This window comes from Brachyhypopomus gauderio, unplaced genomic scaffold (genome assembly GCF_052324685.1).
Source record: "Brachyhypopomus gauderio isolate BG-103 unplaced genomic scaffold, BGAUD_0.2 sc140, whole genome shotgun sequence".
Taxonomy (NCBI): domain Eukaryota; kingdom Metazoa; phylum Chordata; class Actinopteri; order Gymnotiformes; family Hypopomidae; genus Brachyhypopomus; species Brachyhypopomus gauderio.
Window position 1 is genome coordinate 425,024 of NW_027506961.1, and position 61,066 is coordinate 486,089.

At 46.6% G+C, this 61,066-nt stretch overlaps 5 protein-coding genes and 1 long non-coding RNA gene across 7 annotated transcripts in view; 4 read left to right on the forward strand and 2 right to left on the reverse strand.

Annotated features, from left to right (window-relative positions):
* Positions 1–6,984, forward strand: part of taf1c (TATA-box binding protein associated factor, RNA polymerase I subunit C) — a 10,466-nt gene extending 3,482 nt beyond the window's left edge. The window contains exons 9-15 of the mRNA XM_076994368.1: positions 723–794; positions 1,051–1,186; positions 1,312–1,437; positions 1,565–1,742; positions 1,942–2,073; positions 2,271–3,653; positions 6,373–6,984. Of these exons, the coding sequence (XP_076850483.1) occupies positions 723–794; positions 1,051–1,186; positions 1,312–1,437; positions 1,565–1,742; positions 1,942–2,073; positions 2,271–3,649 (2,023 nt within the window). The 3' untranslated portion in view covers positions 3,650–3,653; positions 6,373–6,984. The remainder of the gene's footprint in view (positions 1–722; positions 795–1,050; positions 1,187–1,311; positions 1,438–1,564; positions 1,743–1,941; positions 2,074–2,270; positions 3,654–6,372) is intronic.
* Positions 4,618–8,473, reverse strand: ccng2 (cyclin G2). Its single transcript, XM_076994371.1, has 7 exons — positions 8,333–8,473; positions 8,100–8,237; positions 7,639–7,889; positions 7,275–7,353; positions 7,069–7,167; positions 6,386–6,588; positions 4,618–5,618 (listed from the first exon to the last, which is right to left on the reverse strand). The coding sequence occupies exons 1-7, from the start codon at positions 8,435–8,437 to the stop codon at positions 5,492–5,494; spliced, it is 1,002 nt and encodes a 333-aa protein (XP_076850486.1). The 5' UTR covers positions 8,438–8,473; the 3' UTR covers positions 4,618–5,491.
* A 1,432-nt stretch (positions 8,474–9,905) lies between these two features.
* ccni (cyclin I) lies at positions 9,906–15,571 on the forward strand. The gene is made up of 7 exons (XM_076994370.1): positions 9,906–10,135; positions 10,540–10,696; positions 11,003–11,137; positions 12,623–12,697; positions 12,858–12,998; positions 13,638–13,871; positions 14,251–15,571. The coding sequence occupies exons 2-7, from the start codon at positions 10,583–10,585 to the stop codon at positions 14,665–14,667; spliced, it is 1,116 nt and encodes a 371-aa protein (XP_076850485.1). The 5' UTR covers positions 9,906–10,135; positions 10,540–10,582; the 3' UTR covers positions 14,668–15,571.
* Positions 15,572–15,679: 108 nt separating this feature from the next.
* On the forward strand, positions 15,680–20,952 carry sowahb (sosondowah ankyrin repeat domain family member B). Its single transcript, XM_076994369.1, has one exon. It carries the CDS (start codon positions 16,341–16,343, stop codon positions 18,615–18,617), a length of 2,277 nt encoding a protein of 758 aa, XP_076850484.1. The 5' UTR covers positions 15,680–16,340; the 3' UTR covers positions 18,618–20,952.
* Positions 20,953–21,038: 86 nt separating this feature from the next.
* On the reverse strand, positions 21,039–60,461 carry shroom3 (shroom family member 3). Of its 2 annotated transcripts, XM_076994367.1 has the most exons (10): positions 60,306–60,461; positions 52,210–52,317; positions 36,780–36,914; positions 32,139–35,100; positions 29,809–29,870; positions 28,517–29,194; positions 28,014–28,418; positions 26,679–26,784; positions 26,012–26,293; positions 21,039–22,889 (listed from the first exon to the last, which is right to left on the reverse strand). In XM_076994367.1, the coding sequence occupies exons 3-10, from the start codon at positions 36,836–36,838 to the stop codon at positions 22,530–22,532; spliced, it is 4,914 nt and encodes a 1,637-aa protein (XP_076850482.1). In that variant the 5' UTR covers positions 36,839–36,914; positions 52,210–52,317; positions 60,306–60,461; the 3' UTR covers positions 21,039–22,529. The 2 variants fall into 2 exon arrangements, with proteins under 2 accessions (XP_076850482.1, XP_076850481.1); XM_076994366.1 differs by lacking the exons at positions 52,210–52,317; positions 60,306–60,461 and adding an exon at positions 40,989–41,549.
* Positions 37,821–38,544, forward strand: LOC143500295 (uncharacterized). Its single transcript, XR_013126739.1, has 2 exons — positions 37,821–37,966; positions 38,266–38,544. It is a non-coding gene; the product is annotated as an uncharacterized LOC143500295 (long non-coding RNA).
* Positions 60,462–61,066: the final 605 nt, after the last annotated feature.

Below are 61,066 nucleotides of genomic sequence, written 5' to 3' on the forward strand. Positions count from 1 at the left end.
CTTGATAAAAGCATGTTGTGTTCCAAACCACTTGAGTAAGCCATCGTAATATTATTTTAAGAACTGGATACGATTTTATGCAAGAGGAGAGAAGATTTTGACGAACATATTTTAAAAGCTTTGGTCGAAGTTGCTGGCAACACGTCGCTCTAGAATAACAATAATGTTGGACAACAATGACTTATTTGGGATCATTTTTATTCAGTCACTGAATTTCTGTTTTGAAACCTCAGCCACCACCTGACCCTGGTCATGTTTAGTGCAATTCTTCCAATAGTTGGGTTTGTCTTCTAAATATAAAACACACCCTAGAGAGTCAGGAATCACTCCCTTTGAATGAATTCTTCTAGAGCTTTTGAATTCTTACAGGGTTTCACTCCGTATTATCCACTTTACATATGAACATAATGGAGTAGGGATGATGTGTCCTGTAATAGCTATTACAAACAAAACCACCGTGATAATTGAAGCAGTGTTCAAGCACAGGTGTAGCGCACACACCCTGGGCTGTTTCTTTTGTCCTTGTCTGAGGATGCTGGCTAAGTGTATATGTGAGATTTTAAAAAGCAGAAAAACAATCCAGCACATATAGAATCTGTGCAATGTGTGAATTCAAACAAGTCTGTTAATGGGACAGACAGATAATGGGATGTCTGTGCTGTCTGTGGTTGATGTCTGTTGCTCAGTGAATGGACTTGGTAACTTTTGAGTTTTGTTTGTAGTCCTCATATTGCAGGAGAAGTTCTTGTGGCCAGTGAGAGTGGTGCAGCCTATCTCTGGACTGTGGGAATGGGGTGAGTTTGCGTTTGTGTGAACACTACGTGCAGGACTGCAACCTTTATCAGCATGTTTTAGTACCTCCTGTGCTATAAAAGAATGTTTTGTTTGATATATAACGTGTTCTGACTGTGGAGTCCTTTCAAGTTTTAGATGAGCCCAGATGACTGGATAAATTTAGTTTAAATAATGATCGAACAATTCTGCACAGTGTCTACAGACAACATGGCGTTTCGGTGAGTTTGGTTTTATGGCCCGTTGTCAATATTACAGGCTGCAGAAGTTTCGTGAAGAAGATTCCAACCTGTACTTCAATGCTAAATCGCCATGGCGATGGTGCGAGTTCTCTGCACACCCAAGAGTGATGGTTTATGCTGACAGGACGGGGGCGGAGCTTACAGACAGCAGGGTAAAACACCCCAACACCCTAAAACCTCCCCAAGCTGTTAGTTAAGCCTCAAATTTCTTTGATCCCTTCTAAAGGCATCGTGTGTAGTACTGACTGTGTCTGGTTGACTGGCTGTGCTTTCGCAGAGCAGCGACTGTTCTCACACGCTGTTCCGGATCGGGAACACGGCCCAGTGTAGAAACGGAGAGCGGGTGATCTTGACCAAATACCTGGAGCAGAGCCACGCCCACCACCACCTCGTCACCACGCAGGTGACGCCCGTCGGCCGTCTGCTTTCTTTTCACAGTGACCAAAAGTGCAAAGTTCTTCCCTCCGCATCTGATCCTGGATCGGAAAATAAATCCCCCCCCCCCCCCCCCCCCCCCCCCGCTCTCTCAGTTCTCTGCGTATGTCATGGACGAGCGGATGCCGTGTATTCCAGCCCTGAGGTGGGATCACATGTTGGAATCTCCCCCGTGTTTCGCCCATGTTCTGCCTGGCCTGGGTCCAGGCGGGACCTCCAAACTCCTGCTGGGAGCCCAGAGGGCGCAGGAGACGGTGCTACTGCAGTACTCTGGTCAGTACACGTCCAGGCCCACTTGCCCACAAACACGCCGTAGCACACAGGTGGAAGACAGGCTTCACTGTGCTTTGATTTGCCTAGTTTAGCGTAAGCCTCATTAGGAACGATGAGCAGGAAGGTGGTCATTTTGCGCCTTTTTTAAACCAATGAGGTAAATTGTAGGTGTGTGTGTGTGTGTGTGTGTGTGTTAAAGGAGGAAGGGAGTGGGCGTGTCGGTCCGACGGCCCTGTTCAGAAGCTTTCCAGCCCCAGCGAGAGCCTTCCGATTCGCCAGCTCCCCCACAGACAGCACCAAGCCAGGCAGAGGCTGGCCTTACCTGCCACAGGTAAAGTCTTTGTTCTGGCGTCCCACTGTGCTTCCCTGCTGAGTTTGTAGTTCTGTAGTTCCGTAGTTTGCACATTATGGCGGGTTACCACCAGACTGTGTGAAGTATCATGTGATATTTGGCATTCATGAACTTATTGCTCCTTGTTAATGCCCACACAGTGAAACAGGTTTGTGAATAAAATTTTCACATTCCAGGCCTCGCCGCAAAGCAGGACGGTAGTTTCCTGACCGTGTTCCAGCTTACGGAGGCTGGCGATATCTTTTACCAACTTCTCAAGCTACATCCAGACACCATCGACACGGATCTGGACCCGCCGCGACCCGAACAGCTTTCCGACAGCGACTTCGAGCGAGAGCGCAGCCTCCTGAGCCCAGTCCAAGTGGTTGTCAATGGCGATGCAGACTGTTCTCCTACTCCAGACTCCAGCGGAGGCACCCATATTGAACCCACTTTTGTTCCAGAATCATCTGCGCAGTCCTCCCGGGTCAATTGTACTCATCTGGTGAGGCCGAAAGGCCCAGAGACGGCCAGCAGTGAGTTGAAGCAGATCTGGAAACAGTGGCTAGAGTCTCTCTTGACACGGACCGTGGCAAAGAAACGGTGTTTAAAACATCGGCAAGTCAAGACCAAAAACTTAGTGCGGTTTAATGTCCGACGGAGGGATAAACTTGAGAAGGAGAAGCTACTGAGTTTGAGCAAAGTTCTGTTGGATGTCATGAAGAACAGGCAAGTGCTTGTTCATGGGGTCACCAACCTGCCTGATCTGAAGGTGACAACATTTGAGGATGCAGTACACCCCAATGACTGGGCAGATGACCTGAGCAACCGCATGACAGCCTCGTGGGGGGGCAGCTGGGGTAACTGGTGGGAGGAGAAGCTCGGCCTCAACCGAGATGCCAAGATTCAGGCTCTGCGCAGAAAACGCAGACTGCAGAAGCAAGCGAGGGCCCAGAGTCGTGTGTCGCTTTCTGGAAGCTTCACCTCCTCCATCGGCTACCAGGATGATCTTTCCGGGTGGTCGTCGGGGACAAGTCAGTATATGGTATCTGATGGAGAGAGCTTTGTGAGCTCTCGGAGCGCTCCAGAAGACGACTCGCTGTCGGAGCCCGACATGCTAGTCAAGATCAAGAGCCCAGAATTGTCCTTACACATGACGGAACAAAGTAAAGATTCTCTGAGAAGACCTCAGCTCAGACCCGAAGGGTCTTCTCAGGACCGCGCCTCGTCCATATCTCAGTTTCAGCCATCTTTGACATCTCCAAGGAGTCAACACCACCTAATAGTGCAGGCCTCCACCTCCTCCACCATTGAGCCTGATGCAGCCTCCTCACAATCCATTTTGAAGTCATCAGGACTCCCCCAGCAGAATCCAAAATGGCGGCCGGACTACCTCGGCTCCCCGTTTGCGTCCCAGGAGCTTTTCCAGGATTTCGGACAAGACGACCTCAATGACGACGCCGCTGCTACATCCCAGCGTTCTGGGTTTTCCCAAGCACTGCGGGGCCCGTCCCAGGTCCGGACCTCTTCACAGGCCTCTCAGCCCCAGAGGAAGAAGTCCCGAATGGGATTTTGATGCGGTAGGTGATGGATCTACCAAATTTATTTGTGAGGCCAAATATGCTTTGTTTATTACCAACGTCCTATTAGTGTTGATTTTATCCAAAGCTTGCCTTTGCAACAAAGATGGTTTCTGTGTGTTGTCTTGGGTTTGCCTATCAAGGCGTATTGGTCACACAGGGCTCCTCCATGTGTGTTGATGCTTTGTGCTGTGAAACCACTGCTGTACACCCCCTGCCTTAAAGGAGCTGCCTCCCCTTAGAGCAAATGGAAGGAGGACCTGTGTCCATCGGTGCTGTTCAGATTGCGGACAGAAAAGGTCCAGAACAAATTACATGCCAGCGGACACTCAGTTTTTGGTCAAAGGCCGGAGAGAAGATCTTGTAGTTGAAACGATGGCTTCGTAGTTAGTTGACTGAATTAAGGATTGTGTGTAGTTTCTGCTTTTTTAAAACGCAAAGGTGAGGCACGTCTCTCTCTCAGATCGTGTTTTGTCTGGGCATGTGACCGGGATTTGCCGGAGGCATTTCGACATTACCAGCCATCAGCTGTTCATACGTCGTGGCTTTGAGCCAACAGCTGAAGGTTGTTCCCAGCCTGCCATGTTTGAGCAGTGAAGTGTCTGATAAACTTTGCTCTGGAATGTCGTCAATGAGGAATGTCACTGTGCATTAATCTCTCACTCTGTAGATAGGTGCAGAAGATGTTATCTGTATATTTTGGGTTATTGTGCTTGTAAACTATATATGGGGGACATTTAGAAAGCCAGTAGAGCTGCATAAATCCAATTTGTCTTGACCAGTTTTATAGGTTTGGATGTCATTGCGAGGTCCTGTGTAGCTCAGATGGCATTTGAGTGTAAATTTGGCCTGGAATCGACCAGAGAAGGAATTGTTTACTGTTTAGGCTTAAAGGAATGTATTTTTGTCTTATTGTTTAAACCTTCATCATATCCTCAACTGTAAATAAAGACAAACTTGGGGATAAATTTTCAAAATATTTTAGTTTCATATAACCATGACAAAAATAACAATAAATAAGTTAATATCTACAAAGTACTATACAGTTTTTTTTTTTATATACGTTATACAAATTTACATTTTTTTATATTGACATTTTTACATTTTATGGACTTTTTTTTTTGCTTTTTGACACTTCATCATACAGACACACACTTGGGCTAATTACATGCTAACCTAAGTTGGCAAGTGTAAGAGGCTACATCACACCCCTACATACGCATACACGCTACAACACACAACCTGGCTCCTGCTTTAAGATAAACACAATCAAACAGGTAATACAACCGTTTTTGGATGGCATACAGACTGTGTGCTGCGTATCCACAACATGTTAAAAAAAAAAACTGTGCAAAGTATATGTTCTCTGAGTAACTTCCCAGAATTCAACAGTCCTAAGTGATCCTTAACAGTCTTATGGATCTTGGATGTGTTCCATTACATCACCTGGAATGTGACAAATCTGAACATGCACCAACAATTACTAAAAACACTACAGCTATAAAAGCAACCCACCTAAACACCTCAGCCTGTAAATGTTAGCTGCCTCTGTTGTGCAATTCTGTGTGTTTCCACTTTAGCATAGACTTCAAGACAAAAAACGTAAAATATGAGGACCAGTAAGGGATACAGTAGTTAGACTGGCCCTGGAGTTCAGTCGCTTTAAATCAAAGTGGGCCGTACTGAGTTCGGAGTGGCTTCCTGGGCCAAACCCGGGGACAGTGGTGCTTTGCTGTCCGGTCGCTCACATCACAGTCGCAGCTACTGTAGAACATTGGAGAGGCAGCCATGGCGACTGAGGTTCCTTCCTGTGGCTGAAAGGCCAGCCTCTGATTGGTTCAGGCGGGCTGCTGTCTGTGGCCGAGTCTTCGGAAGTGGGCGGGGAAATACGGCCCCTCTGCATCGCTGCCCAGCGAGCTGCTGAGAGACTCCTCCCCAGAGCTCAGCTCCTCACTCCAGTCCTCACTGGCAGAGACAGAGGGAATACATGTTCAGATAGCTGCCTCGTGCCACGCACACTTTAGTCACCACTGCCCGCGTGCGCTTGGCTTACTCCCTATTGAGTCATTCTTGTCTCCACCTGCTCTGAAATGCCTGGTCACATACCACACTTGTTCAATGAATGTTTCTTCAAATAGACGCCAATCAGATACGTCCAGACGCCAATCAGATAAAGTACAGTTTCAATTGAACTAAAGAATAGTTGCTTCCAGCCTGTTATGGTCGTCTTGCGCTAACCGCGTTAGGGGTTTTTATTGGTAGGTGGCATATGGTTGGTTTTGGGTAATGGCGTGGTTGCTAAGACACGAGCAGTCGCGCCCATCTGTCGTAAAGCACTGGCGTAACGGTGACGAGGCGCGGCAGTGACGCGAGGGTGTTCGAGCAGACGGCACACGAGCGCTGTGACGCACAGCCACGCAGGCAGGGAGGCCCTAGAAACCAGAATTCCTGAACCGAAACTAGAAGTACAGAGAAGGTGTGCCCTCATATGAGTAAAAGAAAATTCCTACCAATATTGAGATGTCAGTGTTGAGAAAGTTTGGTACTTCTCAAAATGTGTGTGTGGGGGGTGGGGCGTTTGAGTTGCTTTGTGCTAAATGGTCTCATTGTACTTTAAGCCTGGTAACGTGATCCTATTAGCTTTTTGAGCACGGGCTTGTGCATACTAAGAATGTTTGTTTGTTTGTTTGTTTCTTGTGTGTGTGCTCTATCGGTCCAGGCGGCCACTCTACCTCTCGCTCTCGTCCCAGCCGCCCTCCGGGATGGTGGGCAGGTCGGGGACGCTGCAGTAGCTGCCGTGAAGGTTCTGGGCGGTGCGGCGCGACACGACCCACACCAGCTTCCTGTGGTCGGGCTTGGAGCACGCGGGGGAGGAGTACTGCGCCAGGCACTGGGCCACGAGGCCCCGCCACCGCTGGAGCTCCACCTCGGGAACCTGTGGACGACACCACCCCCTGGGTTACATAACGCCAGCCTGGGCCGCTGCCAACGCATTCTCCCTTTGCGGTAAACTGATATCCTGGGTCACAGTCGACCCTCAGGCCCCGGATGACGCCGTTAAAGAGCTTGCCTGTGATTCTTTGTGTGGCACGGAAAGCTGAACGTATTTTTAGAGGAGGGTATGTGTGAACTTCAAGAGCTGGCATCATAACCGGGGGTGGGGGGGGTGTTCAATGTTTCCCTGCCCTCTTCAGTGGCGGTATGTGTGAGACGGGTCGGCCCGTTGGCCTTCTGTAACTGAGCTGGAGTCTTGGTCTGCAAAACTGTGTGTGCATGTATGTATGTGTGTGTGCGCGATCTACGGAATTAAAGTTAAGTGTGTGTCCTTTGAGTAATTTGTTCCTTTTTACAAAGGTACACAGAACGGCTCAAATACACAAATAGTTTAAAATTGTTGCCCATTTTGAAGTCTTACCCGCAAGTGCGTCTGGATGCGCCGGGTGATTTCTAGTAGATCAGCGGACTGCGAAGACTCGATCTCGTGGGTGAGGAGGGACAGCGCTAGCACCGACGGCTAGACAGAAACAGAAGGGATGAGGGACAAGCGTTAGGCGGTCTGGTCTCAAAGCCTCCTATCTCAGTCATCAACGGCCGGTGGCATCTGCGGCATCAAGTACTCACTTTTGCTTTGGAAAAAACTATTCGGCAAAGGCAGGCTTTGAGCTGGGCTTCCAGCTTGTCTAGATTCAGGACTTCCTTCCTGGAAAACGGACAGATACACATATATCGATCAGGTCTAGTGCACACAACCTGGATGTGGATGTGAACAGTTTATTGCTACAGCGCTGGCCATCAAACAGGCTTATGTAATATCTGTCGCAATTGGGACAGGTGTTGCATAGTAACCACGGTTGTTTTGGCAGAAAGAACGTTATCTCAGCTCGTCTGGTATACGGCAGGGGCTATCAGCTGACGGGTTATCCGAGGGCATTCTGGCAGAGGGTTGTGGGGTTCTAGGGCGTGACTGCGCCCTCTGGCGGCTCACCTGGGTGAGGTATGCGACAGTGCGATGGTCTGGTACAGGCGTAGGAAGGTTAAGGCGGTGACGGCTTTGAACTGGAAGTTGAGCTTCTCCGAGACGATCTTCTCCATCCTGTGGAGGTCGGACACGGTGAACTTGCACTGGCCAATGCGGAGGAGCTCGTGGGAGGACGCCACGTCGCACTCTTCTTCTACAACAGAGGCGGCGATGTGGAGACAGCTTGTGGCGATGCAGGCCAAATGTTTGGGCTGTGCCTTTACACACACACACACAATGGGGTACAGTTCAGGTGATGGCACACAATGGGTAGACCAACATTTTCCTCACTGGTATACAGGTGGTAAACTACCACTAAAATTGGTACCACCAATGGTACAAAAACATGCTTAACGTGCTTAAGTCACTAACTGTAATTAAAAGTACATGAATTAACTGAAAACAGACATTAAATAAACCATTGGTACCTTAATTATGGCTAGAAACCTGTCCAGCAGATTAACAGCCAGGACGAAGGTCTCAGTGCTGTAACCGAAGAAACTGGTCAAGCTCCAGAGGTCCTCCACTTTGGCATTGCGACATTTCGCCGAGATTCCTTTCCCCTGCTTCGCAGAGGATGCATTTCAAATGAGCATTATTTTTTAAAACCAGTTTTAATTGCATTTTAATCGTTACTGTTGAGCGTTTCATGAACAGTTACCTCGGTCGTTGACTCGATTAAGTTTAGTCCCGATTCCCTCGGAAGATAATACATTTCCTGTTCGCAGTTTGCCTTCAGCTCCTTCATAAGTTTGAAGGCCTCCATGTCGAGGTTTTAACTGTATTTTTCTTTCTTTTCAGCGATCGAAATCCTAAAAAAAACAACACAAGCTCCGTAAATGTTTACACGCCCTAGTTAGACTCTCCGGGGCGGAGGGTCAGAGTCGGCCCAGCCCACCGCCTCAGCTGGGGCTCGGTGTCGCGTTTCGTCCGTTAACGCTGTACACACCAGGAATAGGTTTGATTTATAAACACAGCAGGCGTGTATTTATCGATGAGAAACAACAACAAATCGATCACAAAACCGAATTTAATAATCGATTAGTTGTCTTTGACTGCCTTAACTCCAACGAGCGATTAAACCCAGCAACGAATAACGGGGAAATAAACCTATTACAAATGTCTGTACAGCCCCGTTTTGTTACATTAAAGTGCAATATTTCTGATTTTCTACTTGCCCGTAAAGTACACCTGCGAATATAAATGTATTTAGATAAATAAAAATACCTGAAATGTCAAATCTCCATGTTTGTGTTCAGCTCTCTTGTGTCGCTGCTCCGTTTCCTTTTGTTGATGTCGCCCGTCCACGCCCCCGACACGACGTCACCCTGTCGTGAGCGCGCACGTACGAAACGTACTCCGCTTATTCGGCTCAAACGGCTCACAACTGTTGGAGTTTCTCGCCTGGTTTGGTGGATTCGGCACATTTGTTTAACGTGTATTACATATTTAGCGTTTTGGAAGACGGAAACGCAGGTTTGAAGACGCTCTTTAAACAGACCCGTTGGCAGCACGATGGACCAATCCGGCTCTCGGGTTTGGCTGCGTTCAAATAGTCCGCCCAAAATCCTCGCCTCTCATTGGATGATGATTGTTTCATGAAAGTCGATGGGGAGCTGATTGACATGTATAAACGTAGATATTATTTGTTTGCTGTGGTACGTTGTTACTTGGTACACCCTTTGTCAAGCATTCAACCATACCGTCATTAACAAATGTATTCTTAAGATTTTATAATTGTAGTTTTACACATTTTTACCATCGAATAAAATCGTTATTTTTACACATTGTTTAAACCTGACATTTTTTTTGGTCAAATATTAACATGTATCATGGCCATCCTGATTAGTACCGATAAGTGAAAATGCTTTATTTATTTTCAAGGTGATCAAATGGAAACAGGGTAATATCTGTTATGGTTTGTGTTCGTTATGTGCTCGGTATAAGGGGTTATATTGTTTGTTTTCCTATTACCAATGTCATCTGCCTTGGCCGAAAGTAGTGCCGGAGGACAAGCGCATTACATAATCTTTAAATAATCCGTTCGCCAGAGAAAATAGTTCCCACTTTGCAAACATCAACACAACGTTGAAATTACACACAACCTCAACAAATTCATTTTCAATCGCAATATTTTGAATATATGTTTGAGTCGCAACATCTATTTAGTTAGTAATATATATATTTTAACTAAATAAAGTCCTACACAGACTGCGGAGTAAGAAGGGGGCGGGCCGGTTCCTTTCCTCTTCAATCCCCTCCTCGGAAGTAGACGCGTTTGTCTATATTCCGTTCGTTTTATTTTTTATCAGTTTTTAATCCCCCTAAATTTATCAGAAAATGGAGGCGAAGACGGAAGCGTAAAGATGTGTCCCGATTGCAACCTGCTCTCTTATTTAATCTCAGTTTAATGGACCGGATGATCTCCAAGTCGGACTGCGTTTCCCACAGCCTTGAAGGGGAGGTAAGAACCTCCGACTCCATAGCTGCCAGTTGTGTTATATTTACAATATAATATAAAGACTAATACTAAAGTTAGTCCACGTTTTAGTTACTGTCGTTCTTCCTTTAGTAAGACAGCCCACACGTTCAGGTTATGGCGCTTTCTTGCTGTCAGGTGAACGCAGGAGGGTTTGTAGGGGTTGAACCTGAACAAGGGTTCATCTCCAAAGTGCGAGTTCAAGCAGCAGCAGAAGAAAAATCGTTTCACATTCTCACCTCAACATCAACACGACAGCAAGCAGCGCACTTTTAAAGATGCAAAACCTCGTCCGTCGTTATACGTTGACCTGTAAAAGTTAGAGGTCGTAAATCGCCGTTTTCCAGAAGCTTCGTCCTCCTACTGAGGTTGTCCGCCGTTGTCCGCAGGTTGCTGTATCCAGTGGGGAGGTAGGCTGTTCCGGGGCTCGTCATGAAGTTTGCCGAACCCCTGGACGGCCGGAGGCTGTCTTTTCTCCTGGAGAAGGCCGCTTCTAGGGAAGCCAAGCTGTGGAAGGTCTACGTGCCAAAAAAACCCTCCAGCCAGGTGATGTAGGACGACCCCGCGCCCTCTCATTAGCTGTGGGATCATTTGCGTGCGATCACAGTCCGGGCCTCATTTTGACATTTTAAGTGTGTTAAGGAGTGTAAAATCCTTTTTAAAATGTTATATTGTATTGAAATTAGTTTATTAATGGAATACATTTGATCGAGTTTTACATAATACATTTACATAATACTTTTGTCACAACTCCTACCCTTACCCCACCTCTTTGAACCTGTATCATAATGTACCAGACACCCACACTGAGCTATCTGCGTCCTCTTAACGCGACACCTTTACGACCCTCAGGATGCGGACATCTCCCCCGGCCAGCGTGACGAGGCAGTGCGATGGCTTGCTGACGTCCACCGCCGCCTGCAGCTCTACCCAGAAACCCTCTGCCTGGCCGTCTCCATCCTCGACCGCTTCCTCTCCACCGTTAAGGTATGGCCGGGCCATCCCAACGCCGATGGTGTTTAATGTTTGCTTTTCTCCATTAATACCCCACCATGTTGCTCTGTAAAACTTTAATTTGTACAAAGGCCAAAGGTAGACAGCATACAGTACTACAATATCACTGTAGTACAAGAATCACAACCAAGCAAACAACCTTCCACTGTCCCCTTTAGCCTGATTGTTGGAGCAGAATTGTGTCCAGCCTGTCTATACTGACATCGATATGTTGTTGACAACACAAAGCACTTCTGGATAAGAGTGTCGGCCAAATACCGCACTGGTAAAAGTAAACGCTGTGACCGCTCATTACTGGAAGCTGGTGGGCGAGCCGTGGTGAGGATACAGTCATGAGAGCTCTACACGTTTCCACAGAGCTGCCTGCAACACTCGCCTTTGATGTCATCATCCCTGATGTCATCATTCCTAGACTGATTCACGGGCTTTGCTTTGTCACGTCTGACTTCTGCTGGAAATCACACGTCGCACTTGAGACGGCAGGTGTGATTCGGCATCCTTATGCAGTTTTAGTTCAGAAGTTGAGAGTTCAAAGATTCGTGTAACGTCCACACAGTCGTGGAAGGGTGCCCGTGTACTAGGCCCTCGCTGACCTTGCCTCTGTCACCAAGACGGAAGTGTGCAGTTTGGAGACGAGCTTTCGTTCTCAAATCATTCTCGGGCTGGTTATCCGGTGACGCACTTGTTGGGTGACATTTTCTTTTTTTTACAAATATGTTGCTCCATGCTTCTGTGGAATTTTGATTACATTCTAAGTGTTTATAAATATCAGTAAGATACTTTCAGTTTTCCTTTAAAACAATGTGGCTAATGTCACCTGGCAACGTGTTGTTTTACATTATGTAGTGATGAGTGATAATGACACGGTACATATAAATAATCGGATTCTGTACCGTGATTATCAGAATGTGCAAAAATACTGTTGAGAGATGTAGAGATGTGCAGTTCCAGCGGACGCTCAAGCTGACCACAGTTTGAAGTATTAGGTTCCATTGTGCTTGTGCTCTGTGTACGGGAGTGACGGAGGTTCTCGGTCTTGGGTGGATGGTTCCTCTGCAGCCTGACGGAGGTTCTCGGTCTTGGGTGGATGGGTCTGCCGGTGGAGGTTGAGAAACTGCCATCTGTCCAGATGATGTGACCACAGGCGCATTTGAATAAAAGCCTGAGAGTGTTTCCCCGCAGCTCCCTGTTCACTATTGAGTCTATTGGTCAGCAGAGCAGGAAGTGAATGAAGGAAGTAAGGGTGGGGGGATAAACATGCAAAGATGTGCTCCAGGATCGGTTCCCAGCTGTGCAACATGCATGCAGCCTTGCTTACATGACTGGTTACCAAGTCTTCCACTGCTGAACTGGAGGCCTACATGTTATCCTCCTGTACCACTCGCATACACTCTCTCTCTCTCTCTCTCTCTCTCTCTCTCTCTCTCTCTCTCTCTCTCTCTCTTCCCCCCTCCCCAGGCGCGTCCTAAGTACTTGCGCTGCATTGCCATCACCTGTTTCTTCTTGGCTGCCAAAACCAGTGAGGAGGACGAGGTGAGTTGCTCCCGAGGCCACCTGACCGAGTCACCTGGGGCTAGCAGTATGTGTGTGTGTGTCCACTCCAGCACTGCACAGACCCTTTACACAACACATTAGACCGCACACCCAGGAGAAACACAACGTCAAGCTTTGTTGTGTGTTTGTGTACGTGTAGAGACTCCCCACTCTGAGAGAGCTGATCAACAGCAGCGAGTGTGGCTGTACTTCCTCTGAGGTCTTGAGGATGGAGAGGATTGTTCTGGATAAACTCCGCTGGGACCTGCACACTGCCACGCCACTCGAGTTCCTGCACATCGTGAGTGTCTCTGAACGCACACACACTCACGCAATTACAATTCATCTGAACAGGCAGGCGCGCACACACACACACACACTGTCTCTCACCTCACACAAATGCACACACACACACACACAATTCCTTGCACATTTGTCCACTACTCACACAAATCAGCAAATGAATTAAAATATCCTTTGCCTGTATGTCTAATGTGTAAAACGATACTTATTACATTCACTGATGGTCATTACATAGTAGTACATAAAGTACAGTACATGATGTTAAATTTGGATACAAATTTTAAAATACTATTACCAAAAGGAACACAGAACCTAATTATAAAATAAACTCATGTTGTGGTGACTAAAGCCATGTGAAATGTGTTGGGAAAGCAGTTTCTCGTACTCCCGGGCAGACATGGAAGTGATGTCACAAGGAGGATTGTGTCAAAACAATGAATAGGTCAGGACCACGAAGACTGTGTTTTTTCCTGTGTCCTCACTTGTGATTTATCAGGACAAGCATTGACAATAAAGGTTAGGGTGCACCCTGGTGGTGTAAAGTGGAACTGCAAATCAGAATGAGTAGAAAGTATACATGCCTGTCCTAGCAACATGGTTCCCTATTAAAGTGCTGAGACATATTCTCTCTCTCTAGTTTCATGCAATGGTGTTCAGCTGTAAAGCAGTGCACCTGAGCAGTGGCTTATCTGGTTTGAACCGGTCCCAGCACCTGGCCCTCCTTACCCAGGAGCTGCTGCACTGCATTTCCCACAGTGCACTGCTGCAGGTGCGCGGCTCAATGCTGGCTCTCGCCCTCGTCACACTGCAGCTGGAGAAACTTTGCCCTGATTGGTTCACTCTCATTGTTGACCTGCTGCAAAAAGCTCAGGTAAAACACACACTTGCATCCTTGGGACTGTAAAACCAGTCCTTTATCTCTCTCTCTCTCTCTCTCTCTCTCTCCCTCACACACACACACACACACACCCCAAACCAAACACCTTGATAATTCCCTGATTGTTTACCTTAAGAATACATTTTTTATCTCTAAACATCCTGAAACTCAGCATGTCGTATTTGAAGGCAGCTAGACTGCTGCTCTGACCTTTGGTTTGATGGATCAAAATGGACAGATGGTTAGATCTCCAGCAGTCTGGCAGGCCAGCGAGGACTGTCCGTCTCATTGAGGGAGACGGTGCGTTTTTTGGGACCAGCGTGTTGTCTTGTCATTTTAATGATGGTCTATTTTTTTTATCTGTCTTGCTCAGGTCGACAGCTCGGAGCTGATTTGCTGCAGAGAGCTGGTTGCACGTTGCCTGTCCACACACACGGCGTCCCTGCCTCCCAACACTGTATACATCTGCCTCCCCCCACACCCCTCCCCCCTATGTGACCCCCAGCCAGAACGCTGGCAAAAGCCAGTACTGCCCCCCTGGCATCTCCCCCCGGCCCCGCCCCCCGGCCCCGCCCCCCTGCCGCTGCGGAGGAAGCCGTCTGCCAAACGCAAAGTGGAGCAGATGGACGTGGACGAGTACTTCGACGGCATCAAGCGCCTCTACAACGAGGACGGCTCTCCCTCCCCGGAAGCACCTCTGTGGGGCGGAGACGAGCTGCCTGGGGGCGGGGCCTGTCCACAGGGCGGGTCCCCGCCATGTCCCGCCCTTCAGCCCGTCCCTGTCTCCTAGGGAAAAGAGAAACCGCAGTCATGGCAGCTCCTCCAGCCTTCAGAGCAGAAAAGAGCCCTGTGCGCATATAATTATACTCTTCATTCACACCTGTCTGTTCAGACTAATTACAAAAAGCAAAAAAAAAAAACTATATAAAGTGAAAATCTCTACAAAAAAGTAGAAATACTTTTCCCAGCCCTCTTGTAGTAAAATGTCTACTTTCAGTGTTCACTCATCCCTGTTTGGGTAAAGTTTTTAAAATAACGTTAGATTTGCATGTGCCTGTGTGTGTGGCCCTGTGTGTTCACATCCTCAGAGTGCTGCGATCTTCTATTATCTTTGATTATTATTTTTATTTTCTGTCATGTGACTTTTTTTTTTTCTTTTTCGTTGCTCTTCTGTACAAATCAAATGGCACTCCTGAATGTAAGTGTGGACTAATGTTGTATAATTCCAGGGTTAAAACAAAGAGAGTTTATTAATACTTGTTTTGGATATGATGTGTAATACAAATATTTATGATTTGATTTTCCTCCCCCTTTCATTAATCCTTTCTTTCTCATTCTCTCCATCTCGCTTTCTCTGGACTGATTGATCTTTCTTCACTCCATGGTCTGACTGTTGTTTCATTAGGTGTGTGTGTGTTTAATGGTGCTGACCTCCCTATCACTTCTACTAAGACAGCATTAATATGGCATTATTACAGTACACACCATCTCCTCACACATATCTGCACAGATGTGAGGGTGCAGTAATGAGTGGATCTTGGAGCCCTAATGGTACAGAGCTCCGGTCCCAGTGTCCCCTACCTCCGCGGCTGCTCTTCCCCGCTTCTCTGCTCTCCTCTGGAGGCCCGAGGACTGTCAGTTCTGCTGCAACATGAATGGAAAGATTCAAATAAACAGAAACCTGTACTACGCCACACCGACTACGGTCCTTCGTTCTGTGTGTGAGGAGAGGGGGGCGGAGTGGGGGGCGCGGGGGCGAACCAAGAATGAATCCACATTCCTAGAGGAATCTAAAGGAGGAAATCTTATCCAGACTTCTAAATCCATTTGCACCGCTCCAGTAATGATCTTATAAACACACGTCACTGTGAGAGCCAGCTGTAGCTGTCTTCTGCTAGCTTTCCATCCATCGTGCCTTTCTTAAGAGCAGTGATAAGAGACAGCAAAACAAACAACTCCAACTGCACGTATGTTTAGTCTGTGGGAAAGTTTAGCAAAACGGTTTAGCAGGAACATCTCTCAAGGACTCCTAATGATATCAGGACCATTATGCTCTTTAGCCTTTTTTAATGAGTTGAGGAGATAACATCAAGTTAATTGTGGGGTAAAACATATTGCTTTAAACAAACAAACGCGTCAGGCCTAAATCGAATCGTTTTTTTCGAGCCCACTCTATAATTTATCTCCTTTCCTATGTCTTGCTTCGGCGCCCTCAAACTGAATGTAACCGAATGTCAATTACATTTTCAAGAAGGTAACTTTTTAGAAGCATATTTATCTCTAAAACGGAATGGTAGGCAGACTGCAGAGCGTCGTGTCCAGCACGGCCATATCCCAGGTAGGCAGGTGGAGTTAAACGCGCCTGGGCGGAGTTCACGTGTGTGAAGGCGAAACTTCTGACAGCTTATCCTGAACTTTGACGCTGCAGAAACTCGAGAAGACGCCCGAACGGACGGACGAAGCATGGCCACCGACTTCACCCAAGAAGCAGTGTTCAGCTTTCTAGTCGGCAACGGAGGAGTCGTGCGGAACGCGAGTTTGCTGGCGCACTTTAACGGGTTTCTGCGCGACCACGAGAACCAGGCGAGGAACCGCGAGCTGTTCAAAACCTTCGTGAACACCCTGGCCACGGTGAAGCAGGACGGCGGCGTTTGCTACGTTGCGCTGAAGAAAAAATATCGGCCACATCTCCTATACTTCCCCGCCAGCAAAATCTCCTCAGACGGTCGCTCTGACAAGACACGCGAAGCTGGGAAGCACAAAGTGAGGGAGGGCGCAGCTACACCCGCGGGGGGTGGAGGACGGGACCCAGGTGAGCCGCACCGCCAGGCGAGCCACCTGAAACCCACACAGGCTCCAGCGGTCGGCAGTCTGAACCACACCGAGCACGTTTTACCCGTTGCTGGGATTGTAAACAACAACAATAATAACAACGACGTCCAAACGGTTCTTTCTGAGAAGCCTATCCAAGCTTTGGTTAATGTAGAGCCTGCCCAAGGTTCGCCCCCGCACGCGTGGGAACCGACGGTGTCGGTGTCTCCCGGTACCGGCGGCGAGACCGGTGGCGACGCTTGTACTTTGAGAGCAGGCGCGTTTATTACGGACTCGAAGCGCTCTAGCGGGAGCGGCCAGAGCTCGGAGCAGTTGGGGGAGTTGAAAGGACTTGCGGAAACGGCAGGTCCCAAACACAATGGTGTTTACAACGCCGAGCTCGGACAATCACGAGAAGCAGACGGCTGCAGCCGGACATCTTGTGCTCTGGATTACCCTTACCACGAGGTGGTGTTGACCTGTCCACCCAGTGACACGGTACACGCACTTAATGACCGTTATCATGAGGAGCCATGGCCGTTTGCCATCCCTCTGGGACGGTCTCAGAGTTATGCCTCCAGTCCGTGTTTAGCTGACCTGCCTGTTGCCTCCTCCTGTTCCCGCCCTTATTACCAGAGCGGTCTGAGCCAGAGCAACGACAGCCTGCTCAGGCCGATCCCAGGTGTTTACGTCCAGGAGTCGGATGAATATGGACCCGGGGCGGGTCTACCTGGTGCTGCTCCCCAGAGACGCAGTATGCCCCTGGAGTCCCTCCGCCCCACCGCAACAGCTGATCCCCGGGGATTTGGCCTGCACCGGGGTCTCTCGTCCAGCCAGAGCAGCCTCACCCTGTTCCCCTCTGAATGGCCCCGGCAGCTCGCTCGGGATGACTGGTCCAGCGAAGACGCGCTGGACGTCATCATGGCGGAGGAGTTGGAGCAGGGCCTGCCCACTGACCATCGCCTGCGCGAGGCCGACCTGCTGGCCCAGCTGCACTGTCCAGAGCGGCGCGTGGCGCCCTGGCACTGCTCCACCGGGGACCTCATGGATCAGGAGACACAGACGCCCCCCGCCGGCCACACACCCCCACCCGGCCCGATCGCCCGCCGGCTTTCCCAGCGCCTTCGGAACCGCATGTGCCGGAGCCTGGGGGCGGACCTGGACCAGGCGGCCCGGGAGGACGCAGACTCGGCCCGCCTCAGGCGTCTGCGTCGCATTTCCTCGTTCCTCAGCGACCGGCCCGGCTCCGCCTTGTCCGTTCGCACCCAGAGCACCCTCGATGGCCTCTCCTCCGCCGGTTCCACCCGCAGTCTGACGCACGACTCAGCCTCCCTCGGCCCCCGGCACCCTCAGGTGCCGCTGGAGCCCCGCGAACATGAGTGGTTCGCCAAGGCGGCCGCGGGCACCTGGGCCGACGTCTACTCGCTCTTCCGTGACGACCCGACCCTGCTGGCCAAGCGGGACTTCGTGTCGGGCTACACCGTCCTGCACTGGATCGCCAAGAACGGGGACCACCGCGTCCTCAACACACTCTGGTACGGCGTGAGCAAGGCGGGCCTGCGGTTGGACGTGGACGCCAGGAGCACCTGCGGGTACACGCCCCTCCACCTGGCCGCCCTCCACGGCCACAGGAAAATGCTACGCCTGCTGGTGCAGAAGTTTAGGGCCGACGTGTCGCTCAGGGACAACAGTGGCAAGAAGCCGTGGCAGTACCTTGAGAAAAACAGGGACTGGGAGCTGCTCGAGCTGCTCGGTGCCCCCCAGAGGGCATCGAAGGGTAGCGCGGGGGCGCGCTGGACTGCGGAGAAGCCCCCCGTCTTGGCCGCCGCCCCGTCTGCCGCAACGGTGAAGAGACACACGTCGTTCGCTGCGTTGTTCAAACACAAGCCTCAGCTCAGAGTCTCGAACACGACCGAGACCTTCTTGTGAGAACTTCTGGGAGACCGATGCTCCTGTTTCAGTACAGTGGATGGAGAGTTTCAAAACGGAGATAGAGAATTTCAGAGTTTCAGAACTACCTGTTCAACTGAATCAGTTCTGGCAGCAAGACTGGTGCTTCTTAAGGTGCCACATGTGTATCATGGAGTTAACTCACAGAAAACACTTATGTCACTAACGGAAATGAACACTAATGGTTCAATATTCATTAAACCACTTTGGGTGCTTTAAGACTCAGCTTTCCCTCAGCTTTTTTATATCTCTTCTGAGCTCAGTTGTTTAGCCAAACGTCTTTCCACGGAAGGGTACGAGAGTACAAGAATGCACACAAGTTATGCGTGTGCGTGTGTTTGCTTTGCTCATCTGCGTGTTCAAGCTGCTTTTGAGTTCCGCTGGTCACATGACTGTTATACACAGCCTCTTTATCCTTGCTTATTCAGTCCTGGGTTTTCTCCCTCTAATAACATGGGCTCTCCTCTCCTGAAGGGCTCTTCTGACTAGATGTCCACGGTTCTTTTATCTCCCTGTTTTTGACGTGAGCAGGGATAGGAATGGACCTGTTGCCCTGTTCCCTCTAATCTATGGGTAAACAAACGGTCCGTGTTTTGCCAGAACTTTAAACGGGAATCTGTCCTCGTTTTCTACCCACTCTTCACATCTCATGTTCTGCTGACTGGCGGCCATTATGAAGTGTGCTATATTTGACTGTAAATAAGACTGTAAAGCAGGTATGCGTCCAGTAATATAATCGGTATGTGTAGGTTTTCATATACAAGTGCTTCAATGTGGTCATCAGGGATGAAACTTTCAGCTGTTTCAGCTTGAGGGTTTAATAATTAAGCTTGCATTGATCTTGCAGTAAATCCAAAAAGCCAGAGTTGGCAAACTGTGATTCTGCTGGTAGAGAGCATTCCGGAACCATGGTTGCCTAGGTAATACCATAGGAACCTGGACTCATACGGTGTGCTTATTGCTGTACAGGTGATGCTGTGGACAACAGGATCGCAAAAAGAATGTTATTGAGTCTGGCCCTCTTGCTGTTTCTCACACACACACACACACGTGCAGCACCAGTGCCGTGTGTAGGCGTAGTAAAGAAAGGACTGTTTGTTGCCACTCTGTGGGACTTTAGAGAGCATCTGAGGCCAAACGCCTCCATTATGCGTTGTCACTTAAGAAAAAATCCAGCGAGTCTCAGCAGTGAGCTGACTGGACACTGGCGTGTTCTGTACACTTTAAATGAAGCGTCTCCTACAAATAGAGCTTCACCTTCCCAATCAGCCCGTGCCTTCCCCTACAATCTCCTCTCCTGGACTTGTTTAACCAGGAAAACAAATGCCACGGGATGCATGAACTGTTTGCAGACGTGCCCCGGCATGTCACGGGTGTGTGTGTCGCTGTAACCTGTGGTTAGTTCGCTGCTGTGATGCAGCCAGTTGTGCTGCATGTTTTAAAATATACCCTACAACTCCACTACAGGAGAATCCCACAGAACGATCACCTTTGACCCTTCACCCCCTGCGCGGTTCTTTCTCACATACTGTGACTGTTCAGGATGTGTGTTTTTAATCCCGTTACCCAGACAACTGTTTAGGATGTATTTTAATCCAGTTGACCAAACGACGTAAGCCAGCGACGTAGCCCCATATATGTCAGGCAGGTCAGTCTCGTGTTTAAGACCACATGTAAGAAATTAAATGCAAAAACTGATCCTGGATCATCACCACTAAATTCATGATGGCTGTTATCATACTGTCAACTCAATAAATATGTTGTTTCACACACCTAAGAACATGCCTGGATATGCTTTTGTTCATTCAGTGTTCCTGTGTAATTTAAGATGACCATTATGGATATTATTTTACAGTCATTCCGACATATCAACAGTCAGCATCTTTTGGTCAACTTCGTGTTGCAGGGTCCCGTGGTAACAGTTTTTGCATTTTTGTTCACATTCTTGTTAAAGTTTTTGGACCGTAACTCAAATCATTTTGGTAATAATGAGTTTCTCTTGGTTTGAGCCCAGACAAAATTACGTGTTGCATTAATTCTCAGACTCAAGTGAAGCATTACTTTTACTTCATTTCTGAGACATTTTTGAAGCAATTTATTTCTGTTTGAAAGCAGGACTGAGGTTTATTAAAGAAGGTGTTGGTGTCTGGAGTGGTGTGGTGTGTTTGCATTCATATGAGAGAAGGGGGAATACATAATGCTGAAGATAAGTACTTATATTGTTACATCAGATCCAAGCTTAATCAAATTAGGCTTAACTAATCTAGTTTAGGATGTTAGGTGTATCTGGACAGGGTGAGCTGGAGTAGTAACTAAACACTGCAGGGCGGTGGATCTCCGGGAGCACGGCTGCATCGTTTGCTGTGTTTTTATGTCAGAAGCGAACACCGCAGACGAATCTGTTTTTAAAAAATAGATTTATTTTTGTAGAATGTGTCTGTGTTTCCTTTCTCCTCTTCCTTTCTCAACAACAGCGTAAGCCAAGATCCAATGGTATGATTTGCCAAAAATAACAAAACGACACTTCAGTGATCCAGCCCAAATTGGGTGTGAAGTTCTCCGTCTAACAAACGCAGTGAAAGTAATGTGTTGATGGCTGGTGTATGACCACACAAAGGTGTACGGACCTGATGTACAGAACTAGATGGGTTATGGAGGATTCTGGAAATGTGCTCTTAAAACAAATGACAACAAATGAAAAATAATAAACACTGGCTAACTGGTTTTGGAAGCTATGGGCTTATTTAAGAAAATACAGCAGTGTTTATAATATCAGGTCATATAGCGTATATTTGAACAGAATACAAGCATTGTAATTGTGGGGCACATAACCAAATATGCAATAAAATACCACTTCATCTCTAATAAGCATCTTTTAATGGTTCAGATACAGGAGCACCTTTTTTTCTTTTAAAGCCAACTGTGACTGGAAAATGAATATATTCTTCCTGAAAGCTTCATGTATGGGCCTTATACTGTTTTATAAAATATAGAATGTCTTTATTTGTCTACACTTTAATAATCTGGGGAGGCTGTGGGTCAGAGTATGTACATGTCCACTTTACACACATTTTCATATTATTCATAAATAATTGCAACCTTCGAGCAGTTTGATTTTAAAGTTAATTTGAGGATAGTTGACTTTCATTTAAAGCACAGACTTTGTGTACTTATTTGGGTCTGTGTAAGTAACTCTGTACTTCTTGTTTGTGTGTGTGTGTGTGTGTGTGTGTGTGTGTGCGTGTGAGAGAGAGAGAGACTACAGCATTGTGAAAAACAGGCAGTTCTTTCTCAAAGTGATGAACCTGTTATGCGTGTGTCGGGACCCTGTCAGGAAGTGATTGCACACAGTATTACCACAGCAACTACAGTCACATGCTCAGCAGAGGCCCACTCTCATCAGAGCACGTGTCCCACAGTCCCGGAGTCCTGCCACATGGCGTCAGGACGTTTTACGTCACTGGGCTGCGTGTGGTTCGGCTGGCCACTTCTGCTTCATGGCGGTTTGGTAGGCAGTGTTGGGGTTTGGGTGCTGTGCTGAGGTCAACCTTCACCGGGGGCCACGGGTCTCACGGCCCGCCCCCGGAAAAGATGGCCGCCGCGGGACACTTCCTGAGGGCCACAGACTACTGAGGCGGCACCATCTTCACCATCTTCATCTTCACCATCTTCTGATGTGAACACCTTCAGATAAGGCACGTTACCATATGGGTACTGTCACGGGAGAAGAAAAGATTTGAGTCTCTCTCATTTTCCTCCTTTAATCTACTTTATTGCCCTTCTTTCACTCCTCCTCCCATCCTCCTCTCTCTCTCTCTCTCCATCTTCTCTTCGTCCATCCCTTCAAGTGCTCCTGTTCTTCTCAGCAGCCTTCCGAACCAAAACGTGAAATCACAGCGCCGTCACAGTGGTGGGCCGTGACGCCTGGGCGGGGACGTCGGGGCCCCGTGCCGCATCGGCGGAGGAAGAGGCGGGGTCCGGGCCGGGTGGGCGGAGCTCCGGGGGCACGCTCTCCCTCAGCCTGCGCAGCTGCTCCTCCCCCTGGCGGATAAGCTCGTCGAGGTGGCGCTGGCGGATGAGGAGGGCGGGCCTGGCGCGGACGTAGCGCTGGTGGTCCCGCAGCTGCGCCGGGCTCAGGTAGCCGGCCAGGAAGTCCAGCACCACGCGCTGGCGCCGGTCCAGGTTCTCCTTCAGCTCGCGCGCGTCCTCCTGCTGGCTGCACACCTGCTGCCACTTCTGCTGCAGAGACGCCTGTAGCGCAACACACACACACACACACACACCAGCTCAATAACGTCAACACAAAAACGGAACTGGTGTGCCCCCTAGTGGCCACTACACGTACAAGCACCGCTCAGGTCAAGATTCTATGGGTGACTCAAGCTAATATGTAATTTGAAATATTACTAGTCATTCATTGTTGATATCGTGTGGATAATGACAGTGTTGGCAGTGTCTTGGGAGACTCAAAAGAGTAAGAGTACAACCCAAGTCAATTTTCTTTACAAAGGGAATGAGCAATTATCAGTGTTTTCATAGTAAGTTGCTAATGCATGAATCAGTTTACAAAATAAAAGACCACAAGGCAATAATTTGTAATGAATGGGTGAGGTGGGGTGGGGCTACTAATGGTAGCCAATCAGCATCAGGAAAAACACGTCAATACACTGACTGATATTTGAAATAGGAAGTCTCTGACACTTCCTGTCAGATTCGCTGTCATAAGCGCAGCAAACAGGTGACACCTAATGACATATAGTAGGCGAAGCATAGTGCTGCAACGGAACAGCTGATTGGCTGATCATACTGAGGGGGTGGGGCTGGAAGGTTGGGGCATGGGGAATGACAAGTTTTTACTACTTAAGAAGCTCATTTAATGACTTCATTTGCTGTTATAAAGCAGACATGACCCTATACAGACAGGACCCTATACAGACAGGACTTTACACCAGGGGTGTCCAAACTTTTTGCAATGAGGGCCAGATTTGATAAAGTGAAACTGTGTGGGTGCTGACAATTATTTATTATACAGGCTGCATATTACAGATTTTATGGCATAAGCTGCGGGCCGGTGGAAGTTTGAACGCAGACTGCATTTGGCCTGCAGGCTGGATTTTGGACATGCCTGCTCTACATAGACAGGAACCACAGACAGGATTATGCACAGACATGACCCTGCACAGACAGGAGCATACACAGACAGGACGGTAAACTCTTCAGTGCTGTTACAAAGCAGACAGGACCCTACACAGAACTGTTATAAGCTGATAAGATGCTGCCTTGTGTTGTGTCACTCGGCCGCTATGAAGCACATAACACAGCACATTGTGAACCACGGACGTAATTTTGGGGGGGGACGGGGGGGACATGTCCCCCCCACTTTTTCAAAAGCCGACTTTGGTCCCCCCCAGTTTTTACGGTTAAAACCAAATATTTAAATAGCGACGAATCTATGTCCCCCCCACTTTTGAAATCAAAATTACGTCCATGTTGTGAACCATGTTGTGGGCATCAAAATATCACAAAGTAGTTAAAGACTACTTAAAGGCTGCCTAAGAAATAGCGTGTTTTAGACAAGACATCCTTCAAGACTCATGTATGCATGTATGTAGTGTTGTCACGATACTAAGAATTACAACTTCGATACGATACTTTAAAAAGTATTGAAATTCGATACGATTTTTGATACCAAAGTCAGATACTGTGCTCATTTCCGTTTTAAAGGCTTTTTATTTGTTTTTTATAAACAAACAAATGAATATTGTATTTTGTTTCACAAATGTCAAATAAATAAAAGGTGTAGTCCCTACCACATTAAAACAGAAAAATAAATAATTGCACATTAATATAAATTAACATAAATAATAGTAGTGCACTCTGGAATTCACATTTAGAAGTTAAAAAAGGCTAGTGCAAAAAGTGTATTTTAAGTATACTTTAAACAACTTTAACTCTTTAAGTAACAAACTTCAGTATTAGAGTTCAGTATTCATAGATGATTGATCCATTGTAGTACGATCACTCTATTTTTCTCCCTGTGTGCTGTCGCACTTACGGCTCTTAAACCAAGAATATGACATTTGCTAGGATACCATAATCGGAAATGGGAATAATCACCAACCTCTTGGAATGTTTTGTACAAATATGCGTGCCTTCAGGTGTTTGGCCAGATTCGTTGTGTTAAGCTAGGTTTAAACTTTCGCAAGTGACCGTAGCGCGCGAGTCCGCACACCTTGTCCGCGTGCTTGAAAATGCTTGAAACAAATATGTGTCTGACTGAACCGTTCTCTTGTGTTACGTTAACAAATACAAGCCTCTTGTAATTCCAGGACGAAACATGAGAGAACGTGACGACGTTAAAATTGGGCGTTTTGAAAATAAACAACCATTAAATAATGTGATAAAAAAGCGAATTATTTCGAGTATATGTATAAATATTTAACTAAAGTTTAACGTGCTGGGAAATATTGAAATGGACCTTGAAAGTGACGTACAAGTGCTTTAATTCCACCTTGTTGGTGTATGAACCCTACAAACATGACTGTTCATTGCGCTGCGGCGCGCGCTAAGTTACAAAATTCTAGAGGTGTACGACCTCGCGAATTGACAGCGCGCGAGGCTACCGCGATTACATCATTTTCGCTGCGCGGACCCTCGCGCTGCTCGCGGCGCGTCAAGTATAAACCAGGCTTTAGCGCCCTTCGTTGAATTGTTCCGAAAGCACCGCCTGCAAACTGGCTTGTTCATGTCCTTCAGTTTTCCATCTGTATCTGCTTCGAATACAAAGTATTTCCACACAGCACTTCTGCTGCTTTCCTTGTTTAATTAAGACGAGCTGCGAACACACTGCGTTTGTTTTAGCTGCCATTTCAGCATTACCAACTGTTCTGTGCATTACGGCACCTTGGGTGGGTCAAACGAAAGCGCATTTTATGTAAAAAGAATCGATTGGCTCCTTTGGTTGGTACAGCTTTAAAGCACCGTTTGCAGACCGGTTTTGATGTGTCCACGGGGTTGCCATGACTGTCTGAAATGTATGCAAATAATTCCATATTTCACTTAGTGCGTGTAGTTTTTCAACAAGCTGAGGACAGTCCGCAATATTGCTTGTATTATCAGCCATCGTACACGTTTCTTCTTATTCTGCAGAGAGGAGGCAAGCGCTGCACTGCTGTACGCGCACACTGCCCCCGTGTGGCACTCTTTGGAAATACTGCTCTTAAAAAAAAAAAAAAAAAACGCACTTAGTCCTATAGCACCGATACTAAGCAAACGGGGTATAGTACCGTTTTTAGTGACGAAGTATCGCGATACTACTCTAGTATCGGTATACCGTGCAACACTACATGTATGTGTGTATCATGAACCCTCACCCTCTCCCCGGCGCTGTCCTGGTCCGGCCCGTCGGTCAAGGCGCTGAGGGCGTTCTCCACACGGCTGCGACGGCCGCTCAGGGACAGCAGCAGGTTGACGATCTTCTCCTGGTCCCCGACAAACATGCGGTACTTGTCACACTCGTTGGGCCTGCAGTACTGCTGGACCAGAGCCTCCGTGTCGCTGCCCAGTGTCCCGTAGAGCCGCTCCTGCTCCGCCAGGTCCGCTCGCTCTGCCCGCAGGGCCGCCACGCTCTCCGCCAGTGCCTGCAGCAGCTCCCCCTGCAGGAGCGGAGGAGGTACTACACTCAGCCCAGCCCCATTGTACTCCTTGGTATTTTGCTCGTGAATTTTTACTACAATTAAGGTTTTACTAAGGTGCGGTTTTAATGATAAGAAATGGTATATATTTGCATTCTTTCCAAAGTGAAAAAAATTATGTACCGTATTATATTATTTTTTATGTTTTCATGTAGTTTTCATGTTATTATGAGAATGAAGGCCTGCACATTTGATAACTTTGCTGTATAATCTTTCATTTTGTCTACTGAATGTCACACCCACAGTGTTGGATTTACACCTCCCTCAAGGGCCTAACTGTGCTGCGTAATTCTGTATCATTCCATGACTGGGGTATACGAATCTGGTGGGTGGATTTGAATCAGACCTTCTTGTGGTTGAGATCAGACTCCTCCTCATCCAGATCAGTTTCTTTCCTTTCCTGGACAGATTCCTCATGAGAATTGGATGCCACACCCGAAACATCGGAAGCCCTGTATGAGGTAGAACACACACACACACACACACACACACACACACACACACACACACACACACACACACACACACAAACACACAGGAAAAAATATAAATGAAGCAATGGATAAAGAACAATGCCTTTATGTACACTCTCTGTCTCTCTCTTACACACACACACACACACACACACACACGTAAAAGTACACACACACACAACAAATCTACTCCTGCAGCTGCAGCTATGAAGTAGCCCTTGTCCCTCTATCTTGACTAACACACACACACACACACACACACACACACACACACACACATATAATAATGAGGTCAGTTATGACGTACCGGGTATTTACAGAGGGAATGTTTAGCACACGTGGCTCTTCCCATTACACACAGTTAAACTGACTCCACCATATGAAACACAGGGGACAGTCCGTGTGATCATTATATACCATAAACCTTTTTTTTACCAAAAAGTATTTGAAATGCTTTAATGGAATCTGGGAAAAGTCTAAAAAACATGATTGAAAGAAACAGATCTAAATTATATTTATCATTCATTGCAGATTTATTTAAAGTCACTTTACGAATGTATGTACTTAATTGTTACTCAACATTACCAATGAAATTGTTTGTGACTGACCACTAGGTGACAGTGTTTCCATATTCCACATCGGCTGCCAATTGAACAGTTCATAGACAATCTGGTACAGACGTTCCCAAGTACGTAAATAATCGCATTATATATATACAGAAACGTCTACCATCGTCTACCAACGCCAATGATGCTGGCGTACATCTTTAACTTGATCAAATTAAGGCTAATTCATTAATAATTGATTCCTACCACACAAACTTTGACCTTAATGTAACACATTACACTTCACCGGAGTTTTCTAAAACCGGAAAATACAGCAGCAAGTTCTGGGAGTAATCCAAAAAAATTGTCCTTCTGATAAATATATCTGTGGTACCAGTTTCCCTGGTGGTTTCTTGCTTTTGTTGATGATAACGCACAGCCAAAGCATTAATCTGAAGGCTAATACCATAAACAAAGGGCTGCGGTATTTATTGTCCCTGTGGGTTAAAACTCACCCACATCAATCAGTCACATATGCCCTTATAGAGTCTCTCTCCCTCTTTCACTCCCTTTCTCTTTTTGTATTTATCCCTCCCTCTCTGGAATCCCATAATACCCCTATAAGAGGCATCTTGACCACCTGTTTCCTCTGCTGGTTTTTACCTGTTGCCGGGACAGCCGGGGCTGTGGCTCTGGTGCTGGGAGGGGAAAAGATCCTCCATCAGGTCCAGTGTGCTGGTGCTCGCCCAGGTCTCCACAAGAGGAGCCAGAGCTTCATCCCTGTGGACCAGCTCACGGGCCAGCGCCTCCACCTGCACCTCCACTGCCGAGCGCCTTCTCCTGGCCAGCAGGGCCGAATCGAGGCCCAGGCTTTCTGGGGCCTCCTCCTCCTCCTCCTCTTCCTCCTCTGTGGAGCTGACCTCAGGGCACTGCGGAGGACTCTTGCAATTAGAGGTAATGCCGGCTCTGACAGGAGTTGAGTTAGGGTCAGAGGTCACTGACAGGGATGACAGGAAGTGTTCGTCATTATCTTGTTGCGAAGTCACGACAGGCCGATGGACGGAGACACTGGAATGGAGACACGTAATGACGGTGTTATTTGCTGGATTTTTACAGTTTTACACATGTGTGTGTGAGTGTGTGCGTGTCTGTGTGTGTGTGTATACCTGTTTATGCTTTGTGGTTCCTGAGCTGTAAGGTCTTGTGTCTCTTGCTTTGTATGGGGTGGGTTTGGCAGAGGAGAAAGGAGGAGGTCCTCTGTGATTTCAGTCTCTCTGATTGGCAGTGGGGGTAGTAAGGTAGAAGGTGTGGCTAAAAATACCTCATCATCTTCCTGTGACATAGATGGTGATGGAGAACACTGGATATTGGACTCTGAGATTCGTAGAGAGGGGAGAGACTTAGGAGAGGAGGGGCTCTTGGGATCAGTTGGAGGTCCACATTGGACCGGCCGAGGCTGACAGGGCACAGGTGCATGCGACCCTGCGGCTTTGTCCTCTGGGTCTGAACCTGAAAGGTCCGAGGTTTTCTGCTCGCCCCTGGAATCGTTGGCGTTAACGGACACCTCCGGCCCCCCGAACGAGCTCTTGGGGCTCTCGCGGATGACGCCCGGAAACGTGATGGCGTCCAGGTTGGGCTGACACGCCGTCTCGGCCTGGGCACCCGGGGGCGAGAAGGGGCAGGGCAGTCCCACGGAGGCGGCCAAGCCCGAGGCGCTGTGCGCCCGAGGACGGTCCGAGAGCCGATGCCTCTCGCGACGGACGGCGGGGGCGCTGGGGCGGCTCGGACCCTCGTCCTGCAGTCGGCCCCTCTCCCTACGGACTGGCACCACGTCACCCAGAGCTCTGTTTCGCACGCATACGTGGACAGAAAAGCACACGCGCGGGATGTTATCTCACGTGTCTAAAGCCGAAACAGGCCGCATGCTTCCCCCTGCTCGCCATGCTTCTCGATCATTTTCGTGAAGTGATAATTCACTGTATCATGGCAACTGAGAGTTCTCTTGCATGACAACACACACTCCAAAATAGCAACAGTGGAACTTTCGACTGATGGAGGCATTGACCAATTAAGGCATAGGGAAGATCAGCATTGCCATAAAAGTCACTGCTTTCCAAACAGCTTTCATTTGCCATCAACATGCTTGCGTTTTAAAGGACAGATCTAAGGCATCAACCTTTAGACCTTCTATTAATTCCTGCTTTTCTGGTCATAAACATTCACTGCCCTGGTTTAGACTGTGTATTAAAAAACTGGAAAATTCTGACAGTAATTGTTGAATATGAATGGCATCTGTAGCAGTAAAGGTGAACATCAGAAGTCTACAACATCTACATGTTCACATCTACAATACCTGATTCAGTGTCAGGGAATTAGAATCAAATGCATTATAATAGGTCTGAATTTAAAGGTGTAAGTGTGTGGGACTCCAGGAGAAGGGTTAGATGTGTTTACACACCTGTTGTCAGGTGGCACTTTAGAGATGACCCCTAACAGCATGAGATCTCTGGCCATGAAGTCCTAGAGGTAAAAAAAGGAGGAGATATTATTGTAGAGAAGGAACATCGGCAGGGAAATGTGTAAATACAGGAAATAACCCATTATTCTTTAATTACATCAAGACAGATGCATTCTGGGTATAAATGTCCTGTTTTGTAGGGCATATCACATTAACGTTTATGCTTAAAAGCATGCTATGATTTCTAACCAAGTAACTACTGTTAATGAAAAATGCTGGAAATACCCAAAAAGGTCAGCTATTACTAGGAAGCAGTTTTGCTGCGTTTGTTTTCTGAAGTATGTTTTCTGTTATGCTAAATAGTCTCACGGTCCATTTAACCGTGTTGATGTGTTCCAAGCCTCATGTTGACACTGTTCATGCACTGGAAACCAAAGCCTCTGATAAAGAGATACTGGTTGGGATTTCAGCTATAATATGTCTTGTACAATGAAAATATTTTGTGAGACTCCACGGTCATTCATAAAGGCACACAGTGTGGAAACTGAAGGCCTCTGGATTTAGCTACACTTCACTATCCTTGTCTGTCAGTAATTATTATTTGTGTCAATTTATTTATAATTGTAACCAAAGATTTTTGACTGTACAAACCATATTTTATGAAAATCCCAAAGTTGCAGTGATTTAATACAGCCATGTTCTGTTTGTAGAATATTCAGGACCTCAAATCCAAATCTTTTGGATTTTGCAGTCACCAGTTGCTAATTTATGTCATATAACACAGACATTCAAATCATATGTCTCAAGGTCTTGGCCCTACACTTCCTTTATGAGTCAGGCATGACAATACATTGGCCAGTCAAATACATTAACTGTTCAGTGACCAGTAAATGGATGTGAGGGGCAGAGTTAAAGGCATTTAATAAAAAAAAAACATGTTTGAAGTGCTTTTAAGAAAAATTTCTGAAAAATCTAGAGCCTACTGATGACTTCTGTACATTATCGTCTTTTGAAGTTTGTTTGGGCAATGCAGATAGACCCGCTGATACAACTGGCGTCTGACATGCCATCTGCATATAATCCTTCCTCGCTCCTTGAAACACCCCGATGTTTGTGTGTAGGATAATCGCTCTGAGAGATAAATGTCCACTCCTTAACTATCCCAAACGCTTCCTGGCTGGTGCTGTGGCGGTTTGTCCGTTATCTTCCCCGACTCCTCCCCGTGGTCACGGAGGGAGCACCATTATCTCCTGCACATCGTCCAGTACCCTGCCTGCCGCCGGGCTCTGTGGCACCAAACAGGAAGTGAAGAGCACTGACCATTTCCTAGATGGGGGACTGAGTGTTTATCTGTGCTTTGTTGTCCTGAGCTGCAGAAAAAAGAGAGAAGAGAGGAGCCCTTCCCTCCATCTTCCCACTGGAGCCAGAGCTCCCAGCGCTACAGTGACTATGTTCTTAGTGTGTTTGCCCATCCTCCATTGATCTGGTCTCAGTAGATCATTTAGGAAGAATGGCTGACACGCTTATGTAAATAAGCTCAGATTTAAGCTTAATTCACAACGTTTAGGAAAATGCATGTTCACGAAATATTCGAAACATCTTGAGAAATGAATAACCCCTTAAAAAACCATAACCAAGCACATTTCCAAGCACATCTTAAACCCAGCCTTAGAGTTTCAACAGCAAACACACCCCAGACACTTACTGGCAGATGTAAAGTAAGAACCTTTTAGTTATTAAATTCTTTACACTTGAGCACAGCTTTGAATGCTTTTAATGCAGAATGACTGAGACTTGTGAGCCTGCTCTCCAGCTGTAGCTCAAGACGTGAGCAGGGTGGGGGACATTTTCTGGGGATTTTATGAGTGGGGTTTGTCATGACTCCTAAGAGACTGGCTTGGTTCGCAAGTCTTGTAAACCTAATCCCCACCCCAGGATGCTGTGTTTTCTCTTTTGTTTTTGAGGTGCAGTAGGATATGTACAGTATTATGGCTACACAAGAATGAGCACAGCCACTACCGTTTAACCTTGAAAATATAATGAACTGTCACTAGAAGTAGTACTTTTTATTAAAGCCCTTAGGGAAATTCCTCTGTGAATTTCACCCGTTCTGAGTGAATACAGTTACAACAGCACACTTGGGGCAGTGAGGACATACATAGCCAATGCAGTGGACAGTCACCTGCTGCAGCACCCAGGGAACAGTTAGGGGTCTGGTGCCTTGCTCACTTTAGGGTTGGCTACCGCTGCTTATGGGATTCGAACCACCAAGCCTTTTGGGCCCAAATCCAAATGTTTGTACTATGCTAATGGAAAAACAAGCACATTACCTGATCGTAGTTCTCCACAACTGGGGAGGATCGTGATCTGAAGTGCTGTGAAACTGGACGTTCTTCCTTGCGGTCCAGGAGGTCCTCTGCAGAAGCTGACCTGCCCGAACACCTGGTTGGGATACCCCTTTCAAAAAAAGCATTTACGCTTTGAGACACAGGGTCAGTGCAGAAGCCTTCCAGGGCTGTGGCCTGAACTGGGAAAGGCGTCTTTTCTGGTTTATGAGGCTCTGTGGTCTGAGCATGTGGCCTATAGGCAGGGTGGTATATTTCAGGTTGAGGCTGAGCTTGGGTGCCCCTGTTGGGGTAATAGGAGCGCAGTTTGCTGGCTGTGAGGGTTGAGGGCTGGAGGTTAATTGCAGAGATGCTCTCTCGCCCTGGTTCCTGAAGAGAACACAGACTGGGGGAGGATATAAGGCTAAGAGTGTCAGTGGAGGAAGAGGAGGTTGACTGCACATAAGCACTAAGAGGTCGATGTGGACGTCCGTCCATCCGCCGGCCAGTCTTGCGCTCCACATACTCGGCCAGAGCATCCTGCTGCATCTGCTTCAGGTCAGGTCTTGAGGTGGCTGGTTTAGGACCTGTGCTACGAGTAGCCGCCATTTCAAACATCCGGCATCGATCTGCAACGCTCGTCTCAGGAAACAAAAACTGCGGTGCCTTTCTCTGAAAAGGGCCAGAGTCTTGATCAGAAACCCCAACCTCATGCATGTTTTCTGGCTCTGAATAGGACAGTTTCTTTTGTTCCATGGTCAGTCTTTTGCGTCCACATATCCTCATGGCTGCTGGCCCTACTGGAGGGACACTGGGGAGCTCTGGAGTAACAGTTATATCTGCTACATCAACAGGGACAACGTGTCGTTCTTTAGGAGTGTGTGGAGAAACTGTGGGTTTGGGGCTTGTCTTGGGTCCTTTCCTTTCCAGAGACATGTGCTTGACAGGCACAGGAGGAGGATTGACGTTCAAGTCTCGTCTTCGGAATGAAGTGGATCTTAGAACCTTTGACTGAGCATCCTTAATGCTGTCCCTGTATGCCCTATTAAAGGACGTGTCCTGAACTGTGCACAAGACATTCTGAACATCATCTTTCCATGGGACGTCTCTGCCATTTTCCTCACCAAGTTGAAAAGTGCTCTTGCTCCTCTGAAGGTCATGTGGCTTCCTGTGTTGGTCAGTGCTTCCATATCTGGGTGCTTCTAAACTTCCTTCATGGCTCGCCATTACGGAGGTACTCCAGCTTCTCTCTTGAGGAAAAGAGTTGTGTAGATCTTCCAGACCACAGGGGGGGCGAGTTGAACGTGGACGAGTTGAACTGGAGCTGTAACTGGAGAGGCTGCTGTGACTGCGTGGTTTGGTTTGATGTCTCTCAAAGTGACTGACCTTCTCTAGCACGGACATGCTACGTTCACTCTGGAAGCTGCACTGACTAGCAGTGCTTTGAGGGCTAGCACATCTCTGGACCTCTGCTAGTGCATTCTCCAGTCGAGTGAGTGGGTGATCCAGATCTTGGTCGTTCTGTTGGTAGGGAGTGGAGTCACTGTTAAACATTTCTGCAGAGCTGATTCTCTGATCGCTTGCTTGGGCTTGGGCTGTGTTGCCTCTGTAAGGTTGCGAAACCTGTCCCTGTGTAACAGGTGTGTGAACTGACTGAAGATGGACATTCTGTTCTGGACATTTGCTTAGCTCTTCATCTCTTGGCTGTCTGTATGTCTCCATAATGTCCATACCATGTGTGTATTTAGGCCTGTCCCCCCTTGGCTGAACAGGCGTGAAAGGGTCCCTCCTTTCCTGTCCCAAGGATGGTGCTGGGGACATGTACCCCTGTGGTTGCAAATGGGACCTGTAAAAACCACAGCTGGGTTGTGGCTCATCTTCCACCTGTTTGGACTGTCTGGGTTGTGCAGGAGAATGGGGTTGGACACTGCTGGAGTAGGATGCGATGCTTTGGTATCCATTTTCTACTGCTGCCCTGACTCCAGTTTCTGATACCCCATTGGAGTCCTTTTTAGGTACTTGTTTGCTCTCCTTGGCAAGTGCAGGGTACACAGTACTGGAGTTGGGGTTATTAGTAGGTATCTGTGCAAAATGCGGCTCCGGTTGTGGGACAGCGTAGACGCCAGCTGGCAGTATGGATCTTCCAGACTGCGAGGCAGACGGAAAGCTCTGTTTGGGCTTAACTGTGGGGCTACTCTCTGGACTTTTTTCAATTACAGTGTGAAGCTGACCCTCCGCACCAAAGCACGACTTGCCTGATGCCACCGAGCCACTGGAGTGATGCCAGGAGCCTTTGTGAAGGGCCCGTAAAGACCGAGCCTGCTCAAGACTGGACCACGAGTTGGGCCGCTCGTGGTTCCGGATGGCTGCGTAGCTGTCACTGCGCAAGGGAGGTGCTGGTGCCCCTTTAAGATTTTCATAGGAGTTGTGGTTGTGCGTTTGGCTCCATACTGGCCCCACACTGTGGCGGTGAGATGTGGAGGTGCCCACACCGCTGCCGCCACTGGCACGATGGCAAACCCCACCCTGAGAGCTCCCACTTCTGGATGGTGCCCTGCTGTCGCTGGTCCTTAGCACCGCTGCAGAAGAGACCTCATGCTCTTCAGACACACCCTGTTGGGGATCATAGATGGTGCGGACGTAGCGGATGTCTGCTTGCTGCATGCCCTCTGCAATTCTGTGTTGGGGAACACTCTCCATTGAATATGACCGCTCCTTACTGAACGAGGGTGCAGCCGCAAGGTACTCTGGGATACTGGAGCTGGTGGAGAAGGAACTGTATGCAGAATCACGCTTGCTGTGCAGGTGATCGATGCTGTTGGAGGATTTGGAGGCCGAGAGCTGGTGGCAGGAACTATAGGTTGGGTGAGTGTGATCTAGACTTTCCATGCTGCCTCGCGAACTGTACTGGTCTGGACTTTTCCTCAGTGATCCTGCATCATAGCCTGACAGGTCTGTGGTGGAGGCACTATGTGAAACAAACAATAGCAGTATGTTTAGTAAGTGAATTAGCATGGCAGTAATATAAGTTATGCATTACAGAAGAGTAAGGGATGTTGCACTGTATGTTTCATTCTTTCTGGACTGATGCAACTTCACAGACAACTTGACATAGGTGCAGATGATCTTAAGTCACATTAATGGTTGTAAAAAAAAAAGAAAAGCTAAATGGAGTACATTAGCCCATGTTACTGGGACATTCTGACCAGGATGCATTAGCCCATGTTACTGGGACGTTCTGACCAGGATGCATTAGCCCATGTTACTGGGACGTTCTGACCAGGATCCATTAGCCCATGTTACTGGGACGTTCTGACCAGGATGCATTAGCCCATGTTACTGGGAGGTTCTGACCAGGATGCATTAGCCCATGTTACTGGGACGTTCTGAACAGGGTATATTATCCCATGTTACTGGGACATTCTGACTGGAGTGCATTATCCCATTTATTGGGACGATCTTGTAAATTGACAGCAATCTTCTTGGGATAAATGGACAGCACTGTTCTTTGTGTGCATTGCGGCTCTTGATCAAATGAATGATAGTTATGGACTTGGATCGCCATCAAAGACGGTAATTGGGTCCCTGTTTAGGGATAATAAAATTGCATATCTTTAAAACAAGGTGGTATTATTTTCACTCTTTGTGTGTTATCTTTATGGCTTAGCAAAACATTCTTTTGAGGATTAAACATTACATCTGAACTATGGACAAAGCCTAATTCCAATAAATGTCTGAGATGTTTGAGCCATTACAATGGATGTTTGGTACTGATCACACACTTCAGTCTCTTCCTTCATCTACTGTCTTCTAACCTTTCCACCTTGATTTCTCAGTCTGCCAGGACGGCCAGCAGGCAGTGTGTCTCCCTTTTGAGAGTTTGTTGAATGAAGGTCGGAATTTGCATGACTGTGTGTGTGAGTGTGTGTGTGTGTGTGTGTGTGTGTGCGTGTGTCGAGGAAAGTGATCCCATGGGGTTGTAGTGGCGACTGCCTTGGTATGGGGTGAGTTAGCTGGCACCACCGTGCTGGTATTTCGACTGGCATAATTAAGATGATGTCACTGACCCTGCACTGTGCACAATGGCTCTGCCCTCAGCCCTCCCCCAGCCCAGTAACAACCAGTTACAACTCCGTCATTAGAAAATGTGCCAGTCTTTCAATGCTTGACCATCAAACAATGACAATCGGGGTTTAGAATTTAGAATCCCTTAGGCATGCCTGTAGCGATGGTTGCCATGGGCGCTTCCAAATTGAAGAGGTGTCATGTGAAGGAATGTTCCTGCAGCAGAGTACGTTTCTCCAATCCCCATGACAAATGAAATAAAATAAAGCTTTTTACATATTAAAACTAAATAATGTTGATGGATCGTGGTTATACTGAGTCTTACGAGGAATATTAAAGTAATTTAGCCTAAAAGAGGTCTTCTCATTGAGCTGCTGCTAGGCTGGATGGTTCGGCTTTCAATACTGTTATACTGTTCGTGTCATTTCAGTTTCTATTGTCATGTTTTCTCATGATGAGATTCCAGGTTTTATAGGTCAGACGGAATGAAGCATATATGCTCAGACATAAAGAGCCTTAACCTGGAGGAGTAGCTCTGGTGTGATGGGTATTGGTGGACTAGCATTGGTAGATGGCTCTAACCTGGAGTGGTAGCTCTGGTGCCAGGGAGCCCCCACGGCACCCTGGGATATCTGCATCATGCTGTCAGGGTCCAGAGGGCCCTCCCCCAGCTTAGTGGAGTGCCAGGAGTGGGGACGTGCCCCGGGCTCACTGCGCCTGAAAGAGAGAGAGAGAGAGATAGATGGACAGATAGACAGGCATACAGACAGACAGATAGGTACAGCTGCTAATGCACTGAGCAGACAGGAAACAGCTATAGATAAAGAACATTCAAGAATATGGATCATTCATACAAATTCTCTCATGTGCATACACAGACATAACCCATAACCAATGTCTTAACACTGATATTTCTCAAATGTAACCCTGGTCCCGCTGTTGCCCTTTCAGACCTAACTTGTCTTCTTAATGCAGCAAACAACAGCAAAAACCAAGTAATAAGCAGACAGAGTCTGGATAAAGAGACACTCATGGATAACATACAGGCCCAAGGAATGCAAATTTAAACACTTCAGGTCAAATTGTACAGAACTTTTTAGGCCACTGGGGACATGTCCAAATAATCTTTCACTAATGGCGCATTTCCACTAGGGCCTGCTTGGCGCGGTACGGTACGGTTCGCGACGGTTTGTGAGTGTTTCCATTAGTACCAGTACCCTCTGAGCCGGCCCCTTCGGGTACTATTTTCGTACCGACTCGCTCGAGGTTCTAACCGTTCCGAAGCGGTACAGTTCTGTGACGTGGAGGAACAGCATGACACTGATTGGCCAGGGAGTGTCGTCACAGGTTGCGTCAGGAGAGCGACTCCTCCGCTATGCTATGGACTCCTCAGCCATTTTTAAAACCCAAGGAGCGAAGTCTGTTCCCTGGTCAAACGCCGAGGTACAAACCTTTCTGTTAATAATCAGCGATCAAAAAATCCAGGGCGAACTGGACGGGGCCACTATAAATGTAAAGGTTTTTAGCGAGGTTTCCGCGCTAATGGCCACTCATGGCTACCAGCGGTCCGTTCAGCAGTGCCGGTCGGTCCAAGCTAAAAAAGCTTAACGCGATTATCGGGCGGTGAAGGACCATAACGGACACAGCGGAGCAAACCGCAAAGACTGGAAATGGTTCCAGCAAATGGATGTCATATACGGTCACCGGCCAGCCAGTAACGGAAGAGAAAACGTGCTGGACATTGTCGGTGCTGGAGGCCACGGAGAATGGTGAGTGTATTGTGATTTCACAGTTTTACTACTAGGCTCGTAAAAGATGTAATATGAACGTAATATGAACGCATCTATTGTAAACGCAGGAATTTAGAGCTGTGTTTGTAGTTAATGTTACCACCACAGTCACTACTGTACAATAGCTAGCTCTTAGCCTTGCTAGTTGCTAGTTAGCTGTAGCCATAAACACAGCATGAGCAGCGATGACGTGCTACACATTTTGTGCAGTTACGCTATATTGTTGTTGCTTTCACGGGAATACTTGTGTTTAATATTTGTTATTTTTTACGTTCAAGATTCCCCTTCCACTGACGAGGCGAGCGGAGTTGGCGGAAAATGTTTCCTTCAACCGGGCTTTCCTCGGGGTGCTTGGCGAACTTGTGAACACCATGCGAGACAGACGCCAGTAAAAGCACACAAAATGTTGCTTGTAGTACTATAAATATTTATTTCATATAAAGCTATACGTATATATTTGCTTTTTGCACTTTTTTAAAACTATAACTATATTATTTACATATGTTGTACTTTAAATATCTATATTTCATAATAAAGTTTGATTTCATTTGATTGTATGACTGATGCTTTTTATGCAGGGTGTGTTCAGCCTGTTTGAGTAATACCAAATTATTATCAATAATTAGAGCAATCACATACAATAATGAAGATAAAGATAAATAAGATACAATAATGCTATGTGTTAAGGGGCGTCGACCGGTGTTGTGGTCGTATACAAATGATGTCACGACACTACAACCCGCGCGCCAACAGCGACTCCACCCACATTGGGGTGGTTCACCATTGTAATGGAAACACAACGCGACCGTACCGTTCCGTTGCGAATCGACCCGTACCGAACCGTACCGCGCCAAGCAGGCCCTAGTGGAAATGCGCCATAAGTGTAAGAGAATCTCTATCAGAGCCAGATCAGATAAACACCTCCAAATAAACACTTCCTGCTCTAGGACATCACAGAGTGGCTTCAAACACACAGATAACTGTGTGTCATCTGCTGCTCAACTGTTTGGAATGAATCTGATTTAAAAAGTTTTTTTTGCAAAAAAATTTTTAAATTTTTTTATTTTTTTAAATAAATTTAGAATTGAAGTGTAATACAACCATTATAAAGTCAAAATGTGAAGCTTTACAATCTGGAAGTACAGAAGAATGAAGTATATATATGAATCAATCTAGAAGTACAGAAGAATGAAGTATATATATGAATCAATCTAGAAGTACAGAAGAATGAAGTATATATATGAATCAATCTGGAAGTACAGAAGAATGAAGTATATATATGAATCAATCTGGAAGTACAGAAGAATGAAGTATATATATGAATCAATCTAGAAGTACAGAAGAATGAAGTATATATATGAATCAATCTAGAAGTACAGAAGAATGAAGTATATATATGAATCAAACTAGAAGTACAGAAGAATGAAGTATATATATGAATCAAACTCTCAGCCAGCATCCGAACTCATTCAGAAGATTGTCACTGCATCATCAACATGTTTGGTTAGAAATGTAACGTGCATGTTAAATGAGCACAGCGGATTTGAATGCAGAATCAACACTCAAACGTAATGCTGGTGATAGTCTTTTTTTCAACGTCCATTAATGTGCCTCATTTTCAAAGTTAAGTAAACTGATATTTGATATTTGACTGAAATGCCAACACAATCAAAAACTAACTAACCTAATCAGTAGTCGTTATTCACCTTGATGTACAGAACACTACAAGAGCAGAAAGTAAAGTACTGAAACGATTCAGCACACTCCATGATAAACAATATGTTATGGCCAACAGTCACCAGACTTTTATCAGACTTCTATCCATTGTTGCTTAATACACACACACGCACACTTGTGGACAAACATCCCAGATATGCCAGTCCTGATCCCACACTGTACTGTAGCCAGCATTAAGACCTACTGACCAGTGGGCCGTATAATGAATGTATGGTATTGTAGAACCCCTCTACAGAAACCAATCAAGATTCTTCAACCACCACATCAAATCTGATACAGACTACTGTGAACATCCAGATGATGAATAATTCCATGACACTAGCTGATAATGATAATATTATAGATCAGTAGTCAGGTTGAGCCAGGAACTTCATTCTATTGTTTGCTCAGTATCCACAATGCTGTGTATGACAGCCATCTGCTCATCAGAGGTCTATCAGCGAAAGTTCCATAAAACAGGGCTGGATATTACGTCTGACTTAGAAGAATGAGCAAAAATATTACCCAGCGTATATTCTAAATAAGCAGAAAACAAATCTAAGGCCCAAAGACGAATCTGACTGAACACACAGCACTTAAAACTGGGTATGTAAACAGGAAATGGCGTTGTCTAGAACCCAGGAGGAACAAAACATCTCATTATCTCATCATGGGAGGATCATTACTTCACATATCTCACATACTTGCTATACCAAGCAATCTACCCACAGTTTATCTGTAAAGCTTTTAACAATTTTTACAAAAGCTTCTCAACAAAAACCACTTGGTATGTGGTTTGTGAACACCACCCCTGCTGAAATGATATCCATTCAATTGTTAAACCCAACCTTGTACCACACCAGAGTAGCAACACATCCTTTAATATGTTTGGTTTATTAATCTCACTCATTAACACTTAAGATGCAACTGTAATTTACATAATTACCTATCTTTTAATTACCAAATTATCTATCTATTTTTAAATTCCCTACTAACCTATCTAATTGTGAATTATTTAATCGGATAGCTTGTGCTCCTATGTAAATAAATATCTGTCTGTAGAGTATTGGTCCCTCTGTAAACCAAAACTTGTACTGGTTACATTCACACTTCATAAATCAGCAAAACAGCCATTGTCCTTAATCTGACTTGTCAGACCAAACACCTGAATAAAAATAACCTGGAACACCAAGTTCCACGAGACGGTTGCCTGGTTACACACAGCATCACACACCATATACCTAGTGAGTGCCACTGTCTTGCCAGTCACTCTGGTGGGTTTTACCTGGAGGTGAACCTGAGCACTTTGGAGAGGAGGCCAGTGGCTAGACTGTTGACACTGGCCTCGGACGGCGACTTGCACAGAGCCCCATCAGATCTACCGAGTTCGGACCTCTTCTGCTTCCTGCGAAGCTTCCTGCGGTAAAACGCACCCAACAGCTCCATCGTGTCCTTCCTCGCTGGACGCTTGGGCTCGAGTGGCTCACGGCGAGCCGGGCCCAGTGGGTTAGTGCCAGGGAGGTGCAAGCGGTCGTTAAAAAAGTGCAATTAAGCCTCATTATGACTCACACGATAAAAGCTGTAAAATAAACATCCTGCCTTGGACAAACTAGCGATGAGAACAGATGGAGAGGAAGAGAGAGAGAGAGAGAGAGAGAGAGAGAGAGAGAGAGAGAGAGAGAGAGAGACAGATAGAAGTGGAGAAAGAAAGAGAGAGAGAGAGAGAGATGAATGGGTAAAATAAGTTTAATGAAACAGAGTGAGAAGAGGAATGAGAAGAAAGGTTAAGCCAAACCTGTCAGAGACACACTGGTGCAGTGTTGTGCTGGGATTAGCGTGCTGGGAGCAAACACATGACAGCATGCGCACACAGAGCCACACAATGACAACTCTGTTTTCATATTTGTTTCCTCTATCTTCTTCTATTTCTCCCAAATTTGTCAAGGTAGGACCCCGGTGTGGCTTAAAACAGGCGCATCAACACCTGAACGCCGTTGTTAGGGGTTCACGGGGCACAAAAGCCGTTCAACACAAGCTTTAAGTTTCCCTTGTCTCAGTAACGGGACTCAGACCCAGAGTCAGAGTTAGGTGTAGTTAAGAGGTATCCTCACTTGCTTGTTGATTTAAGGAATGAGGCTGGCACAAAGTGATGACAAAGGCTTTCACACACCCCTGTGTAGAGTGGCATTCAGGGTGAAATCAGGGACAGAGGGGCTTCACAAAGCCACCACACATTACTGTCACCTCTCTTTCAGCTTGGGCACTATAGCGACGGATTTCCACGCCGTTCCGTGGTGTGTCTCCTGGGAGACTCTAGGATTTTCTGCTCGGACACATGGACCCTCCTAACGTAAGCTGAGCCCCAGGAATGCAGCAGATCGGACACGCGTGCACACACACACGTGAGCACAAACACACACACACACACACACACACACACACACACACACACACACACACACACACACACACACACACACACACACACACACACACACACACACACACACTATTCCAAAAACATTCCCCTCAATCATACCCACTCAGAAACACCACACCCTTCCTTTCCTTGTGTGTGGACGTCTCAGTCTCTCTCTCCTCACTGTCTCTTCTCCCTGCCTCTCTCTCTGTCATCCATGTATCTCAGCCTGTGCCTCTGTCTGAATCTCTCACTCACATCCCCCATCATCCTCTGCTTCCTCTGTGGCTTCCTGGTGGAGTCAGATTCCAGCAGGGTGTGTCTGGGCGCAAAAACCTTATCTGACCCTGGGGAGCGCTGCTCACAAATCTGTTGGATCTGAGGAAACCGAAACTTTAGAGGGGATTTGATGGAGGATGGAGAGCAGAGAGAGGAGAGGGTGAGGACTGATGTTCTCACACTCGTTCACACACCCTCTGCCTGATCGAGAGACTTGTTCGGCATATCCGCGGTCGCTACCAGCAAGCAGTACAGCAACGTTCTTTTTTTTTTTTTTTACAAGAGAACGTCACTAACTTGAATACCAATCCAAAACTCTGAAAAGTCTTGGCCTTTCTCCATCCAACAATCTCTTGGACACGTACCAGTGTGGTCACAATACCGGGCATCCCAACAAAAAATGCAGCTCTCTGCACATCCTGAGAGAAACCTGTCGCATCAGGTCTCGCTCTGCAAGATCCCTCAGCTGCATTTGACAGCATCAATCAACAATTTCCCCACTTTCCAACTCGAGCCACTTTTAACAATTCATAACTTGTTCCTCATGGGTCAGCTCTTGGCTCACATGTATTAATAGTGAGTGATCATGGACTCGTTTACATTCATTTTCTTATCAGGCTTTATTGATGACACTATGTCATACAAAAGATTGCTAACTGTTCTGGGATGAAAATCCATCACTACATCCAAATAAGAGAGATATTATCTGTATACAGTGGTGCTTGAAAGTTTGTGAACTAGAAATCTATTCTCTGGACAGATGACTCCAAAGTTGAATTATTTGGCCACAATCACAGGCACCATGTTCGGAGAAAAACCAACACTTAATATAAAGAGAAGAACTTCACTTCTTCAAACGTGAAGAATGCTGGTGGAAATATGAAGGTCGACTCCATATTATCCATGGAACCATCAAATCCCAGAGGCCTATCAGCAACTTCTTGATCAGGATCTTCTGTCATCAATCAGGGAGTTGAAGCTGGGATGGAAATGGATTATGCAACAAGACAATGACCCAAAGCATTCCTGCAAAACTACCTGTCACGTCCAGCTCCTCCCTCCTCCCTGGAACAGGAACATGAAACAGGTAGATCTATAACCAGAGAACACGAGAGATAGGAAAACCAGGGAGGACTCGCATACAATGACCGACACAGAGGGGATGATATACACTGAAACAGAGGAGTGAAAACGAGACACAGGTGTGAGTACTGAAGACAGGGGAGTGACAGACAGAAGGGAAACCATGGAAACGGGGAAAACTAGGCGGGACCAGGGAGGAGGAAGGAACTGGATGTGACACTACCAAGGAACGGCTTAAGATAAATATTTGCACTTTGGATTGGCCGAGTCAAAGTCTGGACCTCAATACCATAGAAATGCTGTGGCAAAATCAGCAGCAGGCGATACATGCCAGAGGGCTCTCCTATCTCTCTCAACTGGCAAAGTTCTGCAAGGAGGAGTGGGCAAAAATATTTAAATTATACAAAAAAAAAAACCTTTAGAAAACAATGACCATGTTTGGTACACAAACTTTCAAGCAGCACTGTATGTACCATCATCTATTACCATTCACACCCTCACGGTACATCCCGACACAATTTGTCACCTGACAGCTCATAAAAGATGGAATGTTGGGTATGAAAGTTCAGTTCAAGAACTGCTTCAGGGACCCGGTTCGTACAAGCTGAGAAAAACCCTTGGCATAGTTGTGGATAGTTGCTAATATAACAAAGCATGCTACACACACACACACACACACACACACACACACACACACATTATATATATATATATATATATATATATATATATATATATATATATATATATATATATATATATATATATATATATATATTAGGGGTGGGACTTTAATGCATTAATTTAGATTAATTAATTACAGAAAAAATAACTAAATAAAAAATTTAATTGCACTTTTGCACCATAGAACATCTCTAAGTGCACGAGTTCCAGGCATATAGATTATATCGATGCACAATAAGATGAGCATGATGGAAATGACTGAAGAGGCTACGCTGGTCAATGGGAAATTTAAATGCAAGGAACTTCCAGATGGAAGTACAAACAAAAATAGTGTTATTAGCACTTTATGTAGGAAGGAGTTCGCTTATCACAGGAGCACTTCGTTACCACCTCAACGCAAAACATGTTGGGGCTAACGCGCAGGTCAGTAATGATAACTTAGCTGATAAATGTGATAGTAGTCCTAGTATGAGCAAACGAGCAAAGTGTCGCCAGTCAACACTCGACCACATGTCAGGGTTTACATTCAGAAACAAAATGTCAAGTCCACATCAGACAAACTGACCAATTCACTGGCAAGATGGACTGCTGTGGTCGAAGATAAAGGGCTGTGTTTTTTGCGCTCATCTATTGGTCTGTGTAGTAGACTGGTGGGAAGAAACGCGATTAAAATGTGATTAATTAATTACAAAACTTCCAATTAATTAATTAATTGTTTTTTAAATCAAGTTCCACCCCTAATATATATACATATATTTACATACTCACTGGGCACTTTATTAGGTACACCGGGTTGGACCCCCTTTTGCTAGTACCGGGTTGGACCCCCTTTTGCTAGTACCGGGTTGGACCCCCTTTTGCCTTCAGAACTGCCTTCATACTTCGTACTACTGGCATAGATTTAACAAAGTACTGGGAACATTCCTCAGAGAGTCTGGTCCATATTGACATGATAGCATCATGCAGTTGCTGCAGATTTGTCGGCTGCACATCCATGATGTGAATCTCCCGTTCCACCACATCCCAAAGGTGCTCTATTGGATTGAGATCTGCTGACTGTGGAGGCCATTCGAGTACAGTGAACTCATTGTCGCGTTCAAGACACCAGTCTGAGATGATTTGTGTTGTATGACATGGTGTGTTATCCTGCTGGAAGTAGCCATCAGAAGATGGGTACACTGTGGTCATAAAGGGATGGACATGGTCAGCAACAATACTCGGGTAGACTGTGGCGTTGACACGATGCTCAATTGGTACTAATGGGCTCAAAGTATGCCAGGAAAATATCCCCCACACCATTGTACCACCACCACCAGCCTGAACTGTTGATACAAGGCAGGATGGATCCATGCTTTCATATTGTTCATGCCAAATTCTGTCCCTAACATCTGAATGTCATAGCAGAAATCGAGACTCATCAGATCAGGCAACGTTTTTCCAATCTTCTATTGTCCAATTTTGGTAAACCTGTGCTAATTGTAGCCACAGTTTCCTGTTCTTAGCTGACAGGAGTGGCACCCGGTGTGGTCTTCTGCTGCTGTAGCCCATCCACCTCAAGGTTTGATGTGTTGTTCAGATATACTCTTCTGCATGCCTCGGTTGAGTTACTGTTGCCATTGTATCAGCTCAAACCAGTCTGGTCATTCTGACCTCTGGCATCAACAAGGCATTTGCATCCACAGAATTGCCCCTCACTGGATATTTTCTCTTTTTCGGACCATTCTCTGTAAATCCTAGAGATGGTTGTGTGTGAAAACCCCACTAGATCAGCAATTTCTGAAATATTCCGTCTGGCACCAACAACCATGCCACGTTCAAAGTCACTTAAATCATCTTTCTTCTCCTTTCTGATGCTCGGTTTGAAATGCAGCAGATTGTCTTGGCCATCATAAATGCATTGAGTCCATATGATTGGCCAATTCGACATTTGCGCTAATGAGCAATTGGACAGATGTATATGGTACTGTGTATATATATATATATATATATATATATATATATATATATATATATATATGGTAAAGCTTGGCCAACAGATGTTATGTTTTTTTCTTTTTTTCTTTTTTATATTTCTATATTCTATATTTTGTTCATTTATCATAGTTTAATTTAAGGTGGAGTAGTCACCAAAGCATTTCACTGCCTGTCGTACTGTGTATGACCATGTATGTGACAAATAAACCTTGATTTGATTTGATTTAATTTGATAAGTGGTCCAGAGGCCCCTAAAGTGGATAACAGAGTCTCCTGTTTCCCAACTCTTGTGCACACTCGTACACATTAAAACAATGCTAGCTCGGGGTGATCCCAGCTAGCATCTGTCACCCGCCTCGGGGCAGTTGTTGGGGCATCATTACTTTACCCAGCATAAAAGGTAATTTTCTGTCGGCTCTCATACCCCTCAGGTATCTGGACCCAACCGATCCACTTCTTGGGTGATCTACAAACATACCACACGACGACATTGTTCACGCAACCCATTCACACGTCGGGCATCGCAACATAACACTCGTAACAAATTAACAGTGTGCACGACAACTATACTTTATTGTCCATTCCTTTATATAAGCATTATTGTCCTTTCCCTGACAATCCCTCCAGATAATGAACCTCGATATTATATTACTGTCCGTAGGTCGGGTGAAACTCCCTATATCATGGTCTTTCTTCATATGCTACACGCTACTCCCATCGCTGAGATCATTCCTCCTGCTCCCTGTGACAGCCAGGCTCACAACTCATCCCCATGCTTGCCAAAACACCACCTGATTTCTAAGGGCGTACTCACACTAGGCTCTGTGATCCGGGCCCGGGCCGAATCATTCGGTTGCCTGCCGAAGCACGGTTCGTTTGGCTAGTGTGAGCGCTCCAACCGTGCCCGGGCCCGGATCAGTTAACCGTGCTCGGGCCCGCTTTGAAGAGGTGGGCCAGGGCACGATTCATGTGGACTCGGGCACGGTTCGCTTCTAGTGTGAGCGCTATCCGTGCCCGGGCCCGCTTGGTGCCTCGTCTGATTGGTTCATTTCGCTGGAACTCAAACATGACATCAGTGATGCGACGCTCACGTTAAACAGTCATAGCGGCAAAGCGATTAGCAGACAATCGTTGTGTTAAATTATCGATAAATCTGTGCTTGCACCGTGTTTCTGCACTCCCAAAACGACTCCAAAAGTACAATAAAAAGAGAATCGTGAACTCCATAGTGTTGTGCGAGCGCGCTTTTTTTCCAAATAAAGCAGCGTTGTGATGACGTAAGCGTGCTCGGGCCGGGTTGATGAAGCCAGTGTGAGTGCAGGCCGGAGGGGGAGTGGGGAGGGGGGATAACCGGGCCCCAGCACGGAACCAGCAAACCGTGCCTAGTGTGAGTACGCCCTCAGACATCATTCAGAGTGACACCCCTCTGCAGCGCCCCACAGTCACACCTTCAGGACACCTGAGATCTTCAGGACACCTGGGATCTTCAGGACCAGTGATGGCTAAGTTACCTTGAGAAAGTAATCCGATTACTGATTACTGATTACTCCTTTTAAAAGTAACTTAGTTACGTTACATATTACTTGATTTTAAAAGTAACTACGTTAGATTACAAGTTACTTTAGTAGTTACATTCAGCAGCAAAATTAATTTTTCCAATACTCACTTTATTGGAAGTGCATTTTTAACAGTAACAATGTATTGAAGCAGGTTCGGTAACCGAGGCAGAAACTGCTTAATCCAAAAACTTTATTTTTTGGATTAAGCAAAAAGGAGGGAAACTTTATTGATAACGCAACCCTGGCGCGCGCAGGCTCCGCCCCCCAGTGTCACTTAAAGGGCAAGACTCGCCGTGAGGAGTAGGAGTCGCTACAGTATCTCCTGACATTACGTTTGTGTAGCTGCGCGGTATTATTTGTAAATTTATTTGTAAACGTAATACAAGCGAACTGGGGTTGGTTTCCCGAAACGTTCGTAGTGCCAAGTACTTCGTAACCTCGTATGAAGCTACGAACGTTTCGGGAAACCCACCCCAGTTCAGTCAGACAGCTTGTGAAACGAAATACCATTACAATTTCAAGCATTTTAAAGTAGGCAACGTTAGTCAAAATTCCAGCACTTTTCAAACGTGGAACACAAAGCAACATTAAAATTCATCAGGTAAATGTTCCTTCCCCTGTTTTTGAGGGGTGTTTCTTTATACTACCACATCGTTACGGGAGGACACAGCAAAGAATGACTTGTAAAACGTGCTCGCGCTCTCACAGGGTCGCGCGCAGCGTGCGGAGTCGAGCGCTACGGTCAGACGCAAAAGTAGAACTGAGCCAAGAAGAAAGCAAAAATTTATATTTTACTAGGGAAAATATAAATAGTAACGCACAGTTATTTGGATAAGTAACTTTAATCTGATTACTGGACTGGAAATAGTAGCGCGTTATATTACTCGTTACCGAAAAAAGTGGTAAGATTAGAGTAATGACACCACTGTTCAGGACACCTGGGATTTTCTGCTTTTGCAGCAGTACATTATTTGCAGATGCTCCTCTGCCAGAATATTTAAGCACATGACCTTGTTGGGAAGTTGCCCTTTGCTAAATGTAAGTAAATCTTACATGAAGTTGGTGCTCGTTTGGTGCTATAGACCTTTGAAATGGGTTTCTTTTTCTTCTGGGTTACATTGGCTAAAATTATGCTAAAATGTTACAATTTCAGGCTAGAAATCTTTTCAGACCTGTTGTTTACTTAGCACTTTGCCTTGAGGGTAACAGACAAATGATTAAATTAGTAAATGCAAATAATACACAAACCAGCTAAAACACATATTCTCTTAATTCTGTTCTTCCTTAACTTGATCATAAATCTGTGAATCCAGTTCAAATTAAATAGTCTAGCATGAAAACTGACTTCCTCAGAATGCCACTGAAACATCATATTCTGTGAAAACAACATTTAGCAGTACACCAGATTACAATCTCTATGAACACAACACAGTACACCAGATAACAATCTCTATGAACACTACCAAAGCACATTTAAATAAACACCCACATTCCTAAGCTGCCCCCCCCCACTCCAATCAAAAATGACCTGGCATATCCTGACAATTAAACATGACCACAAACCCATACCAACTATCAAAGTTATGCTTTTGGTCTTATTAGGAAAACGTGTAGAGATGCGCTATCAAACCATGCCATTGTAACCCGTTCAGAATGGGGGGGTGGGGGGGGTGGGGGGGTAGTGGGCAGATCAACAGTGTGTCCCCTCTCAGACTCCCAGGGAGACTTTGGATCTTTATCTCTGGCCCGTTACGGAGAGATTCTGTCACTGCACTTCTATCCAGATCCCAAAGGAACCACAGCCATAATGGCTTCTCTGACAGACAGCTGGGGAACTTCCCAGCATGGAAACGCACCAGTTTCAGACTCTAACTGTCCTGTGGAGAAAAGGACCCATGATTAATTGGGGTCCCTGTGGAATAATGCATAATCCTTCCTATGAGCTGAAGAAAGTCGGTATGCATGGATTTCAGGAATGTGTGGAAACTGCTGGCCATGAACTGTACATGAACCCCGCATCATTATCCCTAGGGTATTAGTTACCAAACTAAAGGGGAGATCACAAAAGGTAGCAGAAAAAGAGTGAGAGGACACTGGATGCAGAGAGGCAGAGAGAAGAGAGGGAGAGATTGATGAGAGCACAGAGAGGAGAGAGGGATAGAGGGAGAGAGAGAAGACAGGGGAGAAAGAGGACAATTACAGAGAAGATAGAGAGAGAAGGAAAGAGAAGATAGGGAGAGAGAGAGAAGAGAGAGGGGAGGGAGAGAGAGGGGAGAGGTATAGAGATGAGGGAGGGAGAGAGGACAGAGAGAAGAGAGGGAGGGAGCGAAGATAAGAGAGGAGCGGGAGAGAGAGGGGAGAGGGATTGAGAAGAGGGAGGGAGATAAGAGAAGAGAAGAGAGGGATAGAGGGAGAGAGAGAAGATAGGGGAGAAAGAGGGCAATGAGAGAGAAGATAGAAAGAGAGGAGAGGGAGAAGATAGGGAGAGTGGAGAGAGGGAGAGAGAGGAGAGACAGACAGAAAAGAGAGACAGGGAAAAACAACTGTAGAAGGCCCCATGTGTGGTCAGATCTCTGTTGCAGGGGTGTGTGTATTGGTCCGTCCTCCCTCTCTGTCCTCAGAGACCCCAGCTACCCACTTCCTGTCAAAATACCAGACATGCCTATCACCACTTTAGACCATCTCAGTCAAAACCAGACACAAACACACACAATCTGCACTCTCAAGCCCACCCTGATGGTGGTTTAGGTCCAGTAGCTCTGCTTTGACACACAGTGACTGGAGTGATCACTGATCCAGGATCTGGGAGAATCAGGTTGGGTACAGAATGGGCAAGTTCTACCACGAGAGACCACTGATCCAGGATCTGAAAGAATCTGGTTGGTTTGGTAAGGAGTACAGCCATTCTCCCTGAACACTGATCAGTGGAAACCACCAATGGACCTTCTTGAAACTCTAGCACTACTCCAACACTACAACACTACACACTACAGCTTCAGGAGAGCTTGTTCAGCAAGACCAGCACTTCACAGAGAAAGGCAGACATGAAGACGTCCAGGCGGACGCGGAGGACTGACTTGTGTTTCTGTTTTCAAAGCAACAGCCCCAGTGAGAATGGACTTTGTCATGATTAATGCTCTACGTTCCTGTATGTAACAGTAAAGCAAAGAAGTCATCGGGAAACTTTGGGAAAAAATCGGGAAAAATTTAAACAAATTTAAATCACTCTGTAAAACATGTGCTTATTTGGCAGGGTAGGGAATATGGACTTCATTTGAGAGTCCAGAAGAATAAGTATACCATTCATAGGACTTATGACAGAGCACAGATTCCTCCTAGTAATACAAGGAAGTTCATTATAGTTCATTAGTACTGCACATTCTAGTGTCCCCTGATTACACTACGAGGTCCCAGGATCATTCATTCTGTGCTCTACGTCTGTGCGCTACATCAGGACTTCATGACTCTTTTGAAGCATTCTATACCATAACAGCACCAAAGAATACAGAAACAACCATAACTCACAGTTGTCTTCTATATGAGAGATTACAATGTTTTACAGTGGGATTACTATATTGTTAAAACAAGATTAAAAAGTCAATGGTAGCTGCATCTTGAGCTCTTGTGTCCTGTATGTGCGCAGACACACACACACACACACACACACACACACACACACACACACACACACACACACACACACACACACTGCGATAGTGTGTATCTAGTGGAGACGGGCTTTGTGTGTGGGGGTCTGTGCATATCTGTGATGAAACTGCACACTTATAACGACTCACACACACAATCACACACATTCACACATGTTTACACACACATTCAAGGACATTACGTTTTATATTAGAGATGTTTGGCGTAGAGAAGAAGTCTACAGAAGCCCTGCGACTTGGTTCACAGGTTTTCAGGGTAGAAGAAACTCACATTAACCTCAAATAGCGAACAAATATACATATAAATGTTTTTTAAGATCGTAACATAGGTTTTTAAGATCGCAACGTATCTTATGGTCTATTGGAATGAAACAATGCCTTAGCAGACAAACCATTCTAGAAGCCTCTCGGCCCGTTACCATAGCGATGCCCCTGTCCCAAATTCCACTGCTAGCAGCGCAGTGGAATCCAGTTGTTGAAGAATTTCACCATGTGACCTTCCCACCGTCACCTTATTAGGAGGGAAGGGGCTGTACACACACGGCTGTATTTATAGAGCACAGAATGACAAAGTCAGAGAGGAGTGTCACAAAGAGCTCGAGTGGAGGAGAAACTGTGGACACATTTCTGACGAATAAAGGAGGAATTAAAAGTCACCTAAATATGACCGAACTGGACACTGTCAATGTGTCACACCACTTCCTGTGAAACATACAGCGTTTTCTGTTTCCTGTGGTACTATGTCCAAGGTTCTGTTTTTACTGCTGATGTTAGCATCAGCCAAACACATAGACACACACACACACACACACATACACACACACACACACACACACAGACCTTTGTTTGATGCGTAACTGAACTCCTCCGGTGCATCGGCGTGTTCGCTGGCCTGAAGACAGGGTGAGAGTACGGGACTCACTACAGCACAGACCTGCACAGCTCTCCCTACACACACACACACACACACACACACACACACACACACACACACACACGCACACACACACACACACACACACACACACACACACACACACGTACGCACACACGTACGCACACACACACGCACACACACACGCACACACACACGTACGCACACACACACGTACGCACACACACACGCACACACACACACACACACACACACACACACACACACACACACACACACACACACACACACACACACACACAGAGAGAAACATAGGTATAGGATATAATTACACATTCCACACACATTTATTTTAAACATTACTCATCAAATTTAACCAATAAACTTTATGGTCTGTTATAAGAACTAGGGATGGTTCTGATTTTGGCTTTTAATGGTATTATTGTGTTTAGAAATTCAGCATTATATGAAATGGTACAAACTATAAATCTAAAAACCTACGTCTAAAAATGTCCTTACTTGTGTTTTTCCAACCACCAGATAAGTAAGGAAAATCAGGGAAAAACTCGCAATGCCTTAAACTTCCACAAAAACAAACCTTACAAAAAACTTGCAATGCCTTGTTTTGTTTGTTGCCATGGTATTAGGAATTCATTTTCATGAATCCATCCCAGGCCTTCCCACCCTATAAAACTATCTATAATCTATAGTCACCACATAATGTTCCTCCTGTGCCAGGTGAGGGGGAGGGGCTACGCTGGTGTCATGGTGTCTGCTGAAGGAGGTTCAGAAACTGGTAAGATATATGTAAACATGCCCTTACATACTCAGTGAGAACATGTACCAGATATGGATGAGGCAGCAAAACAAAGCTTTTGATTCAAGACGTTGGCCCCACTGAAGATCCCACTAGCCCAAGAACCGTAACTCTGTTTCTGCCCCGTCTCCATCCACTGTCAACACTTTCTGTGCAGACAGCCAGAAAGATGACGGAACCTAAATGAGAACCTTGAGCCACACCCCCCTGTCGATGCCACACCCCCGTCAATGTCTGCCAGTTCCCACAAGAGAAGCTGCTAGACCAGAAGCACCAGTCGCTCACAAACAAACACACACACACACACACGCACACACACACACACACGCACACATATGGAATCCTGTGTTTACTGAAAAACCAAACCAGGGCTCAGGTCATGGACCAGATCCTGTCCGAGTTATTCCAGGTTTAAGAGTTTGTGCAACCACATCACAGCAGCTGACCCATGAGTTTAAGGTGGTGGAGTGTGTTTCTTATCCTGTTACACAAGGATGCGTGTTCTGCTATCTGACTGCGATTTAGGATGATAGGGTGGTTATGGGAAAGTGAGTCCAGTATCTCTAGTGGAGTGTTTCTGTTCAAGGTTTAAAAGGTTAATGGTTCAAAACAATCTGACATCAGAGGATTGGACAGGGTGAAAGAGAGAGAAAAAGAATGAATTTACAACACACAAGCTCTATCTTGAGCTTAAAACTGAAGATACTCACAGACACACACACACACACACACACACACACACACAGAGTCAGACAGACACAAATACACACAGACAGACAGAAGCACAAACGCACACCTGGATACTCCTTCACCTGATGAGGTCCAAGGTGCCATGGGAAAGTCATAAAAGAGGATCATATAAACACTTTATACCAAGTCAGCAATTCCATGTATCTCTCTCTCCTCTTCCTCTGTTTCTCTCTCAGTTAATCAGTTAAGAACCCCCAGCAAGCTGCACACACATGGAATTCTGTGTTTACTGAAAAACCAAACCATGTACCAGATCCTGTCCGAGCTGAGGAAGAGTTTGAGCAACAACAGGACAGTTATAAAATATTAAATCTTTTTCTTTTTTCTCTAAATCTCATTGTGTGAATGTTTGGACTCTGTGGCTCTGTGCGATGTTCTCTGTATGTCACTAGGACACAGATGAATTACTGCTGTACTGTGTTGGGTAAAGTGTGTGTGGTGCTTCATGTGAGTGAGGAGCTGTGGTTGGGATTGAGGCTGGTCTGGGGAACGTCAGTCCTGAAATCAAAGGAAAACCAGCAGATACGCTGAATGCTCCTTTTGAAAAGTCGGTTCCTCTTCTCTGAAGATGTGCAGATCGAGTGTGTGTTTTGTACTGAAAGCAAACACTGCGCTTTTATTTTCTGACCGTACACAAAACTGACACAGGACACAGTGTTAATGTTTTATGCACACATGCATGTGCACACACACACACACACACACACACACACACACACCAAACTTTGAGCAACCACACTAGACCAACATATAGGCTAGCATATAGGGAATAGTGCTGTCTTATTCCTTTCTCTTCCTCCCTCCCTCCCTCCCTCCCTCCCTCTCCCCCTCTCTCTCCCTCTTCAGAAACAGCATGTGAGAAAGACAACAATCTAAAATTAAAAATCACTAAACACACTGCAATAAACCACATTCCTTTCTCTAAAGTGAATTCTTTGCATACCCTCTCACTCACACACACCTACCCTCTCCCTCTCTCTCTCTCTCTGTCTCACTCTCTCTCCTCCTCTATTCCTATTAGTGTTGACTCATGCTGCTTCAGCTCCACAGTGCATCCATGTTGCAGTCATGTTTAAAGCCCACATCAGAGCAAGGGCCACTGATCCTAGACCAGTTTTTGTCAATTTCATAATGAATATGGTTTTCTTGCACAGGACGAGCTGATTACAGATCAGATATCTTATTAGAAGCTGGCTAAATAAGTGGTCAGGATAGTTAATAGTCTGAATCAGTTGGAAATTATTGCAGTGCTTGAGTAAGTTTCTTTGACAGTGTGTGAGTGTGTGAATAGTCGGAGGCAGCGTCTGACACATCACAGCCATCTCTACCCCAGATGTTACAAACATCTCCACACCACCCCCTTCCTGGCCCCTAGGTGGTAACCACGGAGACACGATATCCACGCGGCCCCATGAGGTCTCCAGCATGCTGGCCCCAACACACTCTCCGTCACCTCAAGGTCCTAGATTCACTGCAGCCTGACACCTCCCAGAAGAGACAGATAGCGTTTCTGTGATTGCATGTAGTGACTGCTTGTAGAAGACCCTTAGATATATCATCATGTGGTAACATTAGTGATGTTTCCACAACATAGACTCAATACGCACCCTGGAACTGAATCTGGAGGTCTGTGATAACACAGTATGAACACAGTATTGGATAGATAGAGACGTAGAGAGACCAGAGGAAACATGGGGGTTCTTCAGAAACTCCAAGCACACACACACACACACACACACACACACACACACACACACACACACACACACACACACACACACACACACACACACACACACACACACACACACACACACTCCCTTCCCATGCATGTGAAAAATCTTTAAAAAGTTAAACCAGCTCTACTTGTTACTGGAATGCTGACTTGATGAGTCTGATGAGGAAGAGAAAGAAAACAGACAGAGAGGGAGAGAGAGAGAGAGAGAGAGAGAGAGAGAGAGAGAGGGAGAGAGAGAGAGAAAGAGAGGGAGGGAGAGAGAGAGGTGGGCCTTGGTGGGGGTGACTGTTGGTAAACAGTTCATATTCAAGGTCAAAAAATGTTTCCAGCTTTCTCAAAACAAGCAGCTCCACCAACACAGTGAAAACAGGGGAGCTGGAACGCAGCGCTGCCGACCTTTCAACCCTTTGAACCGGTCTTTTGAGTGCTTTTTGAATCATTGCCATGTAAACAACAGAAGTGAAGTGGTGCCACTCCAGGCAAAAGCCTGCTGCTCCATAGACCCGGGCGGACGTCAGGCTCCTTCATACCGGTCACTCTTTAACCGCCCTCCAAAAGGTCAAGCTACAGTTAGGACAGTGACCTTTCGGCCCAAACGAATGGAATGTTCTCAATATGTAACATCATTAATGCCCCAGTGCTTCAGTATTGACCACACAGATGTGGCTCTCTGAGGGCAGCTTCAACCTCCAGCCATGTAAACACAACGTCCCGCGTTAAATACAGTTCGCCGCTATAGTCTTCCTCAGTTCCTTCATCATCGTCCCTCGACTGGTTTCGGAGGATTTGGAACTTCTGCGCTGAGCAGAGGGGAACCAGATTCCAGAGCTTAGCTGAAGTGATAATGAATTACGTGATGGTAAAAAACACTTATCTTCTGCCAAGCAGCTTCAAAGCAAGAGTCCGAAATATTCACGCCGGCTCACGTGTGCTCCCTTACAAAAGCCACAACCGGCATTCCGATGTTATTCAGTACTAATCTGTTTTTCTTGCTTCTCCACTACCACTCTTTCACCTCCCTCCCTCTCTACATCTTTCTGTTCTCCCTCTCTTTGCCTAGGTGTCTAGGTGGTTTTCTGGCACTTTTTCCACACGTGTTGCTGCAGAACACAGATATCCTAACACACAGTCGTGATGGGTCTACTTACTTACAAAAACACAAGTCAATACTCTCCAACCCTGGGAAGAGGGAGCCATTAGCCTCCATCAGAGAGACAGACAGGGAGAGAGACAGACAGAGAGAGAGACTGAATATTGAGTTGCTTGGGTCCACTGGTTCTGAGGCTGATAACGTCCATCACAGACCAACGTCTGACCAGCACTGCATTAGGTCAAAATAAACCTGAGTAACGATTAATAAATCTGATTAATGAATTCACTAAGGTCTAGCACAGATTAGCCACTGCATTAGACTAAAACATAAATTATAGATCTGATTATAAAAAAAAAAATGAATGAAAAAAGCAGCTATTTGGAATATTAGGTATATTTGGAGTAATGGGAATATTTGTTCTGTTGGGAATATTGGGGCTATGAAACTTAAACCCAGAGTGTTATCGGGCCCTGCGAGAGACAGACCGTTCCTACCCAAGTTCAAGATGAGCACAGTCTAGATGTGCAGAAGGGCAAACACACAACACCTGCTGTCCAAAGAGGAGACTGTTTGTCCAGGTAACGTTAACACGAGATGCACCATTTCATTTACTGCAGAAACTTTCACAACCTCGGACAACTTTTTTGAGGACAGGCAGACAGTAACTGTGGGCTGCGAAAGGTGTTGAAATGCATCACTGAATGAGAGACAGGTGGTGGAAGAGAGACAGGTGGTGGATGAGACAGGTGGTGGAAGAGAGACAGGTGGTGGATGAGAGACAGGTGGTGGATGAGAGACAGGTGGTGGATGAGAGACAGGTGGTGACATCTCCACATTCCTGCTAGTTATTCTTTACCCACATAATTACACCCCCCTCCCTACTTACACCCTCCATGCCAAAACTTATTACCTTGTTTCAACACCTTGTTAAAACAGGCTTTTAGCTGCCATTAAATAATGTTATTGATGTTTGTTTTATTGCTGTATTATTATTTTTTCTTAAACTGAACCAATTATAAGTGCTCTGGCAATATTGTACTAATTGTAGTAATGCCAATAAAGCCATCTTGCCTTGACCTCACCTGAGAGACAGAGGGAGAGACGGGCGAGAAGGAGAGAGAGAGGGGGAGAGAGAAACAGAGAGAGAAGGAGAGAGAGGATGAGAAGGAGAGACAGAAAACATTGTGCAGTTGTAGATGCTATGTAAGGTGACTGGCAGAGATCATCCTACCTGTTTAATGAAAAGCTCTTTTTTGTACACACACACACACACACACACACACACACACACACACACACACACACACACACACACACACACACACACACTTCCTGGTCCACATGGACACATCATGCTTTATGCAAATAACAAGTGACCTCATTTTGGCAACGCCGGTCACATCACCATGGGGACGGTACTCCCAGGGGACGTGAGCGTGTTCAGCAACACTCCCCCAGCGTCCCAGCTCGCATGGCCGTAATCGGAAGCAGGCTGCCGGCCCGCCCACCTCTCCTCACCTTCCCTCTCTCCACCTCCCCTCTCCTCACCTCCCCTCTCCCCTCTCCCCACTCCTCACCTCCCCTCTCCCCTCTCCCCCACTCCTCACCTCCCCTCTCCTCACCTCCCCTCTCCCCTCTCCCCCACTCCTCACCTCCCCTCTCCCCTCTCCCCCCACCTCACCTCCCCTCTCCTCACCTCCCCTCTCCCCTCTCCCCCACTCCTCACCTCCCCTCTCCCCTCTCCCCCACTCCTCACCTCCCCTCTCCTCACCTCCCCTCTCCCCTCTCCCCCACTCCTCACCTCCCCTCTCCCCTCTCCCCCACTCCTCACCTCCCCTCTCCTCACCTCCCCTCTCCCCTCTCCCCCACTCCTCACCTCCCCTCTCCTCACCTCCCCTCTCCTCACCTCCCCCACTCCTCACCTCCCCTCTCCCCCTCTCCCCCACTCCTCACCTCCCCTCTCCTCACCTCCCCTCTCCTCACCTCCCCTCTCCCCTCTCCCCCTCTCCTCACCTCCCCTCTCCTCACCTCCCCTCTCCTCACCTCCCCTCTCCCCTCTCCCCCTCTCCTCACCTCCCCTCTCCTCACCTCCCCTCTCCCCTCTCCCCCACTCCTCACCTCCCCTCTCCCTCACCTCCCTCTCCTCACCTCCCCCACTCCTCACCTCCCCTCTCCCCTCTCCCCCACTCCTCACCTCCCCTCTCCCCTCTCCCCCACTCCTCACCTCCCCTCTCCTCACCTCCCCTCTCCTCACCTCCCCTCTCCCCCTCTCCCCCACTCCTCACCTCCCCTCTCCTCCACCTCCCTCCTCCTCCTCCCCTCTCCCCACTTGTCCTCTCCCCCTCTCCTCTCCTCTACTTCAGCTGTACCAGACACTCCCACCAGCCGCATCATCTCACATCCCTGACATTACACTCCATCCCAACACTATTCCCAACAAACACTCTCACTCCATCCCAACACTATTCCCAACAAACACTCTCACTCATCCCAACACTATTCCCAACAAACACTCTCACTCCATCCCAACACTATTCCCAACAAACACTCTCACTCCATCCCAACACTATTCCCAACAAACACTCTCACTCCATCCCAACACTATTCCCAACAAACACTCTCACTCCATCCCAACACTATTCCCAACAAACACTCTCACTCCATCCCAACACTATTCCCAACAAACACTCTCACTCCATCCCAACACTATTCCCAACAAACACTCTCACTCCATCCCAACGCTATTCCCAACAAACACTCTCACTCCATCCCAACACTATTCCCAACAAACACTCTCACTCCATCCCAACACTATTCCCAACAAACACTCTCACTCCATCCCAACACTATTCCCAACAAACACTCTCACTCCATCCCAAAACTATTCCCAACAAACACTCTCACTCCATCCCAACACTATTCCCAACAAACACTCTCACTCCATCCCAACGCTATTCCCAACAAACACTCTCACTCCATCCCAACACTATTCCCAACAAACACTCTCACTCCATCCCAACACTATTCCCAACAAACACTCTCACTCCATCCCAACACTATTCCCAACAAACACTCTTACTCCATCCCAACACTATTCCCAACAAACACTCTTACTCCATCCCAACACTATTCCCAACACTCTCACTCCATCCCAACACTATTCCCAACACTCTCACTCCATCCCAACACTATTCCCAACAAACACTCTCACTCCATCCCAACACTATTCCCAACAAACACTCTCACTCCATCCCAACACTATTCCCAACAAACACTCACTCTATCCCAACACTATTCCCAACAAACACTCTCACTCCATCCCAACACTATTCCCAACAAACACTCTCACTCCATCCCAACACTATTCCCAACAAACACTCTCACTCCATCCCAACACTATTCCTATAGCCAATCAATATTAGCTAAAGCTAAAGTACTTTTTAGGGTGTAACTCATACAACATATTTCACACAGCCACAACTAGTAATTACTAAGTAAATACTAATACTGAATACACTGTATAACACACAGTGTTAAAGTTTTGGTGCAGTTTGGTGTGGGTTAATAATACTCTGTGTGTCCTTCTCTGTGTATGCGTGTGCAGGTGTGTGCAGTTTCACCTGCAGCAGGTGAGCAGGCTTACCCCGGTAGCCGGAACTGTGACGGATCAGGTGTCGAAGGTGTTATTGTGTTTTTCCGAGACCCGACTCTCACGGTGCGGGAGAGGAGTGGAGCATCCGTACGGTGGTGACCGACGGCAACGCACCGGCCTGTCTGACCCCCCCGCCCCCGTCCCTGAGCTGACTACACCCGCCGAGCCCCCACGGAGGTTGCACACACACACACACACACACACACCTGCTCTTCACACGGCTACTCGTCCCGCTCGTACAAGTCTGACTGACGTTCAGCCAAACTCTGAAAAACAGTGATCGGCATCCTCCCTCCCTCCCTCCCTCCCTCCCTCTCTCTCTCTCTCCCCCTCCTCTCTCTCTCTCTCTCTGTTTCTCCTTGTTCTTGTTTCTGTTTCTCTCTAGTGTTCTCTCTCCCCACACTGCAGGGGCACTGCATGACTGAGGAGTTCAAATTACCTCCCTCCCCTCGGCCAATCAGCAGGCCCGCAGGCATGAATGGAGGTTGTGATGTCACAGAGCAGGTTCCTCGTGTCCCTTAGCCCAACCCCCCCCCCTTCTCTTTCTTCTTACTCTTTCTCCCTTTTTCTCTCACTCCATCTTTCATTCTCTGTACACCACAGATGTGTCCTGGTTCACAGTTCTGAACACCTGACACCATTTCACAAAAGCTGTTACAACATCTGTGTTTCTGGGGATGCACCGATGGAAGCATATATCACCACTATTCATGTGGTGAGAGAGAGAGAGAGAGAGAGAGAGAGAGAGAGGG

Excerpts from the sequence above, each read along its gene's own strand:
- ccng2 (XM_076994371.1), bottom strand. The coding sequence starts at position 8,437 with ATGGAGGCCTTCAAACTTATGAAGGAGCTGAAGGCAAACTGCGAACAG. Across the intron at positions 7,354-7,638 it reads CTGTCGCATACCTCACCCAG|GAAGGAAGTCCTGAATCTAG; the intron begins GTGAGCCGCCAG and ends TCCGTTTTCCAG. Across the intron at positions 6,589-7,068 it reads GCATCCAGACGCACTTGCGG|GTTCCCGAGGTGGAGCTCCA; the intron begins GTAAGACTTCAA and ends TGTCGTCCACAG.
- ccni (XM_076994370.1), top strand. The coding sequence starts at position 10,583 with ATGAAGTTTGCCGAACCCCTGGACGGCCGGAGGCTGTCTTTTCTCCTG. Across the intron at positions 12,698-12,857 it reads AAACCAGTGAGGAGGACGAG|AGACTCCCCACTCTGAGAGA; the intron begins GTGAGTTGCTCC and ends GTGTACGTGTAG. Across the intron at positions 13,872-14,250 it reads ACCTGCTGCAAAAAGCTCAG|GTCGACAGCTCGGAGCTGAT; the intron begins GTAAAACACACA and ends TGTCTTGCTCAG.
- sowahb (XM_076994369.1), top strand. The coding sequence starts at position 16,341 with ATGGCCACCGACTTCACCCAAGAAGCAGTGTTCAGCTTTCTAGTCGGC.
- shroom3 (XM_076994366.1), bottom strand. The coding sequence starts at position 41,149 with ATGGAGCTGTTGGGTGCGTTTTACCGCAGGAAGCTTCGCAGGAAGCAG. Across the intron at positions 35,101-36,779 it reads CACCAGAGCTACCACTCCAG|TGCCTCCACCACAGACCTGT; the intron begins GTTAGAGCCATC and ends TGTTTCACATAG. Across the intron at positions 29,871-32,138 it reads TTGTGGAGAACTACGATCAG|GACTTCATGGCCAGAGATCT; the intron begins GTAATGTGCTTG and ends TTTTACCTCTAG.